Raw genomic sequence first — 72,089 nt, 5'->3', positions numbered from 1 at the left:
AGCATTGAATGAATGACATGTACTGTTCTTATTCCTAGAACATCATATCGAATGATACTGATTGAATTGAAAGACTTGAAAGACCAGTTAGAAGATTTCTAGCCGAGAGTTACATTTGATCGAATGTTTCTATTTGGGATGCTTCAGCTATGTTTGTGGGTTAATGAACCGTGTGTTCAGAAGTATTCTGATGATTTTATGCTCGTTTTATCTATGATATCCTGAGATATTTGAAGCATATGACTGATCAGATTGAACATTTGAGAATTGTATTGAATATCCTGAGAATTGAAATGTGGTATACAGAAACTGTTGAGATGTGATCAGTTGGCTGAGACCGATAGTATTGTCAGAAATTACGGTTTTACGAATGCAGCAGATCAGTATCGATGAGTGATGTTCTGAATCTGATTGAATATTGCTGTTGTTTTGAATTCGTGTTTGAAACAGATAGTAAACAGTGGAGAATTTATATTGAACAGTCCGAACCAGAGCTGATTTGAGAATTAAAGCAATTCAGAAAGTTGATCAGAATGTTTAGAACTCGATATCGACATCAGAACAGAATATCGATCAGAATAACAGGTTTGTGACAGTGAGTTATATGTTAATAATCATTTGTGTGCTGAATATTTCAGATTTGAAACGACAGATGTTGTTTGAAACACATAGCAGTTGATTCAGCGTTCATCCTGATGGCAGAAAATGGACAATGATCCGAAAAAGCAGTTTTTGAGAAAAACAGATAAAATCAGATATTGCAGAGTTTGTATCGAAATATCTGAATTGCTAACAGATAAGGGCAGAAAGAAAGAAATTCGGAGGTTTATTATATAGCTTGTCCATTCCTGAATGGAAATGAGATCACGTTTCCAGGGATTTTATAACGAAGCTATTGAGTTTCTCCTGAGATAGCGATGTGATTTGGGTCGTTATAGATAGAGTGACCAAATTAGCACGTGTGATTATACATGAAGAGGTATAGACATAATCAGATGACTGAGATTTCTGTCAGAAAAAATGATTAAGTTACACAGAGTGTCGAGAATTGATTATATCAGATCGTGATTTTGGTTGAATTTGCACGTTTGGCAAAGTGTACAGCAAGATTTGGGTATGAGATTATATCTGAGTACTGCATATTATTCACCGACTGACGGACAGTCAGAGTGGATTATCCAGATTTTGGAGAATATGCTTAGAGTTGTAGTACTTGATTTTAGCACTAGTTGGCAGGATTCATTGCCATATGGTGAATTTTTCGTACAACAGCTATCAAACGAATATTGTGATGGCACCATTTGAAACGTTGTACAGTAAGAAATATAGATTCTTTTCTTTATTAGAGTGATATCTCTAAGATACCAGAGTTTGGACCTGATATGATCAGAAATATAATTAAAGAAGTGAAGCTGATTCAGAAAAGAATGACGTCAACTCTGAATAGACAAATTGAATATTGCCAACATCAGACGATAACCGTTAATAATTGAGGCCGAAGAATGAATATTGAATTGACAGAGATTAGACAGACGTGGTAGCAGATGATATTGTTGATTTGTTATGAGCTGCTGATTGGTATATACGGATGTTATATAACCAGTATTTGAGATTAATTCTATCAGAGTTATTTCGAGTGGTATTATGATATTATACTTCTTGAATTATTATTCCAGATTGAAATCAGAAATCCGTGAAAGAAATATACTTCAGAATGAAAACTACTCTACTGTTGGAAGTACAATAAAGTCATTAGGGCCTCGAAGAGGCTACCTGGAAGACTGAGTCTGATATGAAGTAACGATGTTCAGAGTATTTCACTGATGTGAGTTTCTGATTGATTTTGTTATACATTTCTTTCTTTATCTGATCTGATTGTCTGTGAATTTCGGGGACGAAATCATATCTAAGGGCGGGAGAAATGTAATGCCCGAGATTTAATTACTGTAATCAGATGTTGATTAATTGACAGAATTGAGGTTATAGGAACTCAAATGAAAAAGCAGGGCATCGTTACAGTATAAGCCAAGATGTTGGACCGAACATCTGGCGCCCGAGCGGTAGAAAAGAACCGCCCGAGCGCCAATAAACTCATTGGACAGAATGTTTGGCGCCCGAGCGGTAGAATATTACCGCCCGAGCGCCAGAAGATGATCGGCTTGAGTATCTCGACAGAAACTGCCGCGCCCGAGCGGTAAGTTTTAACCACCCGAGCGCCGAACAAGCGCCCGGGCGGAAATTCATGACCGCCCGAGCGCGAGACGTGCAGTATGCACAATGTTCCACTTGCCTTACATGCAACGTATATATGTATATATATATATAGCAAGCACGAATTGTTCATCAGAATTCAAGGAAAAGAAACGGAGGGTTAGGGGAGTTCTAAATTCCTTCGAAAAGTTTAATTCGATTTGTGAGAAATCTACCCGTCTGATTTTGAATCCGAGTACAGTACTGAGTTCCTATCGACGCAGGCTTCAACTGGACGTAAGTTTTCTTATGTTCTGATAGGATTTGAAAATATGATGTTGAATGAATCAGATATGATTCATATATGGTGTTTCTGATATGTTAGACATCGTATAATCGAAACCGGATCGAAGGACAGATACCGTATGAAATTGTTATGAATTTTCAGAGTTAATTTGATTGTGATTAGACCGATGTGATATCAGAATTATGTTGTTATCGATTATGAAGTGTTGGAATTGATATCTGATTTATACTGTATCGCTGGGTATAGTGATATTATTCAGATTTGGATCAGATGAGTTGCTGAATTGTATATACTGATATTGTATTGCCGGTATTACGAGCTTGTACAGATTTGAGATTATGATCTGTTATTTATTGTTGAGATTATGAGTTGTACTGATATTGATTATGATCCGTGTTATTATATCTGTGATGTTGAGATTGACGAGGTTATTGAGAATGTATTGTTATGTCGTCGAAACATCAGTAGATTAATATTGATCAGATTCAGTATTGATTGAGATTGTAGCATGATATCATTGATAGGGATCAGATTATGTTTGATTTGAGTATTGATCAGAACAGGTCTTGAATTGAGTTATACATTGATACATTGTATTCGATATTGTTATTGATAGATTGATTTGATAGCCAGGGAGTTCGAGACTTCGACAGAACGAAACGAAAGGTATAAATTGGTGTTGATGCGGGATTGCACAACTCGAGTTAGATTTGACTGTAGTTTCCCAAAATCACATACTTCATCTTATTGCATTGATATTTACAATTGATGTGATTATTATCTTTGGTCTATTGATTTATGTATTGAGTCATAGGCTGATGAGCCTAGTCGTAGGCGATTGATCTCGTGACAGATGGGCCTAATAGTGATAGAATAGTCGTTGGGCCATTGCACATTGTCACAGAGGTTCGGCAAGATATGCCAGGGCTGATGGTGCCTAGTCTTGGACAGAACCGCTAAGACACCGGACGTTTGGTCATATCGATGTGACTTAGAAGAAGAGCGACTTCTATTTCCGATATTCGGTATAGCTAGGACCAAAGTCCGTAATAAGAACGTACCGTCACCACGACCGAGGGAGTAGGTGAGAGATTGTTACGTTCTTATTCAGATCGGGATCCCTAGATTAGGATGAGTCGAGTCAGAGTCTAAGAGTCACAGAGTGTGATTCAGAGTTTGTATTGATTCATGTTTCTGATTTTGATACATGTTATGAATATCTATTTCATGCTTTTATATCTGTTATATGATTGCATGTATACATGATTTATACTGGGAATGTAATTCTCACCGGAGTTATCCGGCTGTTGTCTTGTTTGTATGTGTGCATGACAACAGGTGGGACATGATCAGGATCAGAAAGAGGATGAGAGAGGATAGTTAGCGTGGAGATCCGGGCCCAGAAGCAGAATAGGATTCAGCACTTGATGTCTAGTCGTTGAACCTAGTTATGATAGATACATGTAGTACATGACTTGTACTTTTATATTGACATGTATATTAGATAGATTATTATTATGTTTTCGCATTTATATTAAAAAAAAAAAAAAAATTTAGTCCCACTTTTCTTAATTGTTATATTGGACATTAATAATGATTAAGAAATGAATTAGCGTCCGGGTCCCCACAGTTAAGTGAGAAATCATCGATCCTACAATTAGTATCAGAGCCAAGATCTCGGGTTCGATTATCATTTATTGCAAGAAGTGCAATGATTAAGAAAGATATTGACATATTGTTGGGTGCAATGAGTAGAGCAATCGAATTATGATGTTTGAGTAGCTATGTGATTTAAAATATTTGAGTTGCACCGTAAAGATCCGTTATAACTTTTTAGTAAAGAGACGACCTACATTTTGATTAAAAAAATATAAGTTCAGTCTGCAACAACGTTAATTTTGTACATATTTGTGTATATTGCTTGGATCTGATGAAACTTAAATAATTTTTTTCGTGGAAGAAAATTAATTAATCGAAGTCAAATTAATGAAATGTACACTCGAAGTTTAAATAATCAGAACAAAAGAAAATCGTACTTGTTGTTTGATAAATTCAACATGAGCTACGTGGTGTTACAACTAACCAAAGAAATAATTTTCTATAATATGTTCATTGTACTAAATTTTTAATTTTCTATTTTTTGTGATTAATTAAAAATCCAAATACATCACTATACATTTCCCTGTGAATATCTTCGAAATAAATAATTTTTTCATGGATAAGTAGACCACTAATAAAAATTTACTGATCAACAACTAATTTTTTTGGAATATGCCAAAATAATCAATAATTATTATTTTTTACATATAAACGTAGAAAATATATGAATGAGGGAAAAACGCCATGAAAGAAGGATTATCTATTAATATAAATCGCTTAGTGAAAAATGTTGCGAATAAATCATCGAGAGTTTGTATAGTGTGTTAGATTTAAACTTGGATGAATGATCTTATAGGAAGTTCTCGTGCGTCGAGCTGATGATGTTGCACCACTCGATCTGATTAACTAGGTGAATAGTAAAACAGTGACATTGGATCTTAACGAATAATGTTGTCTTTGTTATAGACATGGACGATCGTAAAGAAAGAGTAAGACTGATATCTAAGAGATATGAGAGGCACCAGAGAATAGACACCCACCTCCCAGGACTCATGAACCTAACCGTCCGACCCATTAGCATTCAAGTAGATGCGCACTATGTTTCCACTAATATAAGGAAAATTTTTGTCTTAGCTAAAAACTATAACTTTTGATCTAGTGGTAAGTGTATGATCCTAACAATTGATATCAGAGCGAGATCACGAGTTCAAGTCGCGCAAGAAACATATATTTATACTCCTTGGGAGGGAGAATGTTGGATTAAATATGTATGAATGAGAGTTGTACTGAGATGTATGATCTTATGAGAAGTTTTTGAGCGTCAAGCTGCTGACGTTGCAACGCTAGATCTGGTTGGCTAGGTTAGCCGTAAAAGAGTGACGTTAAATATTAACGAGTAATACTGTCTATGTTTAAGACATGACCAGTGGTAGAGAAAATAGTAAGATTGATCTATAAGATATATGATACAGTACCGCAGATAGACACGCACCCCCCAAACTCAAAAGGCCTAACAACTCGACCCATTAGTACTCAAATAGGTGTGCTCTGTGCTACCACGAGCACAAGAAAATAAAATTACGTATTGACTAACTATAGCTTTTGGCTTAATGATAAACGCTTGATCCTAACCTAGCATGTTTTGATTGTATAATTATTAAAATTATTCATTTATCTAACAAATTTCACACAATCATTTCCTAATTAATTATATTTCATATCTCAACTTTTTTTTCTTATCTATAAATTACGTAGATTTAATAAAATCATTGTCTCATACATTTATTTTAAGCAAATTATACAACAAATTAATATTGTTTAGGTTTCATAATAATTGAAAACTGAAAAATATTACAGCTTTATACAACGTGTACCTTTAGCTAGTTTCTATCAATAATTACAAGTTAATTCATAATTTATCTGTCTAAATTTAGATGTAAAGGTTTTTTTAATTGAAGTTTAATTTAATATATATAAATAAATTAATATGTCACACGACCAATTGTTGGTCGGCCCATCTCTAATAATTTACATAATTCAATATGTATTATTGGGCTTACATCCTTTTCCTATTTCTGTCTTTGTTATTTATTTATTTAGTTTACCCGAAGGAGCTTAAATTTCCAAAACAAATTTAAAAATGAAAATTAAAAATGTGACCTAAAAATTACAACGAGATGGCTCCAATGTAGGCAAAAAATTTGATGGTATTCCAAACATTAGCTTATCGCCTTATCTCATATTATATATATATTAAATTAATTAAATTCCAATAAAATAACATTTGTAAGATCGAGTGTTTTTGTTAGAGGTGAAATAATTTTTTTGGTGGATAGAACAATTGAAACGTGATGTTTGAGCTGTTATGCAATTTAAAAGATTTGAGTTGAATCATTACCAGCAGATATAGATTTTGTTAAAGCGACAAGTGTCGGTCTTACAATTGATATTAGAGTCAATATCACGAGTTTGATTCTTATTGATTACAAAGAATGTAATTATTGAAAGTGTAATTATTGAGAGAGAGATTGTTGAATACAATAATTATTCGTGGCTGGTAGAGCAATCAAAACGTTGAACTTGAGTTGTTGTACGTTTAAAAATATTTGTGTTGCACCATTGTCACCAGCTATAATTTTTTTGTAAAACGACAAATGCTCGTTTTTACAATTGGTATTAGATCCAAGATGACATGTTCAATTCTCATTTATTACAACAAGTACAATTATTGGGATGAAAATTGTTGGAGTATAATAATTATTACTGCTGGGTAGAACAATCAAACATGATTGTTGAGCAGTTTAAAAGATTTTAGTTGCACCGTTATCATCATCTATATGTTTTGGTAAAATGAAAAGCGATCGATCTTACAGTTCGCCACTATACGAAAATTACAGCTGGGGATACTTGTTATAACTCAAATTTTTTAAACTGTTTGACTGCTCAAATATCACGCATAAATCTCTTCTAGCTAAAAGGATTTGATACTGCACCCCATCACTCCATCTTAATAATATACCAGAATAAAAAATGTAAAAGATGCAATCTTTTTAGTCAATATAACTTTTTTCGGAATGTTTCTAGCATCTATTTTTATATAAACTTATTTATTCTTTTTTCCAAAATTTCGACTTAATCGTCTTAGCTTTGATATCGATTACAAGATCAAACTATTTCCGTCATACCAAAAACTAAATTATAAAGCATGTAACTCAAAATAAACTAAAATCATGCAAACCAATAGGCCTATCTTAATTTCATCAAATATCTAAGATTAACATGATACAAATGTCACCTATAAGCTTTTGAACGCATATATTTCTAAAATATAATTTATTATCAATAATGAAAGTTTCAAGAACTCACAAACAACACTGAAACACAAACAAAAAACATAAAAGAGTCTATAAAATAACACATATAATATGATACAACCTTAAATGTTTCCACACATATATATTCAATTTAGAATATGAGCTATTCATGGTTTCTTGACCTCGTGACGACGGTGATCACTTGACGAACATATTCTTGAACCAAGAATTTGGTAATTTATGTATCTACTTGGTGAAGAAGAATGCCTTCTACCCTTGGGCAAACAATTCTCCACTTGTTTACCCACATTCCCAGGGTTCCCCTTCACAATTCTCGGTTCGAACGTCGTGAAATTTTCTGGGTTCGCCCCTATTGGCCTCGAGTTGATGGCCACAACCATTGATAAAATCAGGAGTGCAAGAAACACAATAATAGACATGGAAAATGTATGCCTATACATTGTATATTAGTTGTTTTGCTTGTTCATGCAATATCAAATTGGTGCTTATGTACATATTTATATAGAAGGTGGGATTTATTGAATAAGTTGAAAGCTATGAAGAGACTCGTGAGGTACTTAAAAAGTGGACATTTTACCAGCTCATTACCTAGTTTTCCAGCAGCTTTAGTAGTTATTGGGGGAGGACGAATCGAAGCGAGTTGGAACAAATCATCTTCGCATAAAAGAATTTTTTTTAAAATATCGAATTTATCGAAATTTTATACACACAACATTTTATTATCGAAATATCTTAAAATTACACGAATCAATAAATATCTGGATCCACCTCGACATTTGATGACATGTGTATAGTTGACACGTAGCAGTTGACTTTTATCATAAGTTGATGAATTAAATAGAAAATGGACGCGTCGATAAAAGGTAGGTTTTGTGAGATTTTTATTCACATTCTTGAATGTTAACATTTGGATTAACAAATAATTAATTTATTTATCATAGAATCCTTAATTACTAAACATCCATTAATACCTAATCTTATATATAACAATGTAATAATTGCATATTCTTAATTATTCATTAGTGATTTAATGCACGCTATAATACTCGTGCATAAAATAAATCAGATGGGATCAATACAATTATCACATGGTACTAAATAATTATAGATGTACATATGAATAAAAAAATAAATAAGTTCGGTAAAAATTATTTAATGATACTAACAATTGGTTTATATATTGCATATGAGTAAGTTTTTTGTGAGACGACGTTACGTATTTTTATCTGTGAGACGAGTCAATCCTATCGATATTCACAATAAAAAAGTAATATTCTGAGCATAAAAAGTAATACTTTTTCATGGATGACCCAAATAAGAGATTTGTCTCATAAAATACGACCCGTGAGACCGTCTCACACAAGTTTTTGTCATTGCATAAATATTTGTGTAATTAGAGATATTTTTAGATCATTAAGTTATTGTAAATTAATTATTATATATGAATGTATATCTTTGAAATAATAAATTTCTATAACTATCGTGCCACACATACACAAGATTTAATTGTTGCGTTAGGCTTAGTTTTGGGTATGGCACCTCTCTAAGATTATTATATGCTAGCATTTCATACACATGTTATTTATTTGTATAATTATTCTTTATATATATATATATATATATATATATATATATAATTGTTCTGTTTTGGTGTGGACAATTGATTTTGGACCTAATTAGTCAATTTTTATATAAAACTATGAACAGTTATTTTAAAATATATTAACCATGTTTGTGATTTGAGGAATAATATGTAGATTTTTATGTACAAACAATTTAGCTATTATATCAAATTTATCTGTAATTTGTTTTGTGGAGTATTTGTCGCTTTCTTAAATGTTATAGCTGATGTTGATTGTCCAACATAAATATTTTAAATCGTACAACATCTCAAGTATCATATTTAGACTGCTTGTACTCCACAGTGTCAGTTATTGCACCCAACAATCTCTCTCCCATTAATTGCAATTAACGAGAATCGAAACTGTAACTTTGATTTTGATATCAATTGTAAGACCGAGAGTTTTTCGCTTTACCAAAATCTATATATACTGGTAATGATGTAATTCAAAATCTTGTAAACAATACAAAAGCTCAAACACCATATTTCGATTATTTTATCTAACATAGACAATTATTATACCAAAAAATAACAGTAGAATACTCGTGAAAGTTAATTTATTTTGTGGTAAATGGTAATATCACCATTTTATATGACCATTTTAAAGAAGTGCACAATCTTTATAATATATTATAGATAGCAGAGATTCATAAGATTAAATATTTTTAGCACGTAATTTTTTTTCTAAAAATATCGTACTTCAATTTATCTATTATACAAATAATTTGTCAAGATCAAATTCTTATCATTAGATCAAAAGCTATAACTATTAATCAAAACTCAACTTCTTTCTTTATTCTTGTGGCAGCGTAGAGTACACCTACTTGTGTGCTAATGTGTCGAGCTATTAGATTAACGAGTCTGCTGAGATACGTGTCTATCTGTTGGTGTTATCTCATATTTCTTAAAAATTAATCTTACTATTTCTCTATCGTCAGTCTTGTTCCCAACAAAACAATATTATCCGTTAATATATGACATAACGATTTTATGGTATAAGACATTTGTTATTGACTAGAAATTAAGCTTACAAAATATGTTATTGGATATTGAAATGAGAAATAACTCATAAACATTTATTTAATATTATTTTGTAAGCAAGATATATTATTTAAAATATGATGTCATATACATTAACATACAAGACTTTATTGGTTTCTAGTTTTGTTCATTAATTGAACCCAATTTCTTGGAAAAGAGCCAATGAAACCTAAATATTAAATTTTAAAATTATAATTATTGACAACTGGATACACCATTTTATGCAAAACAACTCAGCTGATATAAAAGCATTGCCAAGGGGCCGGAAACAAACTTCATGTGATATATTCCAAACTTTATTCAGAAAATTATCTTATACTGGAAAAAATAAAATAAAGAAACCAAGCAAGAAAAATAGCAAAAATAATTTAGAATTTTTAAAAACAAAATATATTATTAGTACTATTACATTGTGTACGTATAAAACAAAGGCAATAAAAGAAAATTAGGAAATAACTCGAAAGGATTTCATAAAATCAAAATTATTCAAGTATCATTACATGTTATGTCCATATATGATAAATGTTTAAATTGCATGAAAAATTAAAGGCAAAAATTGTGTGAGACAGTCACAGAGTCGTATTTTGTGGGACGAGTCTCTTATTTGGTTCATCCATGAAAAAATATTACTTTTTATGCTAAGAGTATATTTTTTATTGTGAATATCGGTATGGTTGACCCGTCTCATAGATAAAGACTCGTGAGACCGTCTCACAAAAGACCTATTCAAATTAAAATATGTGCAATCTGTATGAAGTTGGAGTGAGACGACAAGTGCACTAATAATAGTGCAAAAATAAAATATATCATATCAGTACTACGACAAAAATGGGACTTAATATGAAAATTAAGGCACGACTAATTTGTTGTATTGAGACCTATTTTTGACTAATTAAATGACGAAAAGTTTGTATACCTATTTACACAAGCTTTATTTCCCTCTTTTTGTTCCAAATATATTACGGGCTTTCGAAAAATATGTATTGGAAGATAGGATAATTTTAGCTGGTTTTTTTTTTTTCTCATAAATTTTTACTGCCACTAGAATGTTAGAAGAGATCAACAAAATAATATATCCACGAAATAAATATATATACAATAACTATAATTCAGCTTCAATGATTGCTAGCTTACTAATTAAACCAAGATTCAAAATCCCACTTAATTAATCGATCCCAAGTTGTCAACATGAAACTGAAAAACTCGACCAAAGAAAGTTCAAATACCTTCGGATAGCAGCTATGCTTCTTCCATTCCTGAATAAACAATATTCTATTGCTCGTTTTCTGATCAGATTAAGGCTAAGAACTGAGTTTAATCGATATTAGGGGTTTAATTAAAAATTATTTTGTTGATCCGGTTATCTTTTATTTTGCTTAGTTTTCATGATTAACTCAATTAAAAATAATAAAAGTGAAAAAATAAAAACACAGTCAATTTTAACGTGGTTCGATCTAACCAACTTATATTCATGATATCACACCCGGCTATCGAGTAAATCCATCAAATATATGCAGCTACAATCATACAAAGATACTTCCGTCTTCAATATCTGCCAATTTGAACTCCCTTCGAAATTGCAAATTGTCCTCTCTCTTGAACGTCTTCATCATCTCCCGATGAATGAATATGAAGTCTTTGAGTATGTGCGTTCCACCAGCAAGTTAAAATCTCAAAATCAGAATGAATAAAGTGGATCTAATTGAAATTTGTCTCACGGCTTATCGAGATAAAGATGAACAATAGATGTTTGTTTTCCACAAAAATGAAAGATTTGACACTTAAATCTCACGGTCTTCCTCGACTATATATGGCCACACTCGACGCTCTTCACTATTTTATATAGAAGACTACATCATATCCAAGATAGACATTATCTTTTCAAATCTTGTTTCATATCATCTCATATCAATCAAGATAATATCTTTCTAGATCTCCATAATATCTTCAACGATCACTGCATGATATATAAAACAAAATATTTCTTTCTATTATCTCCAAAATCTTCAAATCGATATTTTAAATTTTTTTGTCAAAATAATCTAAAGCCAAGCAAAAATAAGATCTAACAACTTTTATCAAAGAGTAGATCTCTTGTGAGACGGTCTCACGAATCTTTATATGTGAAATGGGATCCACTCTACCGATATTCAAAATAAAAAGTAATACTCTTAGCATTAAAAGTAATACATTTTCATGGATGACCCAAATAAGATATCCGTCTCACAAATACGATCCGTGAGACCATCTCATACAAGTTTTTGTCTTTATCAAATTACCAATGTTCATGAATCATGACTCCTCAAACAATGAAGAACAAGCATTAAAACCACAATGAAAATCAACTCCAAAAAAATAAAACCACATAGAAAGAAAATTAAAACAAAAAATTATTCAATCAAATTAAAAAAAATTAAGAACTATCTAAAACTATATTTATTTTATGTAAATGTTTTGGTATGAAAAAAAATATTTTGAATATATATAAGAAATACATGTTCCATATATAATATATTATATTGAGGCCATATATTAAAATAACACATTAACCAAAACACTGACATGTCTAATATATACCAAGAGCTACCAGAGCATCAAATTCCACAAGGACATGCAAGACATGCAAGACATGCTTGCTCTTTATCCAACCGAGGGCCTCTCGAATGCTTACAGCTTCAACGAGGGTGGGAGCTAGTGAAGCTTCATCTCAATGTGTTATGCAACGCAAAGCCAATATGATCAGCATATTATCAAACATCGCTGCATCTATATTGCAATTCAGGAAATTTTCCGATGGAGGTTGTCAACTTCTATTCTGAAGATTCAGTGTTGGCTGACGTTGATGAGCAGAAAAATTCAACTCCAAATGCCATTGCAAAAAAAGGTGAAGTGCTGCTTACTCTTACCATTCCATACAATGTCATTTCGATTCTGCCAAATACACCAGAGAACGGTTGCTGCAATCTCAACATCTTGTTTGACAACTTGGTTCCACCACTTAGTTATGGTACTTTTATGAATCCACATTTTCTAACCTAAGCATGTTGTCGTGGTCCCGACATTTTCGATGCACAACAAGCAAAGAATTTGGCAAAAGAAGATGTCACAAAGCTTTGGTTCATCCAGAACCTTCTTGAATCTTGAGTGCTATAGCAATCCCTTGATGACAAGAGAATGCTCTAGAGAAATTGAGAAGGTACTTGAAAGTTCCGAGTTCGTGTTGAAGGACCTAGAACAATGCAAAAAAGAATTGAACTATATTTTCTAATTTAAATTTTCAACTCCTTTTAATATATATATATATATATATATATATATATAATTCCTCTAAACATATTCATATACATATTTATGATTAAAAAATATAGATAAATACAATTTTTTTTAGAAATTATGGAAATTTGAAAAATGGAAAATAAAAGGAGGTTGTAGCTATATGTGGGTGGCAAATTTAATAATTAGATTTTTGTAGTAATTTTATTTTAATAAACAGGGCTCGGATATCTCTTCTACTTTGCATAAAATGATAGATAAAACTTATTTGAATGGATTATGTTTGATAAGATAACTAAGATATAAAGTACTTGCATTACCTATATATATTTATTAATTTATAAAACTTAAGTTTACTATTTGAACTTCGTTAACTGGTACTATAAGTAAGTTAAAATGAATGAGATAATATGTGATATTTAATTTTAAAAGGTTATGGATATTATTAAAATGAAAGATAAATAAATAATTTGATAAAATATTATGTGAAAATTTTCAGATAAATGAATCTATTTTAAGTATATTTTTTTTGGAGTTGCTAAAAGAGTTTATATCTATTATATATATAGAGCAATAATATATATATAATACAATAACTTTCTTTTGTGACACGCCAATTTTTTCCCCCAAAAAAATTCAATTCAATAAAATAAAACCTCAGTATTAATTTTAAAATTACTTTAACCTCGTTATATTTCACACAAAAATTTCATCTATATAAAAAAATACGTTATATTCAAATGTAATTTTGTGCTGGGTTAGTGTATAAACATTTGCTAGTTAAAATTAGGTTTCGAATCCGAAACTTGAGCTTTTACCATATAAATTTTAAAACATATACCATTGGTGAAACTTATGATAATTTTTGAGTAGTTCTTTTATGAGACGATCTCACGAATCTTTATCTGTGAGACATGTCAACCCTACCGATATTCACAATAAAAAGTATTACTCTTAGCATAAAAAGTAATATTTTTCCATGAATGACCCAAATAAGAGACTAGTCTCACAAAATACGATCCGTGAGGCCGTCTCACACAAGTTTTTACCATAATTTTTTGTCAAGCAAGTGAGTATTTTTCCACGTGTTTAAAAAATTTCAAAATTTTATATGCTAAAAAGCTCAATATAGATATAGATACATCTATATAATAATATATAAATGTCGATTTCTTCGGTGGTATGAATTTGTAACACCGATTATTTTTTTATAAAATACCCTGTTAATTAAGATAAATAATATTTTTTATATAATTTATTCATAAGTGTAATATCTAATCTAGTTTTAAAATTCAAAAATTCACGTATTTTCTGTAAAAATTATATATTTATATAATTACATTATCATTATCCAAATAACAATTAAAAACTAGAACAAAATTTTGATGAATCAACTCGATTTATTAATGATCATGTTTATGATTTACGAGTAGGTTTCTTGTGAAACAATCTTACGAATCTTTATTTGTGAGACGGGTCAACCCTACCGAAATTCACAATAAAAAGTAATACTCTTAACATAAAAAGTAATAATATTTCATGGATGATCCAAATAAGAGATTCGTCTCACAAAATACGACTCATGAGACCGTCTCACACAAATTTTTGCAATGATTTATATACATAATAGTCATTATTTCATGCTTTGTTAGCTAATATAATATAAATATTAAAAATTATCTTAATTAATTAATTTTTTTAATTAAAAAAAGCCTTGCCTTTTGATTTATTCTCCCATCCAAGTTTCGAAAATGTCCGTCTTGCACGCAGCATCCTTAAATGTAAACACGCTAATAACTGAAAACAAAATATAGGAAACTAGAAAGAATTCAAGATTATCGGATACCAGTTTCAATCCGATACGCATTCAATTCAGATCCTTCTCGTTTTTGGTAAGTTTTTTCTCTGACCGGCCCAATTTTCTTTTTGTTTTCCGTGCATGCATTGGTTGAATGATTGTGATCAATGCGAATTCAAAATGGTGTTTTTTTCGTATTGATTGTGATATGGTATCAGAGCTGATCAATCATGGCTTGTCTCGAGGGGATTGTTGTTATTTTTCGAGTGCATGTTTATTTTTTTGGTTGATATGGTTATTATGTTCTTGCGTTGTTGTTGTTTGATTTAGTTTTGCATCTTTTTCATACAAGGATTTGTTGTATTTAATCCAGCATGAATTGGGTCTGAAATGAATCCCTTTTGCGGAATTTTTCAGGGTTATTGTTAAGTACCATTTTGAATGGAAGATGAAATTTTCTAAAATGTGAATGATTGTAGGGAAGAGTTTTAAGTGGTGGAATCAAGATGAGACACTCGAATTCGAAGGGAAATTTAGGGAGTGGTGGTAGCTTAGAGAAGGAACTTGAACTCTTGATTCTGCAACAGCAACAACAGCAGAATCGTAGTTTAATTCTTGAGAGGGAGAGAGATTTGAATATAAATAGGAGTGGCAGCGCCCCTCCGACGGTGGAGGGTGCATTACGCATTGCCGGGAATCTTTTTATGTATCCCAATGCTGTGCAATTTGATGGAAGTGGTAGTAGCAGTGACACCAGTGCTAGCCTGGACGTGCTTTCAGAAGAGCAAATTCGATCACATCCCTTGTATTTGGAATACTATTATTCGCATGAGAATCTGAATCCTAGACTTCCCCCTCCTTTGTTGTCGAAAGAGGATTGGCGGGTTGCTCAGAGGATCAGGGCAGCAGGGTTTTGTTTGAGCGGCATTGGAGATTTGCAGAATAAAGATTTCGCGGATAATGGCGGCAACCTGTCATTGTTCTCAATGCCGCCTAACTTGCCTGTCAAAAAAATGGAAGACGAAACAATGGAGTTGAGGAAGACTGCTTTAAGAAATATTTCAAGGAAAAATTCTGCCGAATTTCTCAACAAAAGTTCCACTGGTTTAATTGAGGGCTCGAGTTCTGGAATGGGAGCTAGAAGAAAGAGTTTTGCAGATATACTCCAGGTTCTGCTCTTCTCCTCTCTTATTTGTTGATGCAATTGCTCTAATTGTTTTGCTGCATGCAGAATTGTGAGCAATATTTAATTCTGTTTTTGTTGTTAACTGTCACGATCAGGGCAGACCGATCAATGGAGTGAACATATTCTACTTGAACAAAATATTTTAATTTTTCATAATTTTTTCAACCAAAAGGTTTTACAGTATGTGCAAATTTTCTGAAATTATAGATGCTAAGGAGCCAAATTATCCTATTGGGGAAAACGTGGCATATAGGTAGCCGTAGGTTTGGAAACAATTTAACTTATTCCGTTAACACCAACCATAGCTTTGAAAACCGACGTATACTTGATCCTATAATTAGCATTATAGCAAAAATGACGTGTTCGATTCCTTGATATACAAAAGTTGATGCATTTATTAGGAGAGAGATTGTAAGGAAACGATAATTGCCCCTGGGATGATGGGGATTTAGTGTTTGGGCTATGTATGGTTAAAAGATCTAAGTTGCATCTCTACCATGAGCCATAATTATTTGTAAAGTGGTAATCTCTTGATTGTACAGTTATTTTTCTACCAAAATATGTTATGTCATTCAACCCACCTCTACCATGAGCCGTAACTTTTATTTTTAGTAATTAAATTGTGCTGTATTGGATTGCGAAAGTACCCGACCAGATCAGGTCAGGGTTATTGCTAGTGCTCCGCTACTGTAGACAGGCATAAATTATGGTTTGTATGTCTGGTTAAGAACTGCTTGACAGCAACCTACACACAAAAGACATCTTAGTGAAGGTCTAAGCAATTGACATTTGCTACCTGCGGAACTGCCATACCTAATCATAAGAAGAATTGTTTCCGATCTTTCACTGTGCAGCTTTGAGGCGTAAAAGTGTGTTGTAATATCGAGGATGCAGTTGTCTGCATTGTTTTCTGCCATTGAAGTATTACTCACTACTTTGCTCCTTGCAATCTAGAGATAAGATTTAATGAGTCTATTGGGGCTTCATGATTGTGTAGAAGTCAATACAATACACAAATTATATTGTAAAAATTGATGAAGAAGTTGGACATATTCTACACTTATATATTTTTGTGTTATTGTAAATATTTGAACATGGCAAGAAGTTTAATATGCTACATCTGGGTTATTTAATATCTTATTGTTGTCAGTTATCACTGCATTTTCCTTGTCCAAGATCACTGCCAATAAATGGTTGCACTTGCAAACAATTAATCACTTCTTCATAAAGAATATATGTATGACTTGTTTCAGGAAAAGGTTGGTCAGCCCTCGCCATCACATCTCGCTCGCCCTGCAAGCCACGACTCAGTTAGTGAAGCTTCTGATTTGACCAAAATTCCTAATACTAAAGCAGCAGAGACACGAAAAACAGAACAATCTTCTGAAGTAATGCTTCCTAAGAAAGCTTTTACAGACTTCTCTAGCAATCAGAATACGGATTCAGGCCTCCCTAGTTCCTTTGTATCTTCTGCTCGTAATGGTGTTCACCAAGCTGGCATCAATTCAGTGACTTCGGGTGCCCATAATATTCCTTCATCCAGCATTTTTGAGCTGGCTGGCATTTCCGATTCTCTCTCTGGATTAAGCATGTCTAAAGGTAAACTTCACGCTGAAGATATTTTGAAGTCTTCTCCTCACATGGGAATGCCTCCTGGTTTTGTACAGAATCGACAACAGCATAACATTGACAAGTCAATAGCAGAAATGTTGGTTAATAACGTCAGCTATGCTGAGTTAGCGAGAGATAATGAGCTAATTAGAGGCCTTAATATCCAAAAGGCACTTCTCAATGAGCGAGCAAGTTTTCCTAGAAGGTCATCTTCTACAAGTAATCTTCAGTCTCAACTGAATCCTGCGCACTTTGCAACGCTGGATGATATAAATATCTTGCGTCAGTGTGGTAACTTTCCTGGTCTTGATGTGCCTAGTCATGGACATAGTGGATACTCAGCTAATCCAAAATATGGTATGATGATTAACAATGATCTTGTTCCAGGTTGTTCTTATTGCATTGGCTATCAATTTTGTTAATTTTTTTCGGTGTAAAACATTTTTTCTTATAACTTGATTTGAAATATTCTTTAGGTTCACTTTTGACTGGTGCTATTGAAGATCAACTGAAATTTATAAGTAGCAACCAGACAGGTCTTCATTTTCCTGTTATGGATCCGCTACTAATTCAATATATGCAGAAAATATCCAATCAAGAAAAGAGTGTTCAGCATATTTCAGGAAATTCTTACCCAGGAAAGTACTATGCTGGTAGTCCCCATAGCCATGAGGATTTGCAAGCTTTGGAGAAAGCTTATCTTGAGGCACTGCTTTTGCGACAGAAACATCAATATCAGTCACCCTTTTTACAAATGCCTAGCAGTATTAATCAACTGTACAATGCAAGCCCTGCAATTGGAGGTGCTTCTTCATACCACGAAAATCAAGTGCTAAATTCGGCACATTCCCCAGTCACTTCTAGAAGTCCTACATTCCATGATGAGAAAAGTTCATCACATCCCTCAAAGTTGAAAAGTGTAAATGAAGAATCCACTGGTTTGCTGCATTCACAAACTGGAAGCAATATTAAAAGAAGGTCAGAATCACTATTAGATTTGGTCAAGAACAATAAGACCAAATCGTTGGAACTTTCAGATGTATTCAGTCATGTCATTGAGTTCAGGTATGAATCAGCAGCAACAGGTACATTGTTTTAGTTTACTTGGTCTCTGAGTTCTTTTTCCCCCTTGTATGATGCAGTATGGATCAGCACGGAAGTCGCTTCATTCAGCAGAAGCTAGAGACTGCCACTGTCAATGAGAAGATCAAGATATTCTCGGAGATTATTCCTCATGCTCATAACTTGATGACCGATGTCTTTGGGAATTATGTCATACAAAAAGTAATGTTTTTATACTTTTGCTATAAATGAAAACTGTTCCAATCACAAGACTGTTATTGTTTTGATGGGCAGTTCTTGGAGCATGGAACTGATAGTCAGCGAAAGGAGTTAGCCAGGCACCTGATTGGTCATGTTTTATCTCTCAGTCTACAGATGTATGGTTGCAGAGTTATACAGAAGGTCTATTTTTATGATTTATTGCACCTTCTGAAGTTTTACTATTCCTTTCTGTATCAGCGATGATTCAATAATGAAAAATCTTCACTTCATGGAAAAAGCAAAGATTAGATAATAAAGTCCTTTCTTATTCTTTTTTCCTATTTGCATATGCCTTAATGGATTACGTTAACATGTTAATCTGATAATAGGCCTTGGAAGTGGTTGATGTCGAGCAGCAGACTGAGATGGTAAAGGAGCTTGATGGTTCAGTGCTCAAATGTGTTCGTGATCAGAATGGTAATCATGTAATTCAGAAATGCATCGAGTGTATTCCTCAAGATCGAATTCAAAGTATAATATCATCATTGTTGGGGCAAGTTGTGAATTTATCCACACATGCTTATGGCTGTCGTGTCATTCAGGTTAGTATTTTAGATGGGTTTTTTGAATAAGACATTGGGTCCTATTTATTGACGAGTGCAATTATTTTTCTTGTCATTAGAGGGTTCTCGAGTATTGTGGTGACACAAAGAATCAACAAATCATCATGGATGAAATAATGAGCTCAGTTTGTAACCTAGCGCTGGACCAATATGGGAATTATGTCATTCAGGTATTTAACTGTATCTGACTGTCATAAGGATTATATCTAGATAATGAGATGCCTACTACGCATTTACACTATGACTGATTTGGATGTTAGTGGTTATCGAATTTCAAACTTCTATCTTGCTCTTTGTGAAAAAAAACTTTGGTCATTGTTACATTGTGAGGGATCTGGTGAACCTCTCTACCTTCCCCATCTCCTGACAGTCTTTTTTCAAAGAAGAAAATCTATAAATCAAGTGGATAAGCATATTATTTCATCAGATTCTCAGTTGATGTTGCATTCAGTTGATCGGTCCACCATTATGGTAGTGTGTTTTAGGTAATATTACTAATGAGTAAACTAAAAACGTAAATGATCCATGTTCCCCCCCTGTTAAGGATCAACCCTCGATGACAACATATTTTCATCAGAATATTAGACTGGTTGTACATTTTCAGGATGGATGTCGAAAATTTCTTGTGCATTTACATTTCATAAACTATGTACTTTGTTTGTGTTGGAAATTTCTTCATATATCCATCTAGATGACAATAGTTACATATTCGTAAGACTTGTACAATCCGTTTTACTCAATATCCTTTTCTGTTTTGTTTAGCATGTTTTGCAGCATGGTAAACCACATGAGCGAGCAGAGATTATCCGAAAGCTTGCTGGACAAATTGTGAAGATGAGTCAACAAAAATATGCCTCCAATGTTATTGAAAAGTGCTTGACGTTTGGTGGTCCAGAAGAACGTAAACTCTTGGTGAATGAGATTCTTGGCACAACCGATGAAAATGAGCCATTACAGGTGTGTCGTGTCACCTTTTATAACTAGAAATATTGGTATAACAATTTGAAATTTCAGTTCAGGTTACGAAAAACAAACACTGAAAAGAAAGTGTTTAAATTGCAAATTTCAGGCTATGATGAAAGATCAATTTGGAAATTACGTCGTCCAAAGGGTACTGGAGACTTGTGATGATCAGAGCCGTGAATTGATCCTTTCTCGCATCAAGGTTCACCTGAATACACTCAAGAAATATACTTACGGCAAACACATTGTTTCCCTTGTCGAAAAGCTCGTTGCAACTGGAGGTACGTGTACGTTTACGAGAAGAATTTACTGTAGATGAAGGTTCTTTTTTGTTGTTGTCAAACGGTTCTATTTCATGATCAAACAACTGATATTTTATGATATCATTTTACAGAGAAGCACATAGGGCAATCCTCATCTAATCCCTCTTCGAAATGATCTGATTTTAAGCTGAAGAACGGTGTTTATAGGCATTTATGGTTTGTATATGATGGAACTTTGTGTTGATGTAGTTTTGCTGAATAAGGTAGCTTAGTAGCTTAGATCTTCTCGATTATTTTGTTAAGTCTGCTCTTGATTACTTGAAAACTGACCAAATTCATGTTTTTTCTTGTGTATATGGCTTATTATTTTTGTAAAGAACTGATCTGGGTATATAAGCTTGTGCTCATTACACATTATAATAAACAGATGTTTTGATGTTCAGCCATATTTTCTTGAAATATCGCTTTGCAATTATTGACAGGAAAATATCAACGTTGTTCTGTTTCATCATTTTTCACAACCCATCCATTATTAAAATTCGATATATAACATTTTCTAGTTCAACCTCTCAAAATATATTTGGGAAAAAATATTTTTCAAGAACATAAAAAGATATATCCAAATAAACTATTTTTTGGATTCAAAATATCCTCATAAATAGCATGGACATATCAATTTTCTCTGTTGAAAACCCGACCAGTTATTGTTCATTCGTTCTAAAATGGAAAGTTAACAAATAGTTAAGAAGTTGTTCTTCGTCAAATATTTTCACTATTTCATAAAGCCTCCAACTCTTAGAAAAACTGTGTTAGTTAAGTTGTGTATTTGCACTTGATTTCCATTCCCATAAAAAAATATAATTGTTGCTTTATGCAGAAACGGCTGATAACAATGAAATCTGATATACAAATACAAAATTTAGTGTAAAAACCGAGTAAAGAAGTAGTCAAAATTGATATGTACATGCCAGCTCAGATAATACGTAAACCAAAAAAAGGGCATCTCATTTACATGCAACTAAGGAGCTAATCCATCAATGGTTTGATATTTGTCAGAAAATGTGTAGATTTTCGAGTCGCGCCTACATTCATGTCCACCACCACCGCTTCTTCTTCTTACTCTCGGCCACCGGAAATTCTACAAAAAAAACGAAAAGAAAAGAAAAAGAAATACATGACAAATACGATCATTTGGGATAAAATAGAAACAGTAGGAATTCCATTTGAATTCAGTAGTATAGTGGAAGGACGAGCAAATTCCAGTTGTTAAACATAAATACCTTCTGATGGATAAATTGAATTGTAGTGCACCTCAGCCCAGAAACTCAAGAATATAACTGCATTGGAACAAAAGTTAAATACGTGAACCATTTAACAGAACAAAAGTCAAGCGTACACTTCTTATTTTGCAGTGAGCCACGGAATGAAATCATTTTAAATTGATTTTCAGATGCCTCGCAAAAACCTTCATCCAAACACGTTTAAAAATTAGCACAAAAACTTACTTCTATTTGACTTCTGCATTTGAGGAAGAATTTCAATATAACACGTGTCCTTGAATGATGTAAGAACAAAGATCTTGATTCCAAACTGCCATTAAAAGAAACCAACTATTTGATCTAAATAAAATCAACATTGAAAATCAATTGCAGTGACACGAAACGAGTCAAAACCATGATCAAAATATAATCTACTTTACATTACATCAATATGCAAACGGGTAAAAAAGGTACAAGAATAATAAGGTCAGAGATGAGGGTCGAAAGAAATCATACAAAATCTGCAGCAGCCTGCAATGTCACATGATCACCCCATTCTCCATTTCTGCAATCATGCAAAATAGATTTCAAGTATATGTAACCAACAGAGAGAAGGAAAATGACACAGCTTTATACAAAATTATACTTGCTCATTCTCCTCAAGTAGTCGTCATAGGACATCGGGACATAATTCTCGTATAACTCAGGTTGCGACTTTAGCTGATGATTAGCACACACATACAAAAAGCAGAATATTACAAATGGTGGAGCATGCATCACATAAGGAAAATTGAAATTACTAAATTCAAGGACGTAAGCATATTGCATTGTCAAATCACAAGAAACCTGGTTAACTACTTGAGTTCTCACAGATTTGTGATGCAGTGGGGCCCTGTATATTTGATCTGCCAATGAACGAAACTGTTGACAGAACAAGGGGCTTGGTTGTGATGGATTGAACTAGATAAAAAATAACAACACAAAAATGTCTAATACCAAGAGCTGTATACCAATGCAGGAATATTGTTTCCACGTAAATCTTCCGATCAATTTCAAGAAATCGTGTATTTTCATGTAATTTTCATCGTTTCGCTCACAGGGAACTATTCACTGCTCACAGGAAATATTTGGAAAACTAATTTCTATTATTCAGGTAGTTTACATAAATGTTCATCACTCAAAAAGCTATTTTCCTTCATGATAGATATATAGCCAAGGAGGGTCTTTGGACCTGTTCTTCGCAAGAACCTATCTACAGTCACAGAACGAAACCCATAATTTTGGCCAAGTCACCCTCTTCATAATTCAAGTTTCTAATAAATGGGTAGGAGTCTGTCTGACCGTCAACTATGGGGGTACGTAGTATAAAAATACTACTCTTTAAAACATTGCTTTGGTGACATGGGCATACCACAAAATTTTGAACGTAATTTTTTTACTAATATGCTGGGTGTATAATTCCATAAGTATGTAGTAAGTAGTTGAGAGTACAGATATAGATATCCAGGACTCACCTGACAATTACCATCTCCTGAAATTTTTAGTTCGACCAAGTCATATAACTGCAATCTGAATGATAAAATGGCAAAACACATCAAAATGGACTGTCAAGCAACAAAATTTGTCAAAGAAATCAGCAGTCATCATACATCAGATTATACAAGAGTCAATGTGTCACGAATCTGATTTTGTGAACTTGTTTTTCCTTCAAATTTTCCTAATGAAAAGAAATACTTTATATATATTTACAATATCTTTTCATAATAAACTTAACAATCCTCTCAAGTATAGGAATATATATTCTTTAGTCCTAGCTTGTCTAAAAAAGATTAAAAATTGGGCCATGGTAAAATTTTTGTATGCATTTATATCCTGGTATGCAAGTCACAAAAAGTCGTGACATTTCCCTAAGCTGTGTTTTGCTACTATTTCGCACAGTCAATGCATAATAGAAATTGAAAAGGAAATTCATATTCAACAAAATACTGCCTCATTTCCCTATTTTGTGCTTCCCTCTTCTTTTTTTTCAAGAAATAAATTGTTTACTAGTGAAGGACCAGACTCAGTAATGAGCCAGTAGCACGGTTTCTGTCCGCTTCTTTTATGCATGGTTATTTGGTTTCCCCAAGAGAATAAACATACAAACAGTACTTTAATCCAACTGTTCAGTTTGTGTTTTGCTCAAAATTATATAATAGTATTTATTGCCTTATTGGACTTTTAACCTTGAATTTTTTCTAGTCAATAAAATTAGTACATTGAGGTTGAAGCTCGAGAAAGCTTTCAGTTGACTGCAAAGTTAACCAAATAATCTAACGCTTGAAAAGAGAATGTGAAGGACAGGAGAGAAAAAAAAAGACCTATTCAGCAGCCTTTCATGATCTGACGTGGCTTCGTCAGCAGATGGTATTTCTCCATTAATTTTAGGAATGTGCTGCGACAGATAAAAGTAAACCAATAAGTCACAGACACTACTAATAACTACTAGTGACCTTTGATACGCGTTGCGTGCTTGTATAGTCTTTTTTATAATTAATTTGATTTATATTCAAATACAAATAATATCATAATTGTAAAAATTAATAACCCATCATAATGCAATTTGAATTTATTACATATTGCAATTTGTTTTTATTATATTTAAATGAGGGTCATACCATAATTGTTAAAGCTAGTGACAGATTAAACTGCAATTTTGAAATAATGAATTTAAAAAAGGAAAAGAAACAAAAAAGACCATGGCACCGAGTATTTTGGCTCTATTATGCCCAAACTTAATAAATAGCAAGAGATAAGTTATTTCTTATACATTTGGTGATAAAATGATCCTAAAATATGTCACGTGGAAAAGAACCCGCCACTTTAGCTGTATAACGAAGTTTTACAATGATAAAGGAAATTTTCTCATTAATTAAAGAGATATATTTGGTAAACTCACAGGAATGGGAACCATCTGGTTCAGTCTTTTACCCAATTCACTGTCAAAAGCCGATTCATCTTCTATCTCTGGCAAGCCATCTTGATCATTGTTCTCACCTGAAGGAACACATTTCTGTTTTTTATTTTCTCTTTTGTTTCTTTAGTAACATTAACAAGTAAACCATCTTGGATCATGTCTTTTCCAAGAAATCATAAATCGAAACACTGGAAGAAACAGAAAAAAGTACCCCTTATTTCAGTTATTGGATCGATTTCATATCCCTTCCTTTTATTTCACAATTAAAAACCACTTTACAATAATCTTCCCCAGCTTACACTTGTTTCTATTTCTAATAAAAAATATTTTTAACCCAGACACGTGGTTGAAAAAACAAAAGAACTGCTAAGTAAACATAAGAAAAAAGGCATAAACATGGGTTTCTCATACCAGAATTCAAGAACCTATTTGAATGGCCAAGCCAATCCCGAGAAAGAACAGATTCATTTTGATGTTCCTCCATAGCAGATGCGGATTCCGATGCTTCTGCAGTCGCAAGCCTTGATAATTCTTCCTGAAGAGCATGTGCGATTACTTCATCATTCTCCACAACTGACTGTGTTGGGTAACAAAATCCTTCATCCACAACAGAGCTTGTCGGATAACTAAATCCTTCCTCCACAGTAACGGATTGAGACAAATCATTCTCATAGCAGGCAAGAGTTTCTGGAGAACCGTTATTTGAAAGAGAGCAAACATCTAAAAGGTGAAGGCCCCACCTAACAACATCAGGATCTAGCTCGCACATGGTTATCTTCCACTATCGGATTCAAAGAAAAAAAACAAAATTATTTCTTGAAGATTTGTGACCGAAGATTTGTTACCTCGGTTAACTTCCTCCTGAAAATGTATGTATGCTGTTTTAGTTAGAAAAAGTCCTCTCATTCCACACAAACATAATTAAGTTTAATAAAAAGAATAACATTGAAACAGTCATTTTCTACTCAAGTAAGGTAAGCTAAATTGACTCATACAGATAGAATACAACCAATGATCACAACATGATAAAGAAGTAATTTTATGGATTTCGGAAAAAGCAAAAGCCAGATGATAAATATGTTTGTATGATCTTGCTGTAAATGCTACAAATTATAATGGTATAAGTCTCCTTTATCCCTTTATCCATAAACAAAATAGATAAATTGCGAGTTAAATCAGTAAAAATTGTAATTAAACCGAAACCAAATCCATCCAGAGTTGTAACTAAAATTGTATCTAAGCGGTTCAGCTCGGATTTCATCAACCATCGGAAATCAGTGTAAAAAATGGAACCATTAGCAACAGAACAATCGTCAGGCCCATCCAAAGACACACAATTCGTTACATCAACCATCCTATCCTTAGTTTTCCCCCAACTGACTTGCAAAAAACAAGAGTGACCACCATTATGTAAGTGACATTATAAAATGAACTAAATCAAAATTTTAATTCTAATCAAAAGTGGATGTGAATAGCTAAAGCAAGAAACATGATTTTCCTAGACAGAATCTCCAAATCATTATCTAGCATTTCTTACAAAACAAAGTTTTTAATAAACTGATTTATATAATAAACATAAATTGACCAACCTATTTCTCGTAGAATTTCTAACCATGACAGGATTCTGGAACAAAACTTAAAAAGAAAATAGGAGAAAGCACATCAATCAAAAGCTATCAACAATTTTGATTTTTTACTTCCTTCTTGAAAAAATCTAACCTAATACAAGCATACAATCAACCTATCTCCATTACTCACAAGCATAAAAATACACAAATAATTTTAAAATTCATCATAATCAAGTTCCAAAGTCATATTCCAAACTATACCACAAAATGTGCACAAAGCATATAATCAACAAATCAAAAGGTAAAAACAACATTTCCTAGGAGCCAATGCACGAATCACATAATTCACGACAATAAAATGTTAATTCTACTTCCAAACAAAACAACAGAAAACCCAGAAAAAAAATTCAAACTTTCACCAGAAAGAACAAGAAATCCTACATTATACCAACCCCAATCTCAACCCACTATACATTTTCCAAAAATAACCAATACCAAAACAATCTACAATATATTCTGTACATACGCACCTATTGCTTTGTCGATCCTTCAACTCGAGGCGAAGAAACCAGAGATTGTCGACCAAGAATAAAAGTAAAAAAAAGTTGGCTTTGTTAAAAATTTATCCAATGAAACGAGAAGATAAGAATCGTTGGAAAACAGTATTGAAGGAGAAAGCGAAACGGCAGACGGTGGGCCGCGTAAAAACCGGTTAAAAAAGCCGTCAGTGGTGCCGTTGGCATGGGCAATCCTTACTTTTTAAGTAATTCTAATATTATTATGAGTATTTTTATTGTCAGACACCAAATATGATCCGTGAGACCGTCTCACACAAGTTTTTGCCTATTATTATTTATTTATCTAAAAATATTATTCTTTATTTAGGAAAATTGTAATTTTTATCATTTAAGTTTCAAATTTCAGTCTTGATCCGTTATTTTTATATTTTAATTATTTTTTTAACATGACGTTCATACAACGCTAACGTGTTACTAATTCCAGTAAATTTTGATTTACTAATAATTATTCTAATTATTCTAATTAATTTCTTCTTCTTTTTTCGTGTTTTTTTGATCCGTCAACACTAATTCCAGTAAATTTTGATTTATAATAATTATTCTAATTAATTTCTTCTTCTTTTTTCGTGTTTTTTTTTCCTCATTTTTTAGATTTGAAAAGTTTTTGAATTCTGATGAGACATTTGTAGAGAAATTAAACTGGCTAAGTATGTGTTTTATGCATATTTTTTCACCTTATTTTTTAAGATTTGATTTTAATAATGTTAATTTGAATAAGTTGTAATAAAATTTTCATGATGGCGAGAATGAAAAAAGAGATCCAATGCAATTTTGATGGTATTTCTTTATAAAAGTGGAATGGTTAGTCAATAGAAAATGTCTTAAAGTGGGAAAGCTGATGAATATATATATATATATATAGAAAAAGAATTATTTTTTTTATTTTTAAAAGTAATTCTTAAATAAGTTTTTACACCCTTTTATTTTTATTTTTTGTCTCAACTACTTAGTTCTACACATTTCTTTATCTCCCTCCCATAAAATTCCAGTAAATTTGGTTTCTTTAAATTTAAATAGAAAGTTAGTTTTCCATAATAATAAAATATTTGTCGTGCGTGTTTGAATAGTTATAAAATCCCAGACGTGCCAGATATTTAATTTATATAATAATATTTACATTCTTTTATACGTAGAAAAATATAATTAAACAAATTATTCAAAAAATAAAAAAAATTTATGCCAACATTTTTAGTAGTGTAGTGACATAAATTACTCTCAATAGATGTGATATTCTGTTATATACATACAGATGATATGTATGTACGCACTAGTTTATATAGTAAATTTGAAACATTATTTCCTACCATTCAATTAAAAGGTGTACGAGATAATAAGCAAAGTCAAACAAGAGAATTTGGAAAATATATTCAAAGTGGGAACTTTGAACAATTCGTAACTTTTAGGTGGCTTAAATTACGCAGACCTCTTCGATCACAAATTATGATGTAGCCTTGACCAATTGGATCGACCGACCGTAGGAAAGTGCCCTCCCAAGTGCAATGGAGGTCACAGTCCTAGGCCATGGGCCTTCTTGATCTTGCATGGAAATAAGAAGGAAATGGTTTGTCTTATATATTTTTTAATTTTAATTGATTAATTTTTTTGTTATCATTATGTACAAGTGTAGGTGAAAGAATATTAAATTGACATTGAATTTATGGTTTAGATGAATATGCAGTTGCTGATTTCCTTTCCCTTAATCCTCACTTTTCCCACTAATCCAACTAAAGATTGCCACAAACCATTAGCACATTATGAGGGGCAAATTCTTTTTAAGGAGAAAGTGTTCAACACTTGCCTCTACAAAGTCATTCATTTGTTTTCTTCTTGCTTTTCCTCTCATCTTTGAATACCACAAACAATAAAAATATAATTGATTTTATTTGTGTTCATACACTATTAATTTTCCACCTTTTTCTAAAGTTTCCGGATTAATAAAATCCCATCCTCCTTCGCCTCCCAAACACAGTCATGTGTAACACATGGATTATCAAACCACTTAGGCATCGTTTGGTTCGTGTGATAGGATAAGTAAATGATATATAATAAGAGTGATTATGCTATCAAACCACATGAATGACCGTAAACACGAGATATCATATCATTTTATTGCAAAATGGATACAAATTTTCCATGGTAACGAAGAAAACTAAAAGACATAACAGTTTTCATTCATGTTCATATATTATTAATTTGTGTTACATTCCAAGGTCGTCTGAATTTTCCAGATAAATAAACCCCGTCCGGCTTTGCCTCATAAAGGCAGTCAGTGCCGACACACGGATTAGCAAGCCACTTAGCGTTGTAGGCATCAAATACAGAGTCTTTATTTTTCCACCATATGTGACAAAAAAACAAAGTGGAAAAGGGTATCGGACAGAAACTGAATAAAAATTGTTCATCTACCGCCAGCGTATGGTTTCCTAATTCACTGTCCTTAGAAGCACAGTGTACCACCATAAATTCGGCGGGAGGAAGCCGGTTAAAAACGTGAACATGAATCCTAGGGTTAAGAAAACAATTACGGGGATCTTGATCTGCATGAAGCAAAGTCGGGAAAAGAACGAATAACAAGAAGGTGTATTTTATCATATTGCTAGAGTAAATATATTTTTCTACGTAATAAGTTGTAGCTAGTTTTGTGGCCATATATATAGGTGAACTCTATGCTTTCCATAGGGGAAAAAACAAAAAGTTATTGGATAAAAATCAAATTTTAATAAATTAGAAGTTTACAATCTAAAAAATCAATTTACGGTACGAACATCTTTCGTCAAGTATAGTATGATAGATGATGATAAGTCATATATCTGAAACTTTTTTGACTACTTCATGTGTTAAAAATTATAATCATAAGTGTTTTTTGTTAAAAGGATTATGCTTTAATTATGAATTATTTTGACAATTTTAAAAAGAAATGAAGTACTTAAATGAGCGAAAGATAAAATTCAGTAATTCATTATCCCTTTGAGAAAAACTTCAACAAAAAACAAAAAGGGATCAAAATCTTCAACTAGATTCACATGATGATAAATCATCGAGCCATTTTTAGGTTCTTTTACCACTTTACTATCACAAGTTTTTATTTTTTTCATTACTCTCTGATTAATGGGAATTAAGAGGTGATACACTAGTAGAATTTCTTTGATTTGCTTCGCATATTCGATGAAGTAGTATGTAGATAATTGCCGAAGTAGACGCACGTGAAGTAATAGGTAACCATTTCACTTCGCATGTCACCGAAGTCGTATCCAAGAAATTAGCAAAGTCTTTGGTCGGAATTAGATTGATGCCGAAGTAAAGCAACGTCTTCTACATCGTCGATTTCGTAAAGTGCAAAAGTAATAGCTTATATATAACTGCATAGTTTACAATGAATGACGAAGTAAATGTGTTATATAACTTCACATGTTTTTTATTTTTGTGAAGTAATTGATGCGAACGACTTCGATGTTATGTAACTAAATTAGCGACGGTTGCTAATTAGCGACGTTTTATCGTATAGCGACGGGTTTATAAAAACCGTCGCTAATTAGCGACGGTCAGTATTCAAAACCGTCGCTATAAAACCATCGCAACTTATATGATTTTTTTTAGAAAAAATTTAGTTTTATAATTTAATAAAAAATATTTAATTTTATAATTATTTGTACATATTTTTAAATAATCTCCTCAACTCATCTAGATATCATATTTTTAAATAATCTATAAAACGATCTAACTTGCGATAAAATAAACGAACAACCAAATTAAATTTGTCATCAAAAATTAAAAATTGAAGCTAAAAAATTTATCTAAGGTGAAATTAAAATCACCCAAGAGAAAAAAATGGACCAAAAATGTGAAGCGGTGTACAGAAAAGTGAATTGAGGGTTGAGATATTTATAGGCAATTTGCTATTAGCGACCGTTTTTGTAAACTGCCGCTATTAATTAACCGTCGCTAATAGCGACAGTTCAAAAAAACCCGTCGCTAACCGTCGCTTGGCGTCTGTTTCAATTTTTCAAATGGTTTAAGCTTTTTTGTTTTTAAGTATTTGATCTTTTGTTACTTCACAATTTACATTTAATGACAAAGTAGTAGATTTAAAAGACTTCATTTTTGTTGTGTGTTGTAGTGAAGTAATTAATAGAGAACGACTTCACAATTATTGAGTTGTGGTGAGTTAAATTCTATCTTTAACTTCGACACAATTTTAATATGACGAGTTATTTTATATTTTATTACTTCATCATTTAAGGGAAATTAATTAAAATTATGGTTCATTTTTTTACTTCACTAAATATAAATTTCAAATTATTTTTAACTTTTCACTTCATCAAAACTACTCTGTAGAAGTAAAATGTTACAAAAAATTAGAAGCGAAGCCCATGTAAGAGTTTCAGGAGAACCGTTATTTGAAAGAGAGCAAACATCTAAAAGGTTAAGGCCCCACCAAACAACATCATGGTTATCTTCCACTGTCGGATTCAAAGAAAAAAAACAAAATTATTTCTTGAAGATTTGTGACCGAAGATTTGTTACCTCAGCTAACTTCCTCCTGAAAATGTATGTGTGCTGCTTTAGTTAGAAAAAGTCCTCTCATTCCACACAAACATAATTAAGTTTAATAAAAAGAATAACATTGAAACAGTCATTTTCTACTCAAGTAAGGTAAGCTAAATTGACTCGTACAGATAGAATACAACCAACACGATAAAGAAGTAATTTTACGGATTTAGGAAAAACAAAAACCCAGATGATAAATATGTTTGTATGATCTTGCTGTAGATGCTACAAATTATAATGGTATAAATCTCCTTTATCCCCTTTATCCATAAAACAAAATAGATAAATTGCGAGTTAAATCATTTATGTTTCAAATTTCAATATTAATCCGTTATTTTTGTATTTTAATTATTTTTTTAACATGACATTGATACAACTCTAACGTGATACTAATCTAACGCTCAAATGTATAACGTTCCATCAGCACTTTTGATTTATAATAATTATTCTAATTAATTTCTTTTTTTTTCGTGTTTTTTTCTCATTTTTTAGATTTGATAAAAAAAATTTTAAATTCTGACGAGGATATTTATAGAGAAATTAAATTGGCGAACTATGTTTTTTTACGAATACTTTTTCACCTTATTTTTTAAGATTTGATTTTAATTATGTTAATTTGAATAAGTTGTAATAAAATTTTCACGATGGCGAGAATGAAAAAAGAGGTCCAATGCAATTTTGATGGTATTTCTTTATAAAAGTGGAATGGTTAGTCAATAGAAAATGTCTTAAAGTGGGAAAGCTGATGAATATATATATATACACAGAAAAAGAATTATTTTTTTATTTTTAAAAGTAATTCTTAAATAAGTTTTTACACCCTTTTATTTATTTATTTTTTGTCTCAACTACTTAGTTCTACACATTTCTTTATCTCCCTCCCATAAAATTCCAGTAAATTTGGTTTCTTTAAATTTAAATAGAAAGTTAGTTTTCCATAATAATAAAATATTTGTCGTGCGTGTTTGAATAGTTATAAAATCCCAGACGTGCCAGATATTTAATTTATATAATAATATTTACATTCTTTTATACGTAGAAAAATATAATTAAACAAATTATTCAAAAAATAAAAAAAATTTATGCCAACATTTTTAGTAGTGTAGTGACATAAATTACTCTCAATAGATGTGATATTCTGTTATATACATACAGATGATATGTATGTACGCACTAGTTTATATAGTAAATTTGAAACATTATTTCCTACCATTCAATTAAAAGGTGTACGAGATAATAAGCAAAGTCAAACAAGAGAATTGGGAAAATATATTCAAAGTGGGAACTTTGAACAATTCGTAACTTTTAGGTGGCTTAAATTACGCAGACCTCTTCGATCACAAATTATGATGTAGCCTTGACCAATTGGATCGACCGACCGTAGGAAAGTGCCCTCCCAAGTGCAATGGAGGTCACAGTCCTAGGCCATGGGCCTTCTTGATCTTGCATGGAAATAAGAAGGAAATGGTTTGTCTTATATATTTTTTAATTTTAATTGATTAATTTTTTTGTTATCATTATGTACAAGTGTAGGTGAAAGAATATTAAATTGACATTGAATTTATGGTTTAGATGAATATGCAGTTGCTGATTTCCTTTCCCTTAATCCTCACTTTTCCCACTAATCCAACTAAAGATTGCCACAAACCATTAGCACATTATGAGGGGCAAATTCTTTTTAAGGAGAAAGTGTTCAACACTTGCCTCTACAAAGTCATTCATTTGTTTTCTTCTTGCTTTTCCTCTCATCTTTGAATACCACAAACAATAAAAATATAATTGATTTTATTTGTGTTCATACACTATTAATTTTCCACCTTTTTCTAAAGTTTCCGGATTAATAAAATCCCATCCTCCTTCGCCTCCCAAACACAGTCATGTGTAACACATGGATTATCAAACCACTTAGGCATCGTTTGGTTCGTGTGATAGGATAAGTAAATGATATATAATAAGAGTGATTATGCTATCAAACCACATGAATGACCGTAAACACGAGATATCATATCATTTTATTGCAAAATGGATACAAATTTTCCATGGTAACGAAGAAAACTAAAAGACATAACAGTTTTCATTCATGTTCATATATTATTAATTTGTGTTACGTTCCAAGGTCGTCTGAATTTTCCAGATAAATAAACCCCGTCCGGCTTTGCCTCATAAAGGCAGTCAGTGCCGACACACGGATTAGCAAGCCACTTAGCGTTGTAGGCATCAAATACAGAGTCTTTATTTTGCCACCATATGTGACAAAAAAACAGAGTGGAAAAGGGTATCGGACAGAAACTGAATAAAAATTGTTCATCTACCTGCCAGCGTATGGTTTCCTAATTCACTGTCCTTAGAAGCACAGTGTACCACCATAAATTCGGCGGGAGGAAGCCGGTTAAAAACGTGAACATGAATCCTAGGGTTAAGAAAACAATTACGGGGATCTTGATCTGCATGAAGCAAAGTCGGGAAAAGAACGAATAACAAGAAGGTGTATTTTATCATATTGCTAGAGTAAATATATTTTTCTACGTAATAAGTTGTAGCTAGTTTTGTGGCCATATATATAGGTGAACTCTATGCTTTCCATAGGGGAAAAAACAAAAAGTTATTGGATAAAAATCAAATTTTAATAAATTAGAAGTTTACAATCTAAAAAATCAATTTACGGTACGAACATCTTTCGTCAAGTATAGTATGATAGATGATGATAAGTCATATATCTGAAACTTTTTTGACTACTTCATGTGTTAAAAATTATAATCATAAGTGTTTTTTGTTAAAAGGATTATGCTTTAATTATGAATTATTTTGACAATTTTAAAAAGAAATGAAGTACTTAAATGAGCGAAAGATAAAATTCAGTAATTCATTATCCCTTTGAGAAAAACTTCAACAAAAAAAAAAAAAAGGATCAAAATCTTCAACTAGATTCACATGATGATAAATCATCGAGCCATTTTTAGGTTCTTTTACCACTTTACTATCACAAGTTTTTATTTTTTTCATTACTCTCTGATTAATGGGAATTAAGAGGTGATACACTAGTAGAATTTCTTTGATTTACTTCGCATATTCGATGAAGTAGTATGTAGATAATTGCCGAAGTAGACGCACGTGAAGTAATAATAGGTAACCATTTGACTTCGCATGTCACCGAAGTCGTATCCAAGAAATTAGCAAAGTCTTTGGTCGGAATTAGATTGATGCCGAAGTAAAGCAACGTCTTCTACATCGTCGATTTCGTAAAGTGCAAAAGTAATAGCTTATATATAACTGCATAGTTTACAATGAATGACGAAGTAAATGTGTTATATAACTTCACATGTTTTTTATTTTTGTGAAGTAATTGATGCGAACGACTTCGATGTTATGTAACTAAATTAGCGACGGTTGCTAATTAGCGACGTTTTATCGTATAGCGACGGGTTTATAAAAACCGTCGCTAATTAGCGACGGTCAGTATTCAAAACCGTCGCTATAAAACCATCGCAACTTATATGATTTTTTTTAGAAAAAATTTAGTTTTATAATTTAATAAAAAATATTTAATTTTATAATTATTTGTACATATTTTTAAATAATCTCCTCAACTCATCTAGATATCATATTTTTAAATAATCTATAAAACGATCTAACTTGCGATAAAATAAACGAACAACAAAATTAAATTTGTCATCAAAAATTAAAAATTGAAGCTAAAAAATTTATCTAAAGTGAAATTAAAATCACCCAAGAGAAAAAAATGGACCGAAGATGTGAAGCGGTGTACAGAAAAATGAATTGAGGGTTGAGATATTTATAGGCAATTTGCTATTAGCGATGGTTGTAATTAAAATGTCGCTATTAGCGACGTTTTTGGACCGTCGCCGATTTAATTAGCGACGGATTCAATTTAACCGTCGCTAACAGCGACCGTTTTTGTAAACTGTCGTTATTAATTAACCGTCGCTAATAGCGACAGTTCAAAAAAACCCGTCGCTAATTAGCGACGGTTTGTGTAAACCGTCGCTTGGCGTCTGTTTCAATTTTTCAAATGGTTTAAGCTTTTTTTTTTAAGTATTTGATCTTTTGTTACTTCACAATTTATATTTAATGACAAAGTAGTAGATTTAAAAGACTTCATTTTTGTTGTGTGTTGTAGTGAAGTAATTAATAGAGAACGACTTCACAATTATTGATTTGTGGTGAATTAAATTCTATCTTTAACTTCGACACAATTTTAATACGACGAGTTATTTTATATTTTATTACTTCATCATTTAAAGAAAATTAATTAAAATTTAAGGGAAAGCTGATGAATATTAAAAAAAAAAGTATTATTTTTTAATTTTTACAAGTAATTCTTAAATAAGTTTTCACACCCTTTTATTTTTATTTTTTTTTCTCTCAACTACTTAATTCTACACATTTTTTTATCTTCCTCCCATAAAGTTCTTGTAAATTTGGTTTATTTAAATAGAAATTAGTTTTTTATAATAATAAAATATTTGTCGTACGTATTTGAATAGTTATAAAATCCCGGACGTGCCAGATATTTAATTTATATAATATATACATTATTTTAGACGTATAAAAATATAATTAAACAAATTATTTAAAAAATTAAAAAAATTATGCCGACATTTTTAGTAGTGTAGTGACATAAATTACTCTCAATAAAAACGGGACCTGATATTCTGTTATATACATACAGTGATATGTATGTACGCACTAGTTTATATATTAAATTTGAAACGTTAATTCCTAGAATCATGGTTTCTATTAAAAGGTGTACGAGAGAATAACATAGTCAAACAAGAGAATTTGGAAAATATATTCAAAGTGAGAACTTTGAATAATTCGCAACTTTTAGGTGGCTTAAATTACGCAGACCTCTTCAATAAGAGGCGGAGCCACATGGTTCTTTACTCTACTCAGCTTTAGCTCGCGTAGCTCAATTTTTTTTTATAATGTATATATAAATTTTGTATAAATTTGAATTAATATGATATTATTTCGGATAGATCAATTTAAAATATTAAAAGATTTTAGAATTTAAAATTTCAGCCCAGATGAAGCCCTATTTCTGGCTCCGCCATTGTCTTTGATCACAAATTATGATGTAGCCTTGACCACTTGGATCGACCGACCTTAGGAAAGTGCCCTCCCAAGTGCAATGGAGGTCACAATCCTAGGCCATGGGCCTTCTTGATCTTGCATGGAAATAAGAAGGAAATGGTTTGTCTTATATATTTTTTAAATTTTAATTGATTAATTTTTTTGTTATCATTATTTACAAGTGTAGGTGAAAGAATAATAAATTGACATTGAATTTATGGTTTAGATTAATATGCAATTGAAATCAGGTTTCACTGATTTCCTTTCCCTTAATTTTCACTTTTCTCACTAATCCAATTAATGATGGTCGGATCAATCTGGTGAATTGACTGGCGATTTATCGGGCTGGGTAAGTTCTTCTAGGGTACAACTAGAGACCGAACAGATGGTACCCGGGCTAAGGAATTTACAAAATGATGATGACCGAGTAAATCAAATGAGCTGAGTGAGCGATTTATTGGGCCGGGTAGAATCTTCTCTGGCACAGTAGAGACAGGACTTATGGTACCCGGGTTGAGGAATCTGCACACTTTAAGAGCAAAGAAGGTTTTCCGACGTGTCCACTCCAATGCTCAAGTCTATCATGTGTTTACACAAAGGAAAATGTAGTAGAGAGTATATGTTGAATGCCCGTGGCAAATTGTTAAGTGAAATATCTGCTTTATGATCAAGTGAACCTGAGTATTTATAGAAAGAAGTCAATGGTGACATTATTTTCAGTGTCTGACCACTCTTCATGGCATGATGGCTGTCTATGCCCTGCCCACTGAGACTATTACAATTGACAACCTATGTTGCTTCTGGTCTCATCAAATTACCCCTACATTTGCTGTATTACATGTTAATAATTTCGGAGTATGATCCTCCATACTTGTGGGCCCATGATTGATGTCTGTTCCGAAGTTCTTGGGCAGTTATCTCGAGCTAAGCTAAGAGCTCATGCTTGTTTGTGGTCAGCTTCTTTGGTTAAGCAAACCATGGATGACCTATAAAAGAGTACTTCATTTTCTCGAGCTAGTTCTTACATCGACTTCCCTCATCATCTCGATCTATCCTCCTACCCAAGTCCTAGGATGTCCGGGGCTCTTCCCGGGATATCACCACCACCATCGTGTAAAGAAATTCAATTCACTAATTTTCAATGTCGGAAAAAACAGCATTTGGTTTCTCTTGAATAATGAAACATAATTTAGAACAACTAAATAATTGTCACCCCAGCTCGAAAACTGCATTTGGCTGACAATCTTTTCGAATCCATGCAAATCTAAAACATGAAATATGATATAATTTTATCACATAACTCTATAATATACAAATAATAGTCACCGAGAATTAATCCGAGGGCAACGACGAAGGAAACTAAGTGTAAAAATATAATTGATTTTATTTGTCTTCATACACTTTATTTTTCACCTTTTTCTAAAGTTTCAGGATTAATAAATCCAATCCGTCCTTCGCCTCCCAGACACAGTCGATCATGTGTAACACATGGATTATCAAACCACTTAGCGCTATAGGCATCAAAAGCAGCATCTCTGTTTTTCCACCACACGTGACCAAAACAAATAAAATCAAAAAGGGTTTCGCATAGAAACCGAATTCCAATTCCTGACCTGTAGCCACTGTATGATTCTCAATATCGTCGTGTTTAGAAGCTCAGTGTGCCACCATAGGTTCGGAGTTGGGGGGAAGTCTGTTAACGACATGAATACGAACCTTTTGGCAATTTTAATCATTTTTTTTACATGGAGCTGACGTGGAACAATTGTTATCCGGCGAGCTCGAAATCATGGAATGACCGTAAACACGAGATATCATATCATTTTATTGCAAAATGGATACAAATTTTCCATGGTAACGAAGAAAACTTAAAGATATAACAGATTTCATTCATGTTCATATATTATTAATTTGTGTTACATTCCAAGGTCGTCTGAATTTTCCAGATAAATAAATCCCATCTGGCTTTGCCTCATAAAGGCAGTCAGGGCCGACACATGGATTAGCAAGCCACTTAGCGTTGTAAGCCTCAAATCCAGAGTCTTTAATTTGCCACCATATATGAAAAAAAAAAAGTCGAAAAGGGTATCGCACAGAAACTGAATTCGAATTGTTGATCTACTGCCAGCGTATGATTTCCAAATTCAGTGTCCTTAGAAGCATAGTGTACCACCATAAATTCGGCGGGAGGAAGCCGGTTAAAAACATGAACATGAACCTTTGGGTAAAGAAAACAACCACGGGGATCTTGATCTGCATGGAGCAAAGTCGGGAAAAGAACGAATAACAAGAAGGTGTATTTTATCATATTGCCAGAGTAAATATATTTTTCTATGTAATAAGTTGTAGCTAGTTTTGTGGCCATATATATAGGTGAACTTTATGGTCTCCATAGGGAAAAAACAAAATATATAAGTTATTGGTTAAAAACCAAATTTTAATAAATTACAAGTTTACGATCTAAAAAAGTCAATTTACGGTACAAACATCTTTCGTCAAGTATAGTATGATAGATGATGATAATCATATATCGAACCTTTTTTGACTACTTCATGTGTTAAAAATTATATAATCATAAGTGTTTTTTGTTAAAAGGATTATGCTTTAATTATGAATTATTTTGACAATTTTATAAAGAAATGAAGTACTTAAATGCTCGAAAGATAAAATTCAGTAATTCATTAACCCTTTGATAAAAACGTCAAAAAAAAAAGATCAAAATCTTCAACTAGATTCACATGATGATAAATCATCGAGCCATTTTTAGGATCTTTGACCTCTTTACTATCACAGGTTTTTTTTTCATTACTCTCTAAATAATGGGAATTAAGAGGGGATATTGGCAATATTTACTCCCCAAATTCTAAAACCATCAGTGTTTGTCTCTATAATCAGGCATTAGAACTTCAATTCCTTTTTTTCCTTCACTAAAGATCGATAAGTCCTACTATCGCTGGTGTGCTGTCGTTGACCACCAAATTAATTCCTACCCTTTTAAATAAAAACGAGTGTAATGGTGAGTAGGGTCGAATCCACAGGGAACGGTAGATTTATTTCTTTTGATAATAAAAATAAAAAAAGAGGGATTTGTTTTGATAATTACTAAATAAAATAACCAAAGCTAAAATTACCAAGCAAGAAAAATATTGAATCTAGAAATGAAAATTAATTGACGAGAATAAAGTGAAGAATTTATTATGAGAAAATACTGATTCAATGGGGGTTCTACTATTTAATTACCTCACTGTTCATCGGTTAACCAAATCATTTATTCATGTTATTCCAAGCAATTAACCTTAGAATAATAGGGATAGCCGCTAAAATTCTTGTGTTTTCCTAAATTAATTGACGGAACCCAGCATCCAGTCAAAACTTACCAATAATCAATTGGGCACGATAGCGTTCCATATTAATTAAAGATAGTATTTTAGTTTCATGAAAACAGTTAATCCTAAAATCTAACAACATAGATAGCTGCAATTGGAAGATCTAGTTCTGTAGATTTATTTAGATTACACATGTTATGATAGCACAACACATCTAACATATTGCTACTCACGTACCAATCTTTCATGACAATTACGGATCACTGAATTCATGATTAGCATTAGAAAATCATATATCAAAATAAATTGTCAGATTAATTGACATATAACATTCATATAATTAAATCATAAATCAACGAATACATGGGCAAACAAGAATAATAAATTAAAGTACAGAAACATCACAATGATAAAATTAAAATAGTAGATTATCCCTTGAATCAGACTAAGAAAATTAGCGTAGCATAGTTTGATCTACAATATCCATAAAAAATAAATAAGAAAACATAGAGAATTGCAAACTATTTTGTTGGGAGAAAATTCTGGAAATCTGCGCCTTTTTTCTTCTTCTTCTCTCGTGAATAGTGATTGGAGAAAACAATTCCTTCTTGCCACCTCTTGTTGATTTTGTACGTGAACGAGATTTGTTCTAATTGGATAAAAAATCTTCTCTCCTTCTCTTTCTTGTTAACGTGAGATTTTGTGGCCTTTTTTTGAAGATTTTGTTTGTTACACAAAATCTTATCTTGCCATTTAGGCAGGTGAAACATAATCACAAGGCGTGGTCACGCCTTGTTCCAGGACCTCTTCTGGTTTGGTCATTCTCTTTCAAAATCTATCTTGAAAACTTCAAATGTGATAAACAACACCTTTTTAGCTCAAATTTTCTCCAAGACCGTAAAAGTTCCTCCTATAATAAAATTACACAAAAATGTATCAATTAAACATATCGGAGGTTGGAATAATGGGAAATATGAAAATAAAAAATACTAACTATTATGAGCCTATCAAAATCTCCCACACCTAAACGATGCTTGTCCTCAAGCATAAAATAAATCAACTCATTATCTCAATTTTTCGTCCTCCTTCCGCTTCCTCTACTTATCCAAAACATTTTTCATGCAACATGACATTTTAATTTCAGAGCATCTCACAAAATAACATCATGAACAATCACTGCAATCAGAATGTGTAGAAATTAAAATGCATGGAATTTAACAACTCCTCACAAGATTCGCTCATTCCGCTCATTGGTGTCTAGGATATATGTCAACAAACTCTCATGTCAAATGCATTGAAATTTTTTACCATAGGCTTGCAAATATATCACATCCTTCCACTAAATGAATGAATTAAAATACACAAACAAAAAGGGCGATAAATGAGTTGTAATGTGGCTAAGGGTAAGGTAGGATAAAAGGAAACAATGAGCTATGGAGTTAAAGAAACCATATCAAACTTTTCTCACAAAAATAAAAATGTATCCAAAAAATCTTATATCTCATTATAACAATCAAGAGCATTTTTTTTGTTTTTTTTTTCGGCTCTTTTTTTTCTTTCTTACTTCGTCTACTTCTCTTCTTTATCTTTCTTTTTTGTTTTTTTTTTATTTTTTTGGTTTTTTTTGTAGACGGTGACTATAAGGATTTGAGATTGACTAAATCCCAACAATTCACATTATTTTGGGTTGAGTGATGCTATTTGTGAAAAGTTTATATGATTCTCCAATTCAAGGTTCAAAACGGGGGATAACCAACAAAAAGGATTTATCACGGCTTGTAATGTGGTTATTTTAATTCAAAGAAAAAGGCTGAGGCTCAAACTTGGTTCACTAGGGGTCTATGAATCAGGGTAGGCTCAAAGAACGGCTCAGATGATGCGAAAGAAACTTGTTTAAACCTAATGCCCTTATCATACAATGCAAAGACAACACACAATCAAAGAAAATGGAGCATGATATCATGATTGCTCATAGGCTCAAATTTCACCAAAGAAAAAATATAGCAATTGTGTTAAATCCCACATACTTGTCCTCTCTAACTATCATCAAGAGCAACTTATTCATAATGCAAAAGTGAGAATGCAAAAACATTTGCACGCAAAGAAAACGTCATTTTTTTATTCGCATCGGAGGCAATCGGGATTCAAAAGAAAGAGATAACAAATGAACTAGGTGCTTGGAAATAGCAACGTCACTGTTTTTTATTTTTATTTATTTAATTTTTTTTATATCCAAAATGCAGAAAAATTAAATCAAAATGCTAAAAATCAAATAAAATAAAAAATCAAAAATACCATAGTCAAGTCAAATTTCTCACAATCAAATCAACAACTCCCACACCTAAACTTGACATTGTCCTCAATGAAAAAAAATAGATGCTCAACTAAAACGATAAAATAGTAAGAAAAGTTAGAGAACTCCCCTGAAAAATGTTGAGCACCGTAGAACAAAGCTTTCTATTGTTGTGGCGGGAGAAATTATTGATCGATGATGGAATCTGCTGAGAGAAGATGTGAAAGGGGTGAGTACAAATAGGATTAAATAAAAGAAACGTAAATTCTTTTTTTTTTAATTTATTTGCCCTTGAGACAACATCAGAAGATGTTTTCTTATAAGGCGTGATCACGTCCTGTTAAGAGACATCTTCTGCGTATAGGGCAAAAAATTTTCAAAATCAGAATATGTTTTCTCACAAGGCATGATCACGCCTTGCTAGGAAACATCTACTGCATGTAAGGCAAATTTTATTTATTTATTTTTACCCAGTAGAGGTGTTTCAACAAAGCATGGCCACGCCTTGTGCGAAAACCTCTACTGGAACGAAAATTAATTTTTTAAAAAAATTAAATCAGTAGTGGTGTTTCAACAAGGCGTGGTCACGCATTGTGCGAAAACCTCTACTGGAATTTTTTTTTTCCGCAGAAGTGGTATTCTTATAAGGCGTGGTCACGTCTTGTTAGAAGATATCTTTTGCAGAAATGTAACAAAAATTGTACTATTTTAAAAAAAGAAAAGGAAAAAAATCAAAATAATAAAACCAAAAATAAAAATAAAAATTGGGTTGCCTCCCAATCAGCGCCTCTTTTTATTGTCGTTGGCTCGACTTCATTCTTTCTTGTTGCTCATGGTGGTTCATATATGGTCACTTTGTCCACTTTATTCCGATTGAATATTTTCATAGCAAATTTCAGCAAATGTTTGTTTTCTTTGAATTTCTTGGAAATCTCTATCCCTTGGATATTTCCTCCTTTTTTATGAGTACATGCTTGGGTCGATCTGGAGGAAGTTTTTGCGCAATTTTAGATATCTGCGAATCAGAGAGAGATAAGCGTCCGAAGCCAGACACATCGGATCCATCATCCTTATACTCCTTGTCACACTCTCATTTCCGACTCTACAATCATATGAAGTTCACTCCTTCGGATCCGCCTCACACAAGAAGACCTCCAACAACGGATTCCGCATTACACGTCCTTGAAAAATGCCTCTCGCTGCTGCTCCAAAGAAGAAGAAATATTCTGATTCTCAATCTCTGGCTTCACCCTATTTACTTTACGGATGTGAGACCGACTTCTCTTACAGAGTATTAGAATTTTCAACAGGTCTTTCAATAATCACCTCTAAATCATTCTTACCAACAATTTTTGAATTTTCTTGTGACAAGTGATTAGCGATATCAAGAGTATTAATAGTGCTTTCACTAACATGATATTTCATGGTATCATAAATATTAAACTTAGCGATCTCACCATCAAATTCCATAGTAAGGGTACCACTATTAACATATATGACAGACTTTGAAGTTTTCAAAAATGGTCTTCCTTGCAAAATTTGACTGTTTGAATCATCATTTTCAATGTCAAGCAAATAAAAGTCAGCAGGAAAAACCAAATTTTCAACTTTCACAAGAACATCTTCAATTACACCTCTAGGATAAACAGTGGACCTATCAGCCAACTGGATCACAATGTCGGTTTCAGTCAGAGGTCCAAATTCCAAATAATTATAAACAGAATCAGACATGACATTGATAGAAGCACCTAAATCCAACATAGCCTTTTCAAGTCTAGTATCGCTAATAGTACAAAAGATAGAAAACATACCTGGATCACTGCATTTGATAGGAATAGTTTTTTGAATGACTGCAGAAACATGTTCTCCTACCTTTTCCTTTTACACCCCTTCAACTTATGTCTCTTTTTTGTAGTACAAAATTCTTTTAAAATTTTAGCACAACGAGGTACTGGTTTAATAGTATCTAATGAAGGAATATTTACCTCGCCTCTACAAAGAGTGTCATTCAACTCCTTAATACTTTCACATTTCCTGTTCAATGCAAGAGGGAATGGGGGAATATGTTTATACTCAAGTAGAGGAGAAAACTTACCTTTCGGAGCATCATCTTGATTGATTATTTTATCCTCAAATTTTATCTCATTCTCTTCCTTTTGCTTGATTGATGCTTGTACTCCAATTTCTTGAACATCCAATTCTTTACAATTTCTCAAAGTAATTGCACTCAAATTCTCTCTTGGATTCACCACTGTTTGAGAAGGTATATTACCTAAATTTTTTGCTTCCAACTTGTGAATTGAGGTCGCCAACTGTCCCACTTGAGTGCTCAAATTCTGAATGCTAGCCCTCGTTTCCTGTTGAAATTTTTGAGTGTTCTCAGCTAAGGCCTTCACAATTTTATCTAAGGACATAACTGAGTTAGAGGCTTGCGCAGGTGACGGGTGTTTGTGATAATTTTGTTGTGGATATCCCTGTTGACCTCCTTGATTCCTATAGCTGAAATTCGGGTGATCTTTCCATCCTGGATTGAAGCTATTAGAATATGGATCGTATCGGCGTTGAGATTGTCCAGGAAATCCGTCGATTGCATTAACTTGTTGTGGGGGATCTCCTTGTAGTGACAAACACGTATCTGTAGGATGTCCCACCATAGCACACACACCACAAGTTTTTACCTGTTGCACTTGTCCTGCAACCAACCTTTCCAAAAAAGATGTCAAAGAATCTAACTTTTGATCGATAGGAGTAACACTTACCTCATTGACTTGTCATGGAGGGTTGTCTTGCCTAGTACCAAACTGTTGTGCATTGGCAGCCATGTTGGAGATTAAAGTTCGTGCCTCTTGAGGCGTTTTGTTCACCAATGCACCTCCACTCGCAGCATCAATCATGTTCCTATCAAAGAGCGAGAGTCCCTCATAAAAAAATTGAACTAGTAGTTGTTCTGGAATATGGTGTTGTGGACAACTAGCACACAATTGCTTGAATCTCTCCCAATACTCATACAAAGTTTTCTCATGCAGCTGTCTAATCTCACAAATGTCTTTTCTAATATTTGCTGCTCGTGAAGCTGGGAATAACTTCTCCAAAAATTGTTTTTCATATTGTCCCAAGTTGTTATGAATCCAGAAGGCAAGTAGTAGAGCCAATCTTTAACCTTGTCAGCTAAAGAGAATGGAAAAGCTCGCAGTGAAATTTGTTCCTCTGTGATCCCTTGCGTTTTCATGGCTGTGCAAACAATATGAAACTCCTTCAGATGTTTATGGGGATCTTCACCTGCAAGACCACGAAAAGTATGCAATAAATGAATCAAGCCAGATTTTAATTCAAAAGTAGCATCAGTAGTAGGGAATTGAATTCATAATGGTTGTTGAATAACTTTAGGATTAGCCAACTCCCTGAGTGTTCTTTGAGCTTGTCCTGCCATTTCTTCTTGGTCACTTTCGCTTTTTACTGTCTTAAGATCAAGTTCGGATTCTCTTTCAGTGTTTGTTGACTCCAATGATGCGTTCAAATCAGGAGATGATGATGATAGTTGCTTTTCACGCCTTAATCTTGCTTATTTTCTCAATCTCTTAGTTGTCTTCTCGATTTTCGGATTGTATTCGAGTTTACCTGTACGAGAAGAACGAAGCATAAGAAATAAAAAAAAATCAAAAGAAATTAACCTTGCACCGTTCCCCGGCAACGGCGCCAAAATTTGGTGTGCTGTCGTTGACCACCAAATTAATTCCTACCCTTTTAAATAAAAACGAATGTAATGGTGAGTAGGATCGAATCCACATAGAACGGTAGATTTATTTCTTTTGATAATAAAAATAAAAAAGGGGGGATTTGTTTTGATAATTACTAAATAAAATAACCAAAGCTATAATTACCAAGCAAGAAAAATACTGAATCTAGAAATGAAAATTAATTGACGAGAATAAAGTGAAGAATTTATTATGAGAAAATACTGATTCAAGGGGGGTTCTACTATTTAATTATCTCACTGTTCATCGGTTAACCAATCATTTATTCATGTTATTCCAACCAATTAACCTTAGAATAATATGGATAGCCTCTAAAATTCTTGTGTTTTTCTAAATTAATTGACCGAACCCAGCATCCAGTCAAAACTTACCAATAATCAACTGGGCACGATAGCGTTCCATATTAATTAAAGATAGCATTTTAGTTTCGTGAAAACAGTTAATCCTAAAATCTAACAACCGAGATAGCAGCAATTGGAAGATCTAGTTCCGTCGATTTATTTTGATTATACATTTTATGATAGCACAACACATCTAACCTATTGCTACTCACGTACCAATCTTTCATGAGAATTACGGATCACTGAATTCATGATTAGCATTAGAAAATCATACATCAAATTAAATTGTCAGATTAATTGACATATGACATTCATATAATTAAATCATAAATCAACGAATACTTGAGCAAACAAGAATAATAAATTAAAGTACAGAAACATCACATTGATAAAATTAAAATAGTAGATTATCCCTTGAATCAGACTAAGAAAATTAGCGTAGCATAGTTTGATGGGAGAAAATTCTGGAAGTCTGCGCCTCTTTTCTTCTTCTTCTCTCGTGAATAGTGATTGGAGAAAAAAATTCCTTCTTGCCGCCTCTTGTTGATTCTGTACGTGAATGAGATTTGTTCTAATTGGATAAAAAATCTTCTCCCTCTTCTTGTTAACGTGAGATTTTGTGGCCTTTTTTCATTTTTTGAAGATTTTGTTTGTTACACAAAATCTTATCTTGCCATTTAGGCACCTAAAACATAATCACAAGGCGTGGTCACATCTTGTTTCAGGACCTCTTCTGGTTTGACAATTTTCTTTCAAAATTTATCTTGAAAACTTCAAATGTGATAAACAACACCTTTTTAGCTCAAATTTGCTCCTAAGACCGTAAAAGTTTCTCCTACAATAAAATTACACAAAAATGTATCAATTAAACATATCGGAGGTTGGAATAATGAGAAATATGAAAATAAAATTACTAACTATTATGAGCCTATCAATCGCGAAAAAGACATTTTTTTGGGTATGCTGCTCTCCGAGCAAGGGGCAAAAGAACGAAGTGTGCTGTGGTGATGTGACTAGGGTCTCGCACTTATATCATAGCACTTCCATACAAGGCCGTACAAGTGATCCAGGAAAAATTAAAATTTTTGGTCAGTAATTTTCGTTTTTTCTATAAAAAAAAATTGATCATATTCACGGTGAATTTGCATGTTTAGTATTATAACTTGCATTTTTTATTTTTGGTCCTGTTTTGAGCAAAATTGCATTTTTAGTCATGTGATTTGCAATTTTTTTTTTCATGTTTGTCTTTTATCTGGGTCATCGTGACCTTACCCAAATGCCACATAGTACTCTAAAAAAGTCATGACATCTATGTAAATTTCCTTCCAAAAATTCATGGCAGCATCGGCACGCCCGCACGCGGCCACTACATAAGAGATTTCCAATCGACAACATGGACTCAGATAAAAAAGGACAAAAAGTGAAAATTACAAGTTGTAGGACTAAAAAAAATGCAAGTTCAATTGCAAAAAATATAAATTATATAACCAAAAATATAATCTTCTCTTTTATTTTCGAGTAATAAAACTTAGATGATTAATATAAAGATAAGCGCATGAACATATATGGTCGATCATGGCTTCTACTAGTCGTATGCTGCATACAATGACTTTATGTCAACTCCCAATATGCCTATAAAACTATAATTTATTTGATTTTAAATAATAAAAATAATAAGAAGGAAATGTTTGTATGAATTATTATATTAATTTTTAGTGTATTTTTCTCACGACACCTTTAATATTCAATACTTGCTTTTAGAATAGTCTTAAATTGACATTGATTTTCTTGTGTAGAAAAATGTGATTTAAATCAGGTTTCACCGATTTCCTCTCCCTATTCACTTTTGTGAATCCAAACACTGTAAAGAAACTTAATCAACTTTTCTATATGAGGAAAAAAATAAATTAAACTTAATTTATCTTATATTTTGTGAGACATATCTCTTATTTGGGTAATCCATGAAAAAATATTGCTTTTTATACTAAAAATATTACATTTTATTGTGAATATCGGTAGGGTTGACCCGTCTCACAGATAAAGATTCGTTAGACCGTCTCACAAGAGACCTACTCTTGAAAAATAAGTTGATAATTCCTAACTTGCCAAGTGAATTCGAAAAATGTTACGAACTCAACGGCTTCGTAAAAACATTGGCTGGTTGTTGTGACGTGGGAATATGAGTCATTTCGATTATTCATTCTTGAACCTTTTTTCCCGTACAAGATGACAATCAATTTCTATGTGTTTTGTTCGTTGTATAAAACTGGATTTGAAGCAATATGTAATGCCGCTTGATTGTCACAATAAAAATCGGCTGGATTTGAGTGTTGAATGACCAAATTTTGGAGGATATATTTTAACCAAATAATTTCACAAGAAGTTGCAGCCATGGATATATCGGGATTCCACTTCTACATGCACTAGATTGTGATACCGTACATTGTTTCTTAGTTTCCAAGAAACCAAAGAGTTTCCAAGAAAAATGCAATACTGATCAGTGTAACACCTTTTTCTAAAGTTTCCGGATTAATAAAATCACATCCTCCTTCGCCTCCCAAACACAGTCATGTGTAACACATGGATTATCAAACCACTTAGGCATCGTTTGGTTCGTGTGATAGGATAAGTAAATGATATATAATAAGAGTGATTATATTATCAAACCACATGAATGACCGTAAACACGAGATATCATATCATTTTATTGCAAAATGGATACAAATTTTCCATGGTAACGAAGAAAACTAAAAGATATAACAGATTTCATTCATGTTCATATATTATTAATTTGTGTTACGTTCCAAGGTCGTCTGAATTTTCCAGATAAATAAACCCCGTCCGACTTTGCCTCATAAAGGCAGTCAGGGCCGGCACATGGATCATCAAACCACTTAGCGCTGTAGGCTTGAAATCCAGAGTCTTTATTTTGCCACCATATGTGACAAAAAAACAAAGTCGAAAAGGGTATCGAACAGAAACTGAATTCGAATTGTTGATCTACCGCCAGCGTATGATTTCCAAATTCAGTGTCCTTAGAAGCACAGTGTACCACCATACATTCGGCGGGAGGAAGCCGGTTAAAAACGTGAACATGAACCTTTGGGTAAAGAAAACAATCACGGGGATCTTGATCTGCATGGAGCAAAGTCGGGAAAAGAACGAATAACAAGAAGGTGTATTTTATCATATTGCTACAGTAAATATATTTTTCTATGTGATAAGTTGTAGCTAGTTTTGTGGCCATAAATATAGGTGAACTCTATGCTTTCCATAGGGGAAAAAACAAAAATTTATTGGATAAAAACCAAATTTTAATAAATAAAAAGTTTACAATCTAAAAAAGTCAATTTACGGTACAAACATCTTTCGTCAAGTATAGTATGATAGATGATGATTAGTCATATATCTGAACCTTTTTTGACTACTTCATGTGTTAAAAGTTATATACTCACGAGTGTTTTTTGTTAAAGGATTATGCTTTAGTTATGAATTATTTTGACAATTTAAAAAAGAAATGAAGTATTAAATGCTCGAAAGATAAAATTCAGTAATTCATTTTCCCTTTGAGAAAAACGTCAACAAAAGAGATAAAAATCTTCAAGATTCACATGATGATAAATCATCGAGCCATTTTTAGGTTCTTTTACCACTTTACTATCACAAGTTTTTATTTTTTTCATTACTCTCTAATTAATGGGAATTAAGTGGGGATATTGGCAATATTGACTCCCCATATTCTAAAACCAGCAGTGCTTTTCTCTATAATCAGGCATTGGAATTTCAATTCCTTTCTGCCTTCACTAAAGATTGATATGTCCTACTATTGCGAAAAAGAGAAATTTTTTCGGTATACTTGTGGGGCCCTTAGCTCCTAATCGTTATTACAACTCAATCTGATTAGGGTTAATTAATTACAGCGGAAAACGAATTTAAATTTTCTTTACAATGAGCCCAAATCATTTTATTTGAATACTAAAAATAATATTTAATCTCATATCATAAAGCTCGTCCACACATAATCAAATTCAAATACAGTCAAACAACTCATATCCTCGGGACATGCCCCGGTATATAGATACATATATATACTGGGAACAAAACATAAAACCTCAACTCAAACTGTGACTCCCTTCAGAAGTACCCTCTCCGGCCTCCTGATATCTTGGAGTACCTGCCATTGTCCACACACAGACAACAACAGCCCCCCGTGGGGGTGAGCAAAGCTCTGTATGGAATAACCATCATATATACCACAAGTATCTAAACAACGATATATGGTATGCAATGCATGTATGTCGTGGAGGTATCGGGTCAAATGCCCATCCACTGAGCACATGTCAGAATCAAACGAATCGCTATCAAATCAATGCTCGAGCTGGCACACCGGTCTCAATCAGAGATACTCATATGATAGCGTCGACAAAGCACCATCAAATCCCAAATCTCAATCAATCGTCGGGGCCACAAATGTCTATGTTTTACGGGTCATGTAATACCAAACATAGCATTGTGTTCACAAGCCCCAGAATCCAATCAAATCATATCAGGATATCCAAGGATCATAGCTCAACGTGCATGTAATGTATCGATGTATGCATCAAACGATGTGTGTTAACAAAACATTTATTTTATACTTCGATATTCAAATCACAATGTCATGTATGCCACATTAAATCATCACATAAGGCATATAGACACATATTCTCAATCAAATCAATCAAACATATATCATATAATACAGATACCTATCGTATGTTACCCTATCGCAACATACCTCAATTCTTCGTTCCAGTCGATGTAGTTTGAAGATATCAGTATAATAATCTATCTACATCAATAACATATTCATTTCAATCAATAACATGATCCAAAATCAATAATATAAGTTCCAAATATCTTTTGAAACTTTGAAAATTCATATCAAATCAAAATCATAACATAATTCAATTACGACTTCGAATACGAGTTTCTTGTCGGTTATTCTACCACATATAGGAATCTCGACTTCAAATACATGCTATTCCAGCACTTTCATATTTAGAGCTGCTGAAAACTAGAAGAAATTTACCTCAAAAAGAAGCTCTCGACGCGAAGATTCCGGATATATAATTTGTTTCGCGTTTGGACAACGTTTCGAAGTGATTTCGGACGAAAGAAATTGATTTCCCAACTTTATCTCTCGAAGCCGCTAACGGAAGTTGAAGGAAGAAATGAACAAAAATTTTAGTCTTATCCTCACCGCTCTCGCGCTCGGGCGGTAGAATTCTCGCACCTGAACGCGAGATGTTCTGCCCCTGAGTATCAATTGCACCGCGCTCGGGCGGTCATAAACTACCGCTTGGGCGCGGAAAGTTCTGCCCGAGTAATAACTTGTTCTACACTGGCGCTCGGGCGGTCATTTTCTACCGCTCGGGCGCCACACGTTCTGTCCAAAATATTGATTTTGTATTGTATTGGCGTCCGGCTTCTCCACTCGAGTTCTTACAACTTCAATTCTGTTAATTAATCAATATCTAGTGCAATATTTCATTATCACACTTATTTTCTCATTTTCATTGGCATGATATACCTCATGTACATAATCACATGACAATTTCATAAATTATCGATAATCAACATAGGATTTACGATAATACGATACACGGTCCTTACAATACTGCTCTCCGAGCAAGGGGCAAAAGAATGAAGTGTACTGTAGTGATGGTCTCGCACTTATATCATAGCACTTCCATGCAAGGCAGTAAAATGATCCAACTAGTTACATCACAAAGAATATATCGATAGCATCGATGCATAATCGAATTTTTGAGACACCGTTTATTAGTCCTTCTGAGAGATCGATCATTCATGTAGTTATATATCAACATGGAAACATATTTATTTTATTTTAAACCAGATAGATTTTTCCAGTTGTTATAAGTAGAATATGTTTTAGGATTTCTCAAGTGATTTTGTTGCAATCATGTTCTTTTATTTAAAACAGTTTCTTTTTGTATGTACAAAAATTAGGTATAACTCTAATTCATAGTTTAATTTTAAGAAATTTAACTTTAAAAAAAGTAAATTTTAATGAGAAGGATAGGGAAATAAGATGGATTTGAATAAATTAATAATCGTTTTGTACATGCGTTTGGGTCAAATTATAGTTAATTATAATTATCAAATTTCGAGTAAAATTATATGTTTTTGGTTTATATATATTTATTTTTCTTCTGATGGTTATGGCGTAATATGCTAGTCTTTTTATCTTGGAAAAATTAAAATTCTTGGTCAGTATTTTTCATTTTTTTAAAATTTTCGATCATATTAACGGTGAATTTGCATGTTTAGTATTATAATTTGTATTTTTTATTTTTGGTCCTGTTAAAAGAAAAATTGCATTTTTAATCATGTGATTTGCCATTATTTTTTTTCATTTTTTGTCTTTGTGACCTTACCCAGATGCCACATAATACTCTAAAAATGTCATGACATCTATGTAAGTTTGCTTCCAAAAATTCATGGCAGCATCGGCACGCCCGCACGCGGCCACTACATAAGAGATTTCCAATCGACAACATGGACTCGGATAAAACAGGACAAAAAGTGAAAATTACAAGTTGTAGGACTAAAAAAATGCAAATTCAATTGCAAAAAATATAAATTATATAACCAAAAATATAATTTTCTCTTTTATTTTCGAGTAATAAAACTTAGATGATTAATATAAAGATAAGCGCATGAACATATATGGTCGATCATGGCTTCTACTAGTCTTATGCTGCATAAAATGACTTTATGTCAACTCCCAATATGCCTATAAAACTATAATTTATTTTATTTTAAATAATAAAAATAATAATAAGGAAATGTTTGTATGAATTATTATATAAATTTTTAGTGTATTTTTCTTATGATACCTTTAATATTCAATTTTTGCTTTTAGAATAGTCTTAAATTGACATTGATTTTCTTGTGTAGAAAACTGTGATTGAAATCAGGTTTCACCGATTTCCTCTCCCTTTTCACTTTTGTGAATCCAAACACTGTAAAGAAACTTAATCGACTTTTCTATATGAGGGGGAAAAAAATTTAAACTTGGTTTGATTTCTCTTATATGAAAAAAATTATTTGAGATAATTGCCCTGATCGGTCACAGCAATCTTTTCGAATCCAAGAACACAAAAATGGCATGCATATGATTATACTGCAAAACTTATATATGTGATTTATTAATAAATATAGTAAGAAATGATGAAAAAGAAAGTTAAAATATCAAACATATTTTATAATTCATATTAATACATTGTTTGTTCTCCATATAAGAAATATGACACATATTAAAAGAGGCGTGTACAAATTGATATTGGCGACGGCCAAGAAAATTTAGATGCGTACATGATTCTTCTTTTGACATTCATGCTCCCGAATTTTCTCGTTGATGGTATGAGAAACATCTATAAATAGAGGTGATTGAGGTCACTAAACATACAATCTCATACAGAATAATACACCATCTATAGAGAGATTGGAGTGTTTAGAAGGCTTCAATCGGAGGAAAATCAGAATACTTAAAGATTATTCAATGACTGGAGATAACGCTCGATTTAGCTTCCGCATATTTGTTTATCATGTTTATATACGTTCAAAACATGAGTTTTAGATAAAATCTCTAACATTTGGTATCAGAGCCGTGATATATCTGCCTTGAAAATTTGTTTTCTGAAATTTGCGTAAAGAAATTGAAATTTAAAGATCGGATCACATAATAATATTAAGAAACTTGCCTTAGAATTGTGTTCTCGATCGGAGTTTGAAGTTCTTTCTTGAAATCTTAAAAAATTGGAGATTTTGTTTTCTGAAATTTTCGGAGAAGATGAACAAATGATATATGAAAGAAATTGCCGAAGGTTGAAGACGAATTATGTATAAAATCATGCATATGAATTCAATTATCGTGCATGTGGAATTATTGCATGCGGAGCCCACACCATTTAATTTTACAATTCATTTGTTAAACCAATTCATGTATGCATGAATGAATGTTAGTAAAGTAATCTGGTGGGTATATTGAATATGAAATTGTCGGAATGATTAAATTTTTTTTAAAATTAATTAATTAATTAATCATTGCGGGACCCACAATTAATTAATGTGAGACCCACAATTTGACAATTATTTGGTATCAAAAAGTGTCGTAAAGGTTTTTATTATTATTATTTTTAAAATAAAAATAATAATAATAAAATAATAAATAAATAAATAATGATTAATGTGTTATTAAATTATATGTATAATTCGATATACATATAACATTTTGTTAAATAATTTGTACACATTAAAATAATTTCAAATTCGACGTAATTTCTAATACATGTTTAGAAATTATTTTTGCATGTTAGATATAATGTCAAATATTATGGATAAATGTTTGATATGTACATGCAAATTTAATATTATGTTTGCATTTATTCTTGAAATTTAAAATGCAAATAATATTGAAAAATAATTGGTACATAAATATTCACATCATGTTCATATTAAATTATATTAAGTTTTTTATAATTTAAAATGAACATATCAAGTAAGATGTAAATATAATATTATAAAATATTTCAGATGTTCACAAATGAACAAATAATCCTCACTTTATCACTACTCTGATAAAAGAGAAAAACTGATGAGAGGTCCACATTTTCACGTAAATGTGATCATCACTTTATCACTACTCTGATTGAAGAGAAGAATTGATGAGGAACGTATTTGTTCATATTAAGTAAAAATGTGAATATAAAGTTATTTAATGAAAAATTTTGGCTTATAAAGATTCACATAAATGTGGATAATTAAGTTGAATAATAATTATAAGGTGACGTTAGAAAACATGATCTGAGTGAGTTCTTCATGGATCGGTTTAAACTGCCTTGACTAGCCACTGGTCTCCCTGAGGAATGTTGCTCTGACTAGGAGTTGGGTATTTAAAGGGCCTTAGCACTACCTATCTTTCCTGGGAGCATTTTTGAAAAGTGTTGATTGCATTACTAAATATTATTATATAAAGATTTAAGTAAAGCCAAAATTTTTGTCTAGTAATCCGTATAATTTTAAATAATTAAGGTTTAGCCACAACACCCTTAATTATGAGAAATTATACATTAAATCAGGTTTGGATCACATTAAGGGCATTTATTAAGTATAAAAATAAATAAATAAATAAATAAAATTGTCCAGTGATCCGTATAATTTTTTTAAATAATTAAAATTTAGCCACAACACCCTTAATTATGAGAAATTATACATTAAGTCTGTTAAGGATCACACAAAGCACATTTATAAAATCAAAATTTATGTCTAGTGAACCGTCTAATTTTAAATAATTAAGGTTTGACCACAGCACCCTTAATTATGCAAAATTATACATTAAGTGGGCTGAGGATCACATGAAAGACATTTATTAAGAGCATAAATATTTAAAAAATTTGTGATTTAATGTGAGGCCCATTTACTCTAACGACAATTAATGATCAAACAATAATGGTTTGATTTAAAACTGCAGCTGAAAAAGGTTTAAAATACTATAAAACGGACCTCAGGGCCTAGAAAAATTTTGGCATGACCTCCCCGTAAGTAGGACATCCCGAAAACTCAAGCAATATTTTATATCAAAATATACCCCAACTAGAGTCATTAAAACAAAATTAAAGTCAACAACCTATAGCCGCACTGGCCAGGACTAAATAAAATTTAAAACTTACCAAATACTCGCCAGATCATTAAAATCACAGAGTCGCCTCAGAACATAACCAGAACAACCAAATATCAATACAGATACACGGGGAACTCCCCGGCAAAAAAACTACAATACAAGACTGAACAAACTCAAGACATACATATAGACTAACTGGGAGACTCCACTGAACAGAACCAAGCAATACAACCTCAATCCCAAGCTCCACTGGCAGAACCTCGGCCTGATGCTGCAAAACGACTCGGGAGATCTACCATGGTACCCAATAACAACCACAGCAGCCTCCCCAGTAAACAACTGAGGTTAGGATTCTGGTATGAAACAGTTCAACAATAACAACAATAACATAAATCATGCATAATCATATAATAAAATGTAATATGCAATGCATTAAAGGCTCAACGAATAACAGGGATAACAGGAGCCAACAAACGGTACAATAACAATTGGAATAATGCTCGAGTGACAACACAGGGGAGCTACATCGTCATGCAGCTAAACCGCCCTGCCAAGTATGCGAGGCATGCCAAGCTGTGCTGAATAACACCCCTGACTCGGCCTCCATACAGCTGATACGACATAACAGGATAGCACAACAAAACGAACTAGATGACACAATCCCAGCGCTCACCTCAAAAGGCTGCACTAACCACGGGATTGTTCAATCACATCTACGGTCTCATGTGTATAGGCCTATCAGCCACACAATGATCCCGAGATAAACAATAGTGCCAGATAACAACGGATATCAACAATGGGCTAACAAGAACGATAAGGCTCAACATGAATGTCATAACAGTATGCACGATGCTAAATGTCAATAATATGTCACAATAATAAACATAGATCACAATGAAGGCATTTAACAATTTACAACAGCCAACAAGTCATACACACGATCCATGTAACACAGAATGACAATTAAACATAATTTATGTTTCACCGTCGTATGTTACCGAGCTGTAACATACCTATACTACCTTGACAATCCAATAACAACTTCACTTCAAGACCCTCGGCCTAAACAAAGCAACAATAAACCGATCATGAAAACTACATTCCATACCAATGTCCAATTTGGCAAAAAAGAGAATAAAATTCTTATCTCGCTCAATATTAACTCAAATCAATATCCGCCAATTGGAAATGAAAGATAACTCAATTATCTAAGTTTCTCCAGTTGAAACCATCTTCAGAATCTCTATAGATTATTCTCAGAATTTTCAAGAACACACTGCTACTTACGAATTCGCGGACAGAATCTCACACACTGAGCAGTTCCAGAAAAAGAAGCATAACTTGCTCAATTCTTAATGGAATTTAACGAATCTTATATCATTACGAAGACAACACATAGCTCTACAACTTTCATTTTAACCAAAAACCCAGAATCCGAGTGCATACATGCCATAAACCCAAATTACAGTAGGTGTTGTACACAGCTCCAACACAGAATTCCATTTTGACACGTTTTGGTAGAAAAATCATAACAATTCCGATTCTTATCAAAATTTGATGATTCTAGTGGCTGTAAACAGAAAAATTAAACCACTACAAATTTTATTTAGGTCATTTCTACAAATTCAAACTAAAAAAATCGCAGCAACCCAAAAACTCTCACCCAAAACTGGAAGAATTCGCGCAGAAACAGAGCACCGGAACAGCAGCTTCGATCTACACGTATCCTTGATCAAAATTTGCGATTTCTATCTTGAATCGAAGCCTAGGATGTTAGGAAGTCACTCCTTTAGACCGATCGAGATTTAGACGCCGGACGAAGTAGATATCGCAACTTTCCCGCAGCTGCTCCAAGGGTTGCGAAAATTTGGGTTTGGGGAAGTTTCTTTCTTTTCTTTTACCTTTACTTCTTCTCTCTCATCAAGGTAAGTGGTGTATATGTATATTTATATATTGTGTATTTGGTTACTAAAATAGTAACTCAAGCCCATCTATCCCGGTCTGTATTTATTTTGCTCTCGTGTGTTATTTAAACTCTATATGTATTTTATATCGTTAAATTCTCCGATATTCTAAAATACATATTTTTAACACACTTCTTGAATTTATTTGACATAAATAATTATTTTAATTTACAACTCAATAATTATTCTAATTATGTCAAATTACCGGATAATTAATTACAGGGCCTTATATTTAATGTCTTAGTGATTCGTATAATTTTAATTTATTAAAGAATATCTATAGCATCTTTATTTGAATTAAAATTATACATTAATTTTTAATCACATTTAGTTATAACAGACATATATTACATAAAATTATCCATCATTTTAATAATACTTTGAGATGAAAAATTATGAAGAATAAATATTTTATGCATAAAGAATTTAATATCCTAGTGATTCGTATGATTTTAATTAATTGAAGAGTAGCCACAACATCTTTGATTGAATTAAAATTATACATAAATTATGAAGATCACATTTGGTTATAAAGGATATAAATTGTAATTAATTATATTTGAACATTGAAATTTATCTCACAAGAAATTTCGTTATGTTAAATATAATTTAATTAGGATACAATATTGAATTATTTTCTTAATTTATTCACATGGATTAAGAGTTGAATATAATTCAATAATTATATCATTAAGTTGTATGAATCTAATTGAATTAAAAATTCAGTCCACAGACAATTTTTGTGTCAATGATTCATATGTAGATCATGATTTACATGGGTAAAACATGATATATGGTTTATTGCTTCATTTAATAACATTAGCATGTATTCATTAATTTTGCAGCATATTACTATTACTCTGATATTAATTTCTTGAAAAATGACTTGATTAGTGGGAGCGATCAAATTTATAATATTGATCATTATGATGTTCATTCATCAACACAAGTTATATGTATTGATTGCTATTCACAACATCTTCCATTTAAAAAGTGTGTTGTGAAAACAATCATATAAATTCAACAAATTGTTGGTCATGATATTGTAGTTCTTAATGCTCATAAAATATTGAATGATAAAAGAATTCAATAGCAAGTAATGAAGTCTGAAAGTTGGTTCAATTGCCATCCATTTTTAGATGAGTTTTTAAAACAAATAAAGTCTCATTAGGAAACATCGAACAACATAAAGAATTTTTCTCTAGTGATGATGAATATTTAATATTTCAAGATTAAGAAAACGATATGGATTGAAACATGTCTCATATTAGTGGTATTTCAGGTTTTACAATGTTATCTCTTCATTAAGTTTTGTTGAGAATATTGTGGGCCATTATGAATACCAGAAGGTTAGTGGGAGCTTAATTATTATCAGAGTAATATAAGTATTTGACCACTAAAAAAAAAAAGCTGCAAAATATTTTGGGATACCTTTATGGTATTAAAGTTTTAGATGATTATGTGAGACGAATTGACAATTTGGAAAGTGATTTGATACTTCCACTATTGAGTCATAATTCGTCATTGAAGCACTATTGTGTGGTGTATTTTAAGGAGTTTCATTATGGGCTTAGAATTATGGATTCTATTTCTAAGCCATTAAGATTATATTACTGCAATTCAGTTATGGTCTTTGTGACTAAAGCGGTGGTCGAATTAAGTATATCGACATAATGTATTTTAAACCGTTGGAGAACATGTTAATAAAGTGGTCATTGAACACGTTAGCACTGAATTGATGATCTTTTAACATAAAGACATGCAAATTTCAGATGTTAAAGGATAATATGGTAATTACTAATGGATATGATTCCATAATAAATTTATGTTATATACATTTGGTTTTGATAATGAAACGAATTCAGTTATGATATTTATCATATTAAGTTATGTACATATTCAGTTATCTTGAGAAAAATATCAATAAAGTTGGACCTCGAATAAACATTGGATTTATTCATTAAGTTATACAGATTTGAGAGGCATAATGCATTGTGATACATGGAAGATCATACTCACTTTTAGAGAACTGGTCGACATGATTAATGTATTTTGTTTTCTCGTATGGTGAATTAGATGTATATGTGTCAAGTGGGAGAATGTAAGAAAAATGACACATATTAAAAGAGGCGTGTACAAATTGATATTGGCGACGGCCAAGAAAATTTAGATGCATACACGATTCTTCTTTTGACATTCATGCTCCCGAATTTTCTCGTTGATGGTATGAGAAACACCTATAAATAGAGGTGATTGAGGTCTCTAAATATACAATCTCATACAGAATAATACACTATCTATAGAGAGATTGGAGTTTTTAGAAGGCTTCAATCGGAGGAAAGTCAGAATACTTAAAGATGATTCAATGGCTGGAGGTAACGCTCGATTTAGCTTCCGCATATTTGTTTATCATGTTTATATACGTGCAAAACATGAGTTTTAGAGAAAATCTCTAACACTCCAAACATCTTTGAGTTTCCCAGATATGTAAATCCCGTCGTCTTGCGCCTCATAAACGCATTCAGTATCACATGGATTAGTACTTCGAGCGTTGTAGACTTCGAAAGCCGAATTCTTATTTTGCCACCACAGTCGACAAAAAACATAGTCCTAAAGGGTTTCAAACAAAAACTGAATTCAAATACTTGATCCTTAGTCAGCGTATGATTTCCAAAATCGTCGTCTTTGGAAGCACAGTGCACCACCATTGGATCAGTGTTGGGAGGAAGCCTGTCGAAAATATGAATATGATTCCTAGATTGAAGAAAGCATCTAAGAGGATCTTCTGCATGAAGCAAAGTCGGGAAAAGAATGAAGAGGAAGGTGTATTTGATCATATTTCTAGAGTACATATTTTTCTTCTACGTTTTGTGGCCATATATATAGTGTTCACCTTTATACTCACCGCTAAGATGTCACTCACCTAATAGATTATAGTTATATATATATATATATATATATATATATATATATATATATATATTGTCATGTGGACACATTATCTTTTTGTGAAAAATTGTCAAATTAATTCTTCCGGTAAGTTGTCATGCTTTTTTTTTTCCATTGTCTAACTTATCAATATTTGGTGTTTTAATATTGTAACTTTGATTTTTCCTTGTTCTTAGTCCTATTTTGTCGGATCACTGACGTGTGGCACCAAACAATGGTGATATAAAACCAATAAACTTTTACGTCTACAGCGTTACGACAACATTCTGATGAAATATGAATAAAAAAAAAAAACAAAGTTACACTAATAAGAACCGATTTGACAAGTTGAAGACAAAACCGGAAAATAAGATGACTTCGATCACCTAAACTGACTAATTTCCCAAAATCCTTTTATTACTAAAGTTAGAATGTTGATTAATTAAAATAATTATCTATGTACGTAGGATAATTTTTATGATTTTTTTTAAAAGTTTATGTTGTTTAATTATTATATTTTTTTGTTTTATATTTGAAATTATTTGATAATGTCGTGGTTACTCTTGTTGGGAAATTACGCCGAAGCGATGCCGACCACGATGATAATATAGTACCCCAAAAAATGCGGAATAAAATAACCAACAAGAACACAAAGATTTACGTGATTCACCCGAGCACTGCAACTTTTATAACTAGAAGAAATATTACAACAAGTGTATACACCAATACACTAAATATCTCTCACTCCCAATCCGAGTATATCGAGAAAATAATTTCTCTAACTCACAAAAGAGAATTCCCGCATTCAAGAAAAAATACACTCTTTTCTCTATGCACTCTCTTTTTATCAAAGCTGAAAAGTTTTTGTTTTTGGGATACAATAACTGAAGGAATTGAGCTCTATTTATAACTAATTCCCCCGTTCAACTTTGTAAACAAATCGATGTGGGATACTTTATTATTATTATTTTATTTAAGATGTGGACCCCACCTCTCACCTAACAATTCTCCTACTTGAAAATTTGATTTCAATCATGCCTTCACACCATCAGTGCAGCAGCTCATACCTCCTTTGTTAGTCCAGGAGACCAACTGAAGTCAAACACAACTTCAGTTTTTCAATGATAACAACCTTCGTGAGCATATCAACTGGATTCTTGCTTTCAGGAATGTTCTCAAGCTTCAAGACTTCATTCACCCGATCTCTAAGGATCCTCATTCCAAGGATTTGTTTTGCAACACCCAAATCCTTCAAAACAAATTCCTTTAATAACTCTTTCTCGAGTTTATCAATCTCCTCCAGACAAGCTCCTGCTATCAACATATCATCTACATATATCAGTAGTATGATATAATTACCATCAAACTTCACATAACAACAGTGATTAGCCTGATACCTTAGAAAACCATCATTATTCATAACACCATCAAACTTCTTGTACCACTGTCTTGGAGCTTGTTTGAGACCATACAAGCTCTTCTGAAGTTTGCATATTATTTTCTCATTACCTCGTACTTCAAATCCCTGTGGTTGATTCATTTCTTCATCTAGCTTACCATGAAGAAACGTCGTCTTTACATCTAACTGTTCCAGATGTAAATCTTCTTTTACCATCAATCCAAGTACAGTCCTGATAGTAGTTAACTTTACCACCAGAGAGAAAATATCAGTGTAACCAATGACTTCCTTTTCACCTTTTACAATAAGTATTTCTTTGTACCGCTTGCTACCATCATGTTCTAACCGGTACTCTCACTTGCTATGTAAAATCCTTTTACCTTCAGGAAGTTCTGACAACTCCCACATGTGATTGGATGGCAGTGAATCCATCACATCTTCCATGGCTAACTCCCACTGTTTAAAGGTCTCATAAACATCTGATTTATTTTTCACAAAAAAAACCCAAAATTTCCTGCTCGAATCATCAACAATAGTGCCATAATATCTTGAGTGATCTCCAATGGGATGTCACAGGAGATGGTCCACATACATCAGTATGTACCATCTCCAAATCCGTCGATTTCGGTTCTCTAACCTCTTTTGAAAAACTAACCTTTTTCTGCTTTCCAAAAAATACAGCTTCACACAGCTTGTGTTCAACGATCTTTAATTCCGGTAGCTTTCCGTTTGAAACAAGCATTTTCATTCTCTTCTCGCTCGTATCCCCAAGCCTACTATGCCATAGACTTGAATTAGCTCCAGCATCCACATCCGCTAATTTATTTCTCAAACTGGAAGTCATATAAAGTGTTCCAGTTTTCTTTCCTCAAGCAACAATCATGGCTCCCTTTTTCACTTTCCAAGAACCATCACCAAAGGTCACCTTATGACTTTCGTCGTCAAGCTGTCCCACTGAAATTAGATTGTGTCAACTTTGGTACATGCCTTACTTTGTTGATTTTTCAGACAGATCCATTTGTCATCTTCTTCCGGATATCACCAATACCAATTATTTCCAAAGATTTTCCATCAGCTAGGAAAACTTTTCCGTAATCTCCCGCAATGTAATTATCGAATACATCATGATTACCAGTGGTATGAAACGAAGCTCCCGAGTCCATAACCCAAGAATCAACCGGGCTTTCCATGGATAGTAATAGACCATCATGTACCTCGTCAGTAACAACATTAGCGTCGTTCTTTGTTGATTTGCAATTCTTTTTCAAGTGACCAGTCTCACCACAGCTCCAGCACTTCACATTCTTTTCAAATGTTTTATTGTCTTTTTCATTTCTTGATTGGATCTACCATGCCATTGGTTAAAACTCTTTTCGCCACTCCTGTCCCTTCCTCTATTCTCGAGATTTAGAGCATAACTTGATGATGTTCCTTCACCAGAATCCATCTTGCGAACTTCTTCGGCAAGAATCTGATCTCTGACATCATTGAATTTTAGTTTTCTTTTTCCAACAGAGTTGCTAACCGCTGCCCGCATCGGTTCCCAATTGTCTGATAAAGACGCCAAAAGAATAAGTGCTCGAATCTCTTCATCAAATTTAATTTCAACCGATGTTAGCTGTGAAACAATCGTGTTGAATTCATTGATGTGTTTAGCCACCGATGCATTTTCTCTCATCTTCAAGTTAAATAATTTTTCATGAGATGTACTTTATTATTTGCCGATGGCTTTTCGTACATGTCCGACAAAATGGACATCATCTCCTCCGTTGTTTTTGCCTCCGCCACGTTATGTGCCACGTTCTTCGTTAGGGTCAATCGTATTACACCTAACACTTTTCGGTCAAGAAGCTTCCAATCATCATCCTCCATCTTTTCCGACTTTTTTCCAGATAGAGGTTGATGCAACTTCTTGCTATACAAATAATCAATAATCTGTAGTCGTCAGAACGTAAAATCTGTACCGTCAAACTTGTTGATACCAGGTCCCGATCCATCATCTCCAGCCATCACTTCTCTAGCCTTAACAAAAAATCTAAAAAATCTTTTTTGATGTGGAAGATCGGACAAAGCTGCAACCACAGAGCATACTCAGAATTCTTAAGAATTTTCACAACAAGGCTCTGATACCAGTTGTTGGGAAATTACATCGAAGCGATGCCGACCACGATGATAATATAGTACCCCAAAAAATGCGGAATAAAATAACCAACAAGAATACAAAGATTTACGTGGTTCACCCAATATAGGCTACGTCCAAGGAGCACTGCAACTTTTATAACTGGAAGAAATATTACAACAAGTGTATACACCAATACACTAAATAACTCTCACTCCCAATCCGAGTATACCGAGAAAATAATTTCTCTAACTCACAAAAGAGAATTCCTGCACTCAAAAAAAAAATACACTCTTTTTTTCTATGCACTCTCTTTTTATCAAAGCTGAAAAGTTTTTGTTTTTGGGATACAATAACTGAAGGAATTGAGCTCTATTTATAACTAATTCCCCCGTTCAACTTTGTAAACAAATCGATGTGGGATACTTTTTTATTATTACTTTATTTAAGATGTGGACCCCACCTCTCACCTAACAATTCTCCTACTTGAAGACTTGATTTCAATCATGCCTTCACACCATCAGTGCAGCAGCTCATACCTCCTTTGTTAGCCAGGAGACCAACTGAAGTCAAACACAACTTCAGTTTTTCAATGATAACAACCTTCGTGAGCATATCAACTGGATTCTTGCTTTCAGGAATGTTCTCAAGCTTCAAGACTTCATTCACCCGATCTCTAAGGATCCTCATTCCAAGGATTTGTTTTGCAACACCCAAATCCTTCAAAACAAATTCCTTTAATAACTCTTTCTCGAGTTTATCAATCTCCTCCAGACAAGCTCCTGCTATCAACATATCATCTACATATATCAGTAGTATGATATAATAACCATCAAGCTTCACATAACAACAGTGATTAGCCTGATACCTCAGAAAACCATCATTATTCATAACACCATCAAACTTCTTGTACAACTGTCTTGGAGCTTGTTTGAGACCATACAAGCTCTTCTGAAGTTTGCATATCAGGATTCTGGAACAAAACTTAAAAAGAAAATAAGAGAAAGCACATCACTCAAAAGCTATCAACAACTTTGATTTTTTACTTCCTTCTTGAAAAAATCTAACCTAATACAAGCATAAAATCAACCTATCTCCATTACTCACAAGCATAAAAATACACAAATAATTTTCAAAATTCATCATAATCAAGTTCCAAAGTCAAATTCCAAACTATACCACAAAATGTGCACAAAGCATATAATCAACAAATCAAAAGGTAAAAACAACAAATTTCCTAAGAGCCAATGCATAAATCACATAATTCACGACAATAAAATGTTAATTCTACTTCCAAACAAAAAAAAAAAACAGAAAACCCAGAAAAAAATTCAAACTTTCACCAGAAAGAACATGAGATCCTACATTCTACCAACCCCAATCTCAACCCATTATACATCTTCCAAAAATAACCGATACCAAAACAATCTACAATATATTCTGTACATACCCTTTGTACATACGCACCTATTGCTTTGTCGATCCTTCAACTCGAGGCGAAGAAACCAGAGATTGTCGACCAAGAATAAAAGTAAAAAAAAGTTGGCTTTGTTAAAAATTTATCCAATGAAACGAGAAGATAAGAATCGTTGGAAAACAGTATTGAAGGAGAAAGCGAAACGGCAGACGGTGGGCCGCGTAAAAACCGGTTAAAAAAGCCGTCAGTGGTGCCGTTGGCATGTGCAATCCTTACTTTTTAAGTAATTCCAATATTATTATTTATTGGTCTAAAATTATTATTCTTTATTTAGGAAATTTATAATTTTGTTTTCGTCAATTTACAAATAATTTATGTTTCAAATTTCAGTCTTAATCCATAATTTTTGTATTTTTTAATTATTTTTTTAACATGACGTCGATACGACGCTAACGTGGTACTGATCTAACGCTCAAATGTATAACGTTCCATCAACACTTTTGATTTATAATAATTATTATAATTAATTTCTTTTTTTCGTGTATTTTTCTCATTTTTTAGATTTGATAAGTTTTTGAATTCTGACGATGATATTTATAGAGAAATTAAACTGGCTAAGTATGTTTTTTATGCATATTTTTTCACCTTATGTTTTAAGATTTGATTTTAATTATGTTAAGTTGAATAAGTTGTAATAAAATTTTCATGATTGCGAGAATGAAAAAGGAGGTCCAATGCAAAAAGACCTTAGGAAAGTGCCCTCCCAAGTGCAATGGAGGTCACAGTCCTAGGCCATGGGCCTTCTTGATCTTGCATGGAAATAAGAAGGAACAGGTTTGTCTTATATATTTTTAAATTTTAATTACTTAATTTTTTTATCATCATTATGTATAAGTGTAGGTGAAAGAATTTTAAATTGACATTGAATTTATGGTTTAGACGAGTATGCAGTTGAAATCAGGTTTCACTGATTTCCTTTCCCTTGGTTTTCACTTTTCTCATTGATCCAACTACTGATGATAGGATAAATCGGGTGAACAGAGTGGACGATTTACCGGACCGAGTAATTCTTCTATGATACACTGGAGACCAAACAGATGGTACCCGGGCTGAGGAATTTACAAAATGATGATGACCGGGTAAATCAGGTGAGCTGAGTGAGCGATTTACTGGGTTGGCTAGAATCTTCTTGTAACGACCCATTACAGGCCCAGTGGACCGCCCATACGGCCCACTGCCCCGATCGACCCAAGGCTATCCCGATTTTGGGCTCCCTCAAATGGGCATTTTCCCTCACGGGCTTTTCATAGGCGTCGTACGGATTACTCAGAGGATCTCCCCCTCCCTACCAAGGGGTTTCTTTCGCCTCCCCAGGACTCAATGTACTTATCCTATAGGTCATGGGATCGAGTCCTGGGGAGGCGAAAGAAACCCCTTGGTAGGGAGGGGGAGATCCTATGAGTAATCCGTACGACGCCTATGGAAAGCCCGTGAGGGAAAAGGCCCATTTGAGGGAGCCCAAGATCGGGATAGCCTTGGGTCGATCGGGGCAGTGGGCCGTATGGGCGGTCCACTGGGCCTGTAATGGGTCGTTACACTTCTCGAGCACACCTGAGACCGGACATATGGTACCTGGGCTGAGGAATTTGCATACTTTAAGAGCAAAGAATGTAAGTGGGGCGTCGGAAGGTTTTTCGACGTGATCACTTCAACGCTCAAGTCAGTTAAGTGTTTACTCAAAGGAAAGTGTAATATATAGTATATGTTGCGTGCTCGTGACAAAATGTTAAGTGAAATATCTGCCTTATGATCAAGTCAACCTGAGTATTTATAGGAAAAAGTCAATGATGACTTTGTTTTCAGTGTCCGACCACTCTTCATGTCATGATGGCTGTCTATGCCCTGTCCACTGACATTGTTACAACCGACAACCTATATTGCTTCTGGTCTCGTCAAATTATCCCCACCTATATTTGCTGAATGACATGCCAATAATTTCGGAATATGGTCCTCCATATTTGTGGGCCCATGATTGATGTTTGTTCTCAAGTGCTTGGGCACTGATCTCGATGTGAGGACACAAACAATCCTTGATTCACTAAGTTTTCTTACATGGCTCGAGCTAAGCTAAGAGCTCATGCTTGTTTGTGATCAACTTCTTTTGTTGTTGTGAACCCAGGGATGACCTATGAAAGAGTACTTCTTTTTCTCAGGCTGGTTCTTACATCGACTTCCATCATCATCTCGATATATCCTCCTACCCTGTCCTAGGATGTCCCGGGCTCTTCCTGGGGTATCAACACCAACCATAGTGTAAAGAAATTAAATTTACTAATTTTTTCGTGTCGGAAAAAACAACATTTGGTTTTTCTTGAATGATGAAACATTATTTAGAACAATAAAATTATTGTCACCCGGCTCGGAAACTGCATTTGGCAAACAATCTTTTCGAATCCATGCAAATCCAAAAACATGAAATATGATATAATTTTATCACATAATTAAATAATATACAAATAATAGTCACTGATAATTAATCCGATGGCAACGACGAAGAAAACTAAGTGTAAAAATATAATTGATTTTATTTGTGTTTTCCACCCTTTTCTAAAGTTTCCGGATAAATTAATCCCATCCTCCTTCGCCTCCCAAACACAGTCATATGTACCACATGGATTATCAAACCACTTAGCGCTATAGGCATCAAAAGCAGCATCTCTGTTTTTCCACCACATGTGACAAAAAAACTGTTGAGAAAATATTTCGAATATAAATAATTTGTGAATGAATCTCTTTACTTTTAACAAAAACAAAATTAATCAATTGCTATAGTTTTTAAGATTTGTGTGCATGTTGCATTTTTTATCTTATATATTTGTTTTCTTGTGATTTTTGATATAATGTTATCAAAATTCAGTTTTAGTATTTGTTTTGTTTTTTTTTTGATAATTTTAATCATTTTTATGACATAGAGCTGACGTGGAACAATTGTTACCCCAGCGAGCTCGAAATCATGGAATGACAATTAAACACGAGATATCATATCATTTTATTGTAAAATGGATACAAATTTTCCATGGTAACGAAGAAAACTGAAAGATATAACAGATTTCATTCATGTTCATATATTATTAATTTGTGTTACGTTCCAAGGTCGTCTGAATTTTCCAGATAAATAAACCCCGTCCGGCTTTGCCTCATAAAGGCAGTCAGGGCCGACACATGGATCAGCAACCCACTTAGCGTTGTAGGCCTCAAATCCAGAGTCTTTATTTTGCCACCATATGTGACAAAAAAACAAAGTCGAAAAAGGTATCGGACAGAAACTGAATTCGAATTGTTGATCTACCGCCAGCGTATGATTTCCAAATTCAGTCTCCTTAGAAGCACAGTGTACCACCATAAATTCGGCGGGAGGAAGCCGGTTAAAAACGTGAACATGAATCTTATATAAAAGAAAACAACCACGGGGATCTTGATCTGCATGGAGCAAAGCCGGGTAAAGAACGAATAACAAGAAGGTGTATTTTATCATATTGCTAGATTAAATATATTTTTCTATGTGATAAGTTGTAGCTAGTTTTGTGGCCATATATATAGGTGAACTTTATGTTTTCCATAAGGAAAAAACTTTATTGAATGAAAACAAAATTTTAATAAAGTACAAGTTTACAATCTAAAAAAGTCAATTTACGGTGCAAACATCTTTCGTCAAGTATAATATGATTATGCTTAATGTGTTAAAAATTATTTAATTCAGTAATCATAAGTGTTTTTTGTCAGTAATTATTTTGACAATTTTATATAGAAATGAAGTATTTTAATGCTCGAAAGATAAAGTTCAGTAATTCATTATCCCTTTGAGAAAAACATCAAAAAAAGATCAAAATCTTCAACTAGATTCACATGATGATAAATCATCGAGCCATTTTTAGCTTCTTTTACCTCTTTACTATCACGAGTTTTTATTTTTTCATTACTCTCTAATTAATGAGAATTAAGTGGAGATATTAGCAATATAGACTCCCCAAAGTCTAAAACCAGCAATGCTTGTCTCTATAATCCGGCATGGGAACTTCAATTCTTTTTGCCTTCACTAAAGATCGATAAGTCTACTATCGCGAAAAAGAGACAATTTTTTCGGTATGCTACTCCCCGAGCAAGGGAAAAATAACGAAATGTGCTATGGTGATGTGACTGGGGTCTCGCACTTATGTCATAGCTCTTCCATACAAGGCCGTACAAATGATCCAACTAGTTGAGGTATTTTACATCACAAATAATCGATCGATGTTAAGAGCATATCGATGCATAATCGAAGTTTTGAGACACCGTGTATTAGTCCTTCTGAGAGATCATTCATGTAGTTATCAAAATGGAAACATATATATTTTATTTTAAACCAGATAGATTTTTCCAGTTGTTATAAGTAGAATATGTTTTAGGATTTCTCAAGTGATTTTGTTGCGATCATGTTTTTTTTATTGAAAACAATTTCTTTTACATGTACAAAAATTAGGTATAACTCTCATTCATAGTTTAATTTTAATAAATTTAACTTTAAAGAAAAGTAAATTTTAATGAGAATGATAGGAAAATAAAATGGCTTTGGATAAATTAATAATCGTTTTGTACGTGCATTTGGGGTCAAATTAGGTTTTGTGTGAGTGACCCATATAGAATATCCGTTTCACAAAATTGACCCGTGAGATCGTCTCACAGAAGTTTTTGTGATCACAAATTATGATGTAGACTTGACCACTTGGATGGACCGACCTTAGAAAAGTGCCCTACCAAGTGCAATGGAGGTCACAGTCCTAGGCCATGGGATTTCTTGATCTTGCATGGAAATAAGAAGGAACATGTTTGTCTTATATATTTTTAATTTTAATTAATTAATTTTTTTTGTTATCATTATGTACAAGTGTAGGTGAAAGAATTTTAAATTGACATTGAATTTATGGTTTAGATGAATATGCAGTTGAAATCAGGTTCACTGATTTCCTTTCCCTTAATTTTCAATTTTCTCGTTAATCCAACTACTGATGATCGGGTAATTCGGGTGAATAGAGTGGACGATTTACTGGACCAAGTAGTTCTTCTATGATACACTAGAGACCGAACAGATGGTACCTGGGCTGAGGAATTTACAAAATGATGATGACCGAGTAAATCAGGTGAGCTGAGTGAGCGATTTACTGTGTCGGGTATAATCTTCCTGGGCACACCTGAGACCGGACATATGGTACCAGGGCTGAGGAATTTGCATACTTTAAGAGCAAAGAACATTAGTGAGGCTTCGGAAAGTTTTTCAACGTGACCACTCCAACGCTTAAGTCAGTTAAGTGTTTACGAAAAGAAAAGTGTAGTAGAGAGTATATGTTGAGTGCTCGTGGCAAAATGTTAAGTGAAATATCTGCTTTATGATCAAGTCAACCTGAGTATTTATAGGAAAACGTTAATGATGACTTTGTTTTCAGTGTCCGATCACTCTTCATGGCATGATGGTTGTTTATGCCCTGTCCACTGACATTGTTACAATCGACAACCTATATTGCTTTTGGTCTCGTCAAATTACCCCCACCTACATTTGCTGAATGACATGCTAATAATTTCGGAATATGGTCCTCCATACTTGTGGGCCCATGATTGGTGTTTGTTCTGAAGTGCTTGGGCACTGATCACGATGTGAGGACTCAGACAGAGTCCTAGATTCACTAAGTTTTCTTACATCGCTCAAGCTAAGATAAGAGCTCATGCTTGTTTGTGGTCAACTTCTTTGG

At 32.9% G+C, this 72,089-nt stretch overlaps 3 protein-coding genes and 1 long non-coding RNA gene across 9 annotated transcripts; 1 reads left to right on the top strand and 3 right to left on the bottom strand.

Moving 5' to 3' along the window:
* The first annotated feature begins 15,120 nt into the window (after positions 1-15,120).
* LOC142537611 (pumilio homolog 4) lies at positions 15,121-21,275 on the top strand. Of its 3 annotated transcripts, none has more exons than XM_075643117.1 (11): positions 15,121-15,258; positions 15,644-16,333; positions 17,604-18,348; positions 18,438-19,026; positions 19,104-19,245; positions 19,318-19,425; positions 19,614-19,826; positions 19,907-20,017; positions 20,610-20,804; positions 20,917-21,091; positions 21,205-21,275. In XM_075643117.1, the coding sequence occupies exons 2-11, from the start codon at positions 15,671-15,673 to the stop codon at positions 21,246-21,248; spliced, it is 2,985 nt and encodes a 994-aa protein (XP_075499232.1). In that variant the 5' UTR covers positions 15,121-15,258; positions 15,644-15,670; the 3' UTR covers positions 21,249-21,275. The 3 variants fall into 3 exon arrangements, with proteins under 3 accessions (XP_075499232.1, XP_075499236.1, XP_075499229.1); XM_075643121.1 differs by having other exon boundaries at positions 15,582-16,333; positions 17,604-18,318; XM_075643114.1 differs by having other exon boundaries at positions 15,582-16,333.
* A 682-nt stretch (positions 21,276-21,957) lies between these two features.
* Positions 21,958-66,513, bottom strand: LOC142537648 (OVARIAN TUMOR DOMAIN-containing deubiquitinating enzyme 9-like). 4 transcript variants are annotated; one of them, XR_012818561.1, is made up of 12 exons: positions 27,387-27,584; positions 25,700-26,149; positions 25,271-25,368; positions 24,693-24,766; positions 23,847-23,901; positions 23,179-23,253; positions 22,979-23,052; positions 22,849-22,897; positions 22,579-22,663; positions 22,354-22,410; positions 22,107-22,211; positions 21,958-22,070 (listed from the first exon to the last, which is right to left on the bottom strand). XR_012818561.1 is itself a non-coding variant. In XM_075643151.1 (11 exons), the coding sequence occupies exons 2-11, from the start codon at positions 26,055-26,057 to the stop codon at positions 22,162-22,164; spliced, it is 975 nt and encodes a 324-aa protein (XP_075499266.1). In that variant the 5' UTR covers positions 26,058-26,149; positions 66,340-66,513; the 3' UTR covers positions 21,958-22,161. The 4 variants fall into 4 exon arrangements, 3 of the variants coding, with proteins under 3 accessions (XP_075499266.1, XP_075499263.1, XP_075499270.1); XM_075643151.1 differs by lacking the exon at positions 27,387-27,584 and adding an exon at positions 66,340-66,513 and having other exon boundaries at positions 21,958-22,211; XM_075643148.1 differs by having other exon boundaries at positions 21,958-22,211.
* On the bottom strand, positions 43,980-45,589 carry LOC142556729 (uncharacterized). The gene is made up of 3 exons (XM_075668213.1): positions 45,493-45,589; positions 44,568-45,387; positions 43,980-44,478 (listed from the first exon to the last, which is right to left on the bottom strand). The coding sequence occupies exons 1-3, from the start codon at positions 45,587-45,589 to the stop codon at positions 43,980-43,982; spliced, it is 1,416 nt and encodes a 471-aa protein (XP_075524328.1).
* LOC142517093 (uncharacterized) lies at positions 56,515-58,664 on the bottom strand. The gene is made up of 3 exons (XR_012812857.1): positions 58,143-58,664; positions 57,493-57,541; positions 56,515-56,771 (listed from the first exon to the last, which is right to left on the bottom strand). It is a non-coding gene; the product is annotated as an uncharacterized LOC142517093 (long non-coding RNA).
* Positions 66,514-72,089: the final 5,576 nt, after the last annotated feature.

Source organism: Primulina tabacum, chromosome 1, assembly GCF_025594145.1.
Source record: "Primulina tabacum isolate GXHZ01 chromosome 1, ASM2559414v2, whole genome shotgun sequence".
Classification (NCBI taxonomy): domain Eukaryota; kingdom Viridiplantae; phylum Streptophyta; class Magnoliopsida; order Lamiales; family Gesneriaceae; genus Primulina; species Primulina tabacum.
The sequence above is the reverse complement of the archived record's forward strand: the minus strand, read 5'-3'. Positions and strand labels throughout refer to the sequence as shown.

Coding starts and splice junctions, on each gene's coding strand:
- LOC142537648 (XM_075643151.1), bottom strand. CDS start 26,057: ATGTGCGAGCTAGATCCTGATGTTGTTAGGTGGGGCCTTCACCTTTTA. Junction 22,898..22,978: donor TACTTGAGGAGAATGAGCAA/GTATAATTTTGT, acceptor GCATGATTGCAG/AAATGGAGAATGGGGTGATC. Junction 22,411..22,578: donor AATGCAGAAGTCAAATAGAA/GTAAGTTTTTGT, acceptor GTTCCAATGCAG/TTATATTCTTGAGTTTCTGG.
- LOC142537611 (XM_075643117.1), top strand. CDS start 15,671: ATGAGACACTCGAATTCGAAGGGAAATTTAGGGAGTGGTGGTAGCTTA. Junction 18,349..18,437: donor TAACAATGATCTTGTTCCAG/GTTGTTCTTATT, acceptor AATATTCTTTAG/GTTCACTTTTGACTGGTGCT. Junction 19,426..19,613: donor GTTGCAGAGTTATACAGAAG/GTCTATTTTTAT, acceptor ATCTGATAATAG/GCCTTGGAAGTGGTTGATGT.
- LOC142556729 (XM_075668213.1), bottom strand. CDS start 45,589: ATGATTGATGCTGCGAGTGGAGGTGCATTGGTGAACAAAACGCCTCAA. Junction 45,388..45,492: donor TGCCAATGCACAACAGTTTG/GTACTAGGCAAG, acceptor GGTTGGTTGCAG/GACAAGTGCAACAGGTAAAA. Junction 44,479..44,567: donor AAGGGGTGTAAAAGGAAAAG/GTAGGAGAACAT, acceptor TTGTACTATTAG/CGATACTAGACTTGAAAAGG.